The sequence below is a fragment of the Hydra vulgaris genome, chromosome 08 (assembly GCF_038396675.1).
Source record: "Hydra vulgaris chromosome 08, alternate assembly HydraT2T_AEP".
NCBI classification, from domain to species: Eukaryota; Metazoa; Cnidaria; class Hydrozoa; order Anthoathecata; family Hydridae; genus Hydra; species Hydra vulgaris.
This window is the reverse complement of record NC_088927.1, coordinates 59,530,173-59,591,515: the sequence shown is the minus strand read 5'-3', so window position 1 is coordinate 59,591,515 and position 61,343 is coordinate 59,530,173. Positions and strand designations below refer to the sequence as shown.

The window sequence follows — 61,343 nt, the reverse complement described above, 5'->3', positions numbered from 1 at the left end:
ACAATCAATGAGCTTCAGGTCAGCTGCTACTGTGTATTTTAGCTCATTCAGCTTTAGTAACTAAATAAGCCTCTCCAAGTTATAGTTACTTCCTTCTACTCTGGGTTCAAGACCAAAAATAAGAACTGTATTAACCCCTGTAATTTTTATGTTTCTTTTCTCTGATTTTAGCTCTTCTGGGTTGAAGATGTTCATTATGACTTTCAGTGAACCTTGACCATCATCAATACCAACTCTTATAAACAAATTGTTGTGATTAAGTTTTATGTGTGCACATATTTCTTTTATTAGTTCCCACGGTTCAGGAACAAATGCAATATCTTTCTGAATTATATCTAAAACCTTGCAGTTTTCATTGTTGTATATTTGTTGAAAACTGCATGAAACTGCTTCATGAAATTGATTTAACTGAAAAGATTTGTTCTTAATACATTTTTAGGCATTACGTTTGAAACCTAGCAAAAAGTACTAAAATAATTTATAAATATATAAGTATTATAAATATACTAGCAGTAGGCAACCCGTAATACGGGTTTGAAGTTAACAAATTATTAATATTTATTTAATTTGTTTTCTCTAATGAAATATAAATTTTTTAAAACTTTTTTAGTTGTACATACTTTTACTTTTCTTGGCTTCTTAGTAAAACAAAACTGTAAGCTTCATTAAAGATACAGTTAATTATTTATTTCGAAAAATATATTCCGGATATTTTACCTAAACAATTTTAGCAATTTTAAAATAAGGCTTCGATGATCAATGCATATAATTCAAGTCATATTTTAACAAAACGATTTTGTTGTGATTTGCGCATTTAATGTCCGAACGTTGCGAAATAAATGGTTAACTGTATCTTTAATGAAGCTTGAAAAATTTTTACATAAAATTTGAAATTTTTAAATTAATACTATTTTAGTCAAAATTAGTAAAAAAAAAAAAAAATTTATGAGCTTGTTGCTCTCACCTTCAGAGCAGAAGGAAAAATTCACAGGACTTTTTTGTTTCCAGGCTCCAATCATTCCGATATTTTTACAAAACTTTCTTATTTTGACACAAGTATAAACATACAAATGTTTGGAGTTTACTCTATGTTTTGAAGTTAGTATCTAAAACACCAAAAAAGGCTGGATCTGCCACTGAGTTAAAATTTCTTCTGCAAAGTGATTTAAAGTGAAAGTATTGAAGATTACCCAAATACTAAAAGTATTTAAAGAGATTACCCAAGTACGGAAAGTATTTAAAGACTACCCAAATACTGAAAGTATTTAAAAAAGCCTATAAATCCCCAAAAAGAACGCTTTTTATTTTGTTTTCAATGAAGTATATCTCATGCACACCCAAAGTATTGTTATCTTTTGAAACATCTTGAGTACCTTTTAGGTCAACCTAAAACCCCTAAATCGAAGCAGTCCAGTAAGATTATTTTTTAGAAATTAAATACTTTTGAAGTGTTTTCATTTCTAATAACTAAAAGTTTTTATATGCTTTTTAATTTCTTAATACAAAATAAAAATTTAAAAAATTTGTAAAAAAACAGTTGTTTTAAATATTTATGAAAAGATTTCTCTCATTTTTTTCTTCCATCTTATGCTTTAATTCTAATAAAAACATGTAGGAAATACATATTCCGTTGGTTGTTTATCTCACGTATATACCATTTAATATTTTAATCATTTATGATTGATCAAATAAAAAATAAAAAAAGTCCATTAATTAAATATTTGATTCACTTTACAAGCAATTTTTATGTTTGCTGCATAAAATCGTTTTTAACAATAAAAGTTAAAAATGCATCCTGTTTGAAAAAAATGCATCCTGTTTGAAAAGAGAATAGTCAAAATTTTATACATTAAACATCTCATTAAAAAAAAAAAAAAAGAAATCCATAGCAAAATAATCATTTACAACAGTTTCAAAAAAATAACTCGTCAATCAATTCTTTTTTATTCGTCCTTGAAATAAGATTTTCCGTATCCATAACCTTTATAATACGATCCACCATAACCTCCATACCCGCCTTATCCATACCCTTTATCTGAAAAAGTTAATTTAACATGTTGTTAACATTTTAGTGTTGTTTGTTAAATTGGAAAAATAAAAATATTTTAAACAAAGTTTACTGTATGAATTATATGTGGGATCTTCTTTCATAGCCGCTTTAGATTCGTCACTGTAGTAGTTTTTTCCATATCCGTACTCTTTGTTGTATAAGCCACCACCGTATCCACCGTAACCATATCCTTTGTCTTAAAGATTTTTAAAAGACACTCAGTGTATTATAAAACTTAAAAATAATAGTTGTTTTTTTTAAATTGCAAAATTACATTAAAAAATATTTTTAATATGGTTTACTGTATGAATTATAAGTTGGATCTTCTTTTACAGCATTTTTTAATTCGTCACTGTAGTAGTTGTTTCCGTATCCGTACCCTTTGTTGTATAATCCTCCACCGTATCCTCCGTATCCACCGTAGCCTTTGTCTAAAAGATTTAACGAACTCAAGTGTGTAAATGTAAATAAAAACTTCAAAATAATATATTTTTATTCAAAAATCTTTTTAACAAACAATTTAAACATAATTTACTGTATGAAGTATAACTGGGATCTTCTTTCGATGCCATTTTTGATTCGTCACTGTAGTAGTTGTTTCCATATCCATACCCTTTGTTGTATAATCTACCACCATATCCTCCGTATCCGCCATATCCATATCCCTTGTCTAAAAATTTAATAAATTTAAATTGTGTAAATGTAAGTTAAAATTTAAAAATTGTTTTTTTAATTAAAAATCTTTTTAAGGAATGTTTTAAATATGGTTTACTGTATGAGTTATAACTGGGATCTTCTTTCATAGCCGCATTTGTTTCGTCACTGTAGTAACTGTTTCCGTATCCATACCCTTTGTTGTATAATCTACCACCATATCCTCCGTATCCGCCATATCCATATCCCTTGTCTAAAAATTTAATAAATTTAAATTGTGTAAATGTAAGTTAAAATTTAAAAATTGTTTTTTTAATTAAAAGTATCTTTTTAAGGAATGTTTTAAATATGGTTTACTGTATGAGTTATAACTGGGATCTTCTTTCATAGCCGCATTTGTTTCGTCACTGTAGTAACTGTTTCCGTATCCATACCCTTTGTTGTATAATCTACCACCATATCCTCCGTATCCGCCATATCCATATCCCTTGTCTAAAAATTTAATAAATTTAAATTGTGTAAATGTAAGTTAAAATTTAAAAATTGTTTTTTTAATTAAAAGTATCTTTTTAACGAATGTTTTAAATATGGTTTACTGTATGAGTTATAACTGGGATCTTCTTTCATAGCCGCATTTGTTTCGTCACTGTAGTAACTGTTTCCGTATCCATACCCTTTGTTGTATAATCCACCACCGTATCCTTCGTATCCACCGTATCCATAGCCTTTAAACAAGTTAAGTAACGATAAAAGGTTTGTATAAACAATGTATTTTAAATAGAACTTATAACAAAATTATTAAAATTCCAAAAAAAAAAAAGACAATTTCAACGATAAATAGGAATTGAAGATTTAATGAAAACGAGGTTACAAACTTGTGTTTTAAAATTTCTTTGTTGCTTACAAATTCGGTTAGTCAAAATCGGGTTATTTATGGAGAAGAGCGCAGTTCAAAACTTATTTTTGATTAAAATTCGTACCGCACTCTACTACATAAATAATCGGTATACAACATTCTTATTACAAACTAATAAGTTATTAAATAATAAAATAGTTGTAATGTGGAACAAGTTCTGATTTAAAATTTTTATATTTACCGTTTCCTTTATTGTACGAACTTAGTATCTTTCCACTTCTTGCATAAATACAAAGGTTTAGGAAAACCACCATAAACAATATGTTTACTTTGTTCATGTTTCAAGTAAGGTTGAATAGGTTATACTTAAATAACACATTCTGGCACACTCAAAATATCGTCTATTTATGCGACATTACACTTCCTTGTAAGTGACGCAAATGAATAAACAAATTTGGAACTGAAATACAAAATCTTATTTACGGTATTTTTATTACTTGTTGTGGGTGTTTGTTGCTTTTTCATTGAATTTTTTCAGAAAGTGTTCAATTTTTTAATGCACAAGAATAAAGTTAATTACCGTTAATTGAGTAGTTTAAACTTAATACATATCTTTTAGTTTTTCTTTTAATTTAATAAAGATTGTAAGAAAAACAACACTAGCCGAAACTTATTAATGTATTATATAAGTATTGAAGATTATATAAAGATATTTCTATATTTTGTTTGCTTAATAAATGAATAACGTTTTAAGTTTTTTTGCCTTACATCTTGCACTACTACTATTTCCTTTACCGTTATAATATCTTTTTTCAAAACACTATTTCCTTTTCTTGTATAATAAATGTCCCACACGAGTATAATAAGAAAATAAGCTAATTATTTATGCATTTTATATAAATATAAAGGATCTCCGAGTCCTTATGTCGTATAACATGCAAGGTATAATATTTTTAAAAAACACTTGATGTACAAGTAAATGTACTTTGTTTCCGTAAAGCTTCGGCCGAGGAAGATAAGCCATAATAGCCTGTTTAAATTTAAATTGAGATGTATAAGTTTGTTATAAATTACAGAGAGAACTACCTGTAGGATTGTACATTTTAGGACGAATATCTTATAACTTTGATTTGGAAATTAAGAAGTCGGTTTTAAAAGTCACTAAGCTCGTTTTTTTTTAACACAAAATATTAGATATGTTTTACGTTAAATACTTTTTTTCCTAAAAACGATTTATCTTTTTGTGTGCTAAATTAATTGTAATAAAATTGGTAATGTCCTAGATGAATATCTACATCTGAGTGTTTAATAAACAGACGCAAATAGATTCCAACCATTCGTTTTTGAAAAGAATAAAACTTATAATCATTGGATACAATTCCATATTAGTCTAAATAGGATAAACGATCTATTAAATGGCCGTAGACGCTATTTTAACCAGGAAAATTTTCATAACATTTTAATTACTTGATAAAATGCTACAGATATTTTTACAGGCGGTAAAACAGAGTCTAATCTATTATTTTATATTCTTTTTTTATCAACTTAAGTGATCAAATTCGATGAAAAATTACTTTATAATGCGATTAATTTTATGTCCGTAGAAATGTATTTTTGGCTTTAAAAAATCTATTTTTTGGTCGTAAACGGACCGAATTATTATTTTAAATTACAGCCTTGGCGTTTTAAAAAACAATGCATTCAGTGCGTCACGTCTTCTAAACGCGTCAGTATTTCAAATATTTATTTACAAACTGTAAATGAGATTGAATATTTTAAGGAAGATAAAATCTTGTTGGTACAATCACAATACAAAAAAAAAATCTTGATGTTACAGAGGCAAACACAGTGTGTTCAACAAGGCTTCCAGTAATAACCATTACTTTTCATGGTATAAAAACAAGGTTATTCTTTTTTCTTTATCAATATATTTCATCAATAATAGCTGTGTATTCAACTCATAGCATTCTCAACTACAGGTCTATTCATTGCGCAACCGGATTTTATTGTGGGGGCCTATTTTTAAGGCAAAAAAAATGTAACATTAATAAACTGAATTTTAAAAAACTAATAAGTTTTATGAATTCTCTCTCTGTATAACCTAATACTTTTTTGCAAATAGAATATTATAAAGATACTAGTGTCTCCAATTACAGGCCTATCTCCATACTATCATGCTTTTCAAAGTTATTAGAACACATTATGTATAAAAGATTGTATTACTTTTTAGATGTAAACAATATTCTCTATAGTAAGCAATTTGGGTTTAAAAAGAGCCACTCTACTGATCAGGCTATTGTTCATCTTGTTCATGATATTTTTAAATCATTTGATGAAAATAAATATACATTAGGTGTATTTATTGATCTCAGTAAGGCTTTTGACACTGTCGATCATTACATTTTATTAACAAAATTAGAAAACTATGGTATTAAACATACAAATATTGCGTGGTTTAAAAGCTATTTGTCAAATAGAAAACAATACATTTCTTATAATGAAGGTAAAACAACCAATATGAACATAACATGTGGGGTTCCTCAGGGATCTATATTAGGGCCACTCCTATTTCTCATTTTTATTAATGATTTAAGCAAAGCTTGTACCGAACTAGATACAATATTATTTGCAGATGACACAAATCTATTTTATGCACATAATGATATAAATATTCTGTTTAAGTCAGTAAACAAAGAGCTATTAAATCTTACTGAATGGTTTAATGCAAACAAATTATCGTTAAATGTAACCAAAACAAAATATACTTTTTTCCATCGTTTTCATGACCGAGATAAAATTCCATTGAAACTTCCAAAACTTTGTATTGCCAATCAGGACATAAAAAGAGAAACCACTTTAAAATTTCTCGGCGTGCTTCTTGATGAAAATGTGACGTGGAGAGATCACATACAATATCTCGAAAATACAATCTCAAGGAACATAGGCCTGCTATGCAGAGCTAAGCCTTTTTTAAATCCAACTTGCTTAAAGCTTTTATATTTCTCGTTCATTCATTGCCATCTTAATTATGCAAATATTGCTTGGTGCAGTACAAATAAAAATAAAATAAAAAAACTATTTAATAAACAAAAGCATGCAATCAGAATCATTTCCAATGTGGGCCGTTATACACACTCCCAAGCATTATTTGTTAATTTAAATATAATGAATGTTTATCAATTAAATGTCTATCAAGTTCTTATATTTATGTTCAAAATTAATAAAAATATATCTCCTAAAATTTTTTACCCATTATTCAAAATAAATCAGAATAGATATCTCACCAGATTTTCAAATAACAGTTATATCCAACCCAAAAGTTATTTTGCGGCGACCGAATTTTCAATTTCTACTAGAGGGCCGAAATTATGGAATAAAATATTAACTAATGAACTTAAAACAATTTCTATGCTAAATGAGTTTAAGAATAAATTAAAGCAAAAACTACAGATGATCGACGTAGCGCTCAGCTTTTTCTGAAGTTTTAATGAGGCTTGAAAAAAAAAAAAAAAATATATATATATATATATATATAAAATTATGGTTTATAAGAATTATTCACATATTTAAAGGTATATGCTGGTGTAAAAGGAAAGCTTCAGGATTATGCGTATTTGCTTGCTTGCTTATTAGTAATATAGTTTCTTTGTACAAATTCCTTTTTTTCTTTTTTTAAAATTTTTCTTAACCAACACAAAAACAAAAAGTTAAAGTAGGACTTTAGGACCGATGATTTTTATTCTATAAAGTCTTTATAAAAATGTTTTATATTATATAGTGTTACGTTTTTAAATTTTTGTTGTCTTATATTTACGGTATAGACTAAGGGGCTTGGTGATAAGACCAATTATGTCTTCTTCTTGCCCCTGCTATTTGTATTTATATTATGCTTTACGACTTTAATAAATTTATATGGCAAAAAAAAAAAAAAAAAAAAAAAAAAAAAAAAAAAAAAACAAAGATGCCACAAATATTTGGTGACTATTCGGTATTCAGTCTACTTGGCTACTTTTTTTTATTATTTGGTATTTGGCCGAATGTCTTAAACTATTTGACCGATAACCGAAAACTAGATACGGGTAAGAAAAATGAAAAAAAAAGATTACATATAAATATATTATTTTTTCTTTTTTTTTCAACAAATAGTTAACATAGTTATTATTTAAAATCTAAAGGTGGTAACTTATGATAATTTATGATAAAAACATTTTCGTTGTTTGATGATAACAAATGATTGTGTTTTTCTTCATAAGTTATATTATATCCTTCCAAAAGTAGCTTTTCACTATGTACAATGCCTCCGGAAAATAATAATGAAATTTAGGCAGGTTTTGTTAGAATAATATTTTGCGTTTGCTGACCATTACTTGTAAGGGTTTGCTGTCCAATACCAAGCGAACACTTTCATGTAAAAACCAAATTCATTTGCAACTTTTCTTTTCCATCTTTTCATATGTGCATATTTTCTGTAGAGAATGGCTTGATTGTTTTCATTTATATTCCTTTTTCTTACAAAGTGGAGATGAATCATTATCGATGCTACTTGACACCGTTGATGGTTTATCGGTGTCAGGCAGATTTGCACTGAGAAGGATTATACTTTCACCGAGGAAGATTGTGATATGTGTAATACATCACAATCTTTGTCAGAGCATTTTAGTTTTTATTTTATTTTGTTCGTTGTGTTATAAATAATTTCAGGAAATTAGTTTCAGATCGTGTATTAATAAAAAAAGCAACTGTATATTTAGAGACGATTTTACTGAAGGTACTGATATTACTGTTTCCTCCTTCCCTCCCTACTGATTTTCAAGTTACAGTCTGTTATTTTAGGAATTTAGTCAGCCAGTCAGGTATTTGACACAATTTCATTTCGGTAAATTTTTATTTTGAGGAGCTATTTTTTTTTGTAGAATCGCCTCTGTGTTTAATTGTCATTCCGAAGTTAAATGATTATTTATAAAAAGTTTAGAGTTCTTTGCGTTATATCTATATATAGCAACTACTGAAATTACCTTATTAATGCAAGATATACCAGAGCTGGTTATTTTTGTAATCTTTTTTGACGGTTTGAAGAGCATCATACTTTTATACGTAATTATAGTTAAAACAACTTGATGTAACTGTAAACAAATAATGCGTGCTGTCACATGACGTCACAAATGAATCAAAAATGCCAACAGCTTAATTATTATATACATTTTAACGAAGCAAGTTGGAATCCTCAAAATAACTAAGTATCACTGAATATTCGGTAATTCGTCCGAGCGTCTAGCCGAGTTTTCGGTTTACGGCAAAATCACTATTCGTGGCATCTCTAGAATAATCGCAAAGTAACGAACCAAGCAAATAAAGTGCATTAAAATATTTTTTTAATTCAAATTTTACACATTTACATAAATATTTATTTCACATATATTTTCTTTACCATTTTAAATGCAATTCTTAAAAAAACTACTTAGAGATTTTCTGCAGACACGATTTTTAACTATTTGAAAAATTATTTTATAGGTTTCTATTTCCTTAGTAATAAAAAGCAAAGAGTTTTCTATTGCTAAGGTGAGTTTGTACCAGTGGAGTATCTCAGGGTTCAGTTTTTGGCCCAATACTATTTGTAATTAATATAAATGACTTAAATATTATTATGCTAAATGAATTAGAATTATTTGTAGATGATACTAAAATCATGTCAGCAATTACCAATCAAAGTAACATTAATGCTCTTCAAGAAGACTTGAATAAGTTGTTAGACTGATCAAATAAGTGGTTGATAAAGTTCAATGGAGATCGGTGCAATGTTATGCATATTTTATAAATTGAATATTTAATTTAACTACAAATTAAAAGATATTAGATTTCATACAAGACAGATATTGAAAGAGATTTAGGTGTTATAAAATCAAATGACCTCAATTGGGAAAATCGTATTATCAGTGCGAATAACGATAATCGAGTGCTTGGTTTTATAAAACAAACATTTAATTATCTTGATGTTGCTATATTAAAGTTGTTTTACAAGTCAACTATTAGGTTACAGCTTGAATATGCAGCATCAGTACGGAGCCCATATTGTATTAAAGATATTAATAGGTTGGAAAATTACTACCTAGATAGACGTGAATTGAAACACAAGGCATCTGTTATGAAGAAAGGAGAAAAATATTAAGTTTACCAACGATACAAGAAAAGAGAAGAAGGGGTGACTCGATAGAAATGTTTAAAATATCAAATTCAACTAAATATATTAGGTTTTAGAAGTCTTTGAGATTTTTTAGTCACATGTTCAGAAATTTTCACAATAAAAAACTTTATCAATAATTTACTAAAGTAATATGCAGGTTTTACTATTTAAATAATGTGGTAGACGATTGGAGTTTTATATCAAAAGATGAAATCGATTCTATAAATAAAAATACATTTAAAAATAGAATAGACAAAATTCTGAACTTTTAATACAAAAATATATTTATAAACTATTTTTATTAAAAAAATCTTACATTTTGGGGCTGTTCTAGAAACAATATATATGTTATATTAAATTGTTTGTTCAGCAGTTTTATAATATATATATATATATATATATATATATAGATTAGATTTTAAAACTTTTATTGACTAAAACTTTTTCTGAATATAGAATTATTGAATTTTTTTGGCTAGACAAACAAACGATAAAGATCATTTAACATGTTACTTTAGACTTTATATCTTAATTGAGACATTTTGTTGTCATAAGCAGGGGTTATTAAGTTCTTATTAATCACAATGAAATTTAACATTTTCATATAAAAGTATATATATTTCAGCCAAATACAAGATCTAGAAGTCGATTTACCTGCTGAAAAGATAGTCAACCATATCAATAAATTATGGTCAGAAAATACAGAGGGAAGTAAGAGCTTCAAAGTCTGATCTTAAAAATTCATAAATTATAAGTAAAAACAATACTTGTTGGGGAGAGTGGGGTAATGGTGAATGCAGGGTAACTCTGAACATGGTCAAAACAGCATTGTAGAAAAATAAATTTGACAATTTCTTTTTACCTGCTGAGAAGAGATCCTATGCTCAGTTCCAGACGTGCAGTAGTGTAATGAAGCTGCGGATGTTGTTTACTATAATTTGATTTTAACAATTTTCAAAAATTGCTTTTGAGGGTTTGTGACTGAATAGTTAAACTAATTGATAAGCAACAAATATGATCAATTTTGTATAACTGGTGTCTTTAATTTGCATTCCCGCTTAGGTGTTTGCCAATACCCTACTCTCCCCAATATTTTTCTGCCGTTAAAATTAAAAAATCGAAAACAACATGCGACTTTAAAAAGCATATACTTTAGTCTTTTTAGAAATGCTTTCATGAAAAATAAAATTATGGAAATAATAAAAGGAAGAAAAAATTAACTTTTTCCGTTTTAAACTTCATCTGGATAAAATCTAATCACTGAGAAAAAGTATTTTTTGTAAAATTTATAGATACAGCTAATTAGTAGACCGTTTACCTTATCAATAAAACATTCTATTTTGTACGGATATTCATTTTGAAAAGAAATGTTTATTTATTGGTGATAATCACTGAGTTGTTTCAAATAATATGTAGTAATATTCGAGAATAAAATATTTTTTTCATTACTTGAGTTGAGCAATAAAAGCGTAGATTTTATCATATTTAAGGTATAACCATACACACTTATAGATCTATTTTTTCGGAAGCTTTTAATAATAAAGCGTTTATTTTCTAATGCTTTTTCATTTGATAAGCATTATGACTATAAACTGAATAATAAAAAAACAGCATACCTTTATCATTATATAAACAACTCATGGTCTGTGTAGTATATTTAATCAAATCTATTGATAGTATTGTAAAATACCACAAGTTCCAACGTGTATACATTTTGCTAAGTCTATCCTTATATGAAACACTTGGTTTATGTAAAGTTATATATTTTTTATTTTTGTTACCTGACATACAAAAGTAAACAACATATACTATTATAAAGCAGTCGGCAGTTTTTAAGGATTCCTACCCCTCCCCCATTTATTTTATTCCTAGAATCGCCCTTTGGTAGTCATTGGTTTGTTTAATCGCCAATCCCCGTATTGGACTCTTTTAAAGTCGTATTTCATAATTAAATAAATAAAATTATAACAATTATTTTTTAGTTTGTTCAAAAAACTATTTTTCTAAGAGTATTTGTTGCTGAGTGTTAAATTAAAGATATCTTTTAGACTAAGGATACGAAAAAATGAAACAGTTTTTCTACATATTAAGAAAACATAAAATTTAACAACTGCTGAGTTCAAATATGTTTAAAATTTTCATTTCAATAAAATAAGGTTTACAATGAGAAAAACGATTAGAAAGCTAATTATGCAAATTGCTCGTTTCTGACGGCGATAAAGACAGTTTAATTTACTTTTTCAGTACTTAACCAGGCAATATTAGCATAGTTTATTTTGCTGCGAGTAAATCAAAAAAAATAGTTTTCCTAATTTTTTCTTTTTGAGATAAGTTTGAGCTTTGTATAAAACTCCAATGTTTTTAGAGACTTTAATGCATACATAATTAATGTGTTGGTTCCAGATAAAGTTCTCATCGAGATAAACACCTGAATATTTAGTGACGAAATCTCTTTTTATCTCAAATTTATCAATATTGATTTGAAGCAAATTTAAGAGTAAAACTACTTTTACCTAATGAATTTTATTCAGTCAGAGATCATTAGTTTCCTCAGTATTTAGTGTTAAAGTATTGGATTTTAGCTAGTGGGATAAATATTAAAGTTCTTCATTTAATATCACTCTTATGGAAGAATAAATTAGCACCATCTACATACATGATGCTTTATTTAGATTAAGAAATAGCGTGGTCCAACAAACCTTGTAAGACTCCACAAGTTATATTTAAGCGATTGATAATTGTCATTACTAATAAACAAATTGTTTTTTATTTGATTAGTAACTTCTAAATCACCTTAACACTAGTTAATTTCATAGTATTTTATCTGTTTAATTAAAGTGTGACAATTAACCGTATAAAATGCCTTTAATAGATTGATAAAAAAAATACCTAATGTATATTTTGATTGTTCAAAAGATTTTGAAATATATTTTTCTACCTATCTATATTTATTATTTAATTTTATAAAATACGTTTATTTTGAAGTCAAACATTAGTCAATAGAAAAATTGTCTTAGGAAATATATCTTTTGTTGGTTGTAAATCTCTTCATCTTACTCTCTACTCTAAAGACGTGCATAAACATGTTTTAGAAATATTTTCAGATACATTATTTACTACAAAAAAGAAAAAAGATCTTCCTATGTCAGCAATGGATTGTATAATGACTGAGATACGTAAAGATTTGGGTCGTGAAGGTAACAGTAATGTACGTGAACTTAATTTTGCATCTAAATATTAATACGCTAATGAATAGTGCGCATAGCTACGCCTAATGTTCGTATTGTTAATTACGATTCTGTATTCTGTAAAATACACTATTTCTTAATTTTTAAGTAGTTTCTAGATTTTTTTAAGCGCGATTACATGTTCCATTCGGTCTTTCGAGTAAGTTCAGTAAGCAAATTAGAGTTGATATACTTTTATTTTCAAGAAGAATTGATATTTTCATTGTTTATAAAAATTTTAAATAAAAATTTAAATAATCGTTTGTTTGTTGTTGGTTTTTATTTTTCTAATTTTTATAGCCTGTTTTCATTTTTTAGAAGAAGTTAGAACTAAAATGACTGGTAAAATAGTTTTTTTAGTACAATGTTTCTTTTTTAGTAAACTGTTTCAGTTTTGTCGATAGTCTTTTTAGAACATTTTAAGCAAGTATTGTTTTATTTTCTAGAGCAGTTAAGAGGAACTGATGACTTTTTTAGTAAGTTCAATTCATTTTCTTATTTATAGATTAAGATTATTTTTTGTAGAAAGAATAATAAGAATTAAATTTTATTTATGTATTTAATATGAAAAGTTAAATAAAATAAGACTGTTGTCTGTGGCCATGTAAGTTTATATACATAAGTTTGCGTTTATTTCAATCTATTTTATATTTCTCTATATCTATATGTATATTTAATATTCTTAAGAAAAATAATAAGGAATAGAAAAATTAAAAAAAAATTCTTCTAGAATTTGTCAAAAGAATGCTGTGTTATGCTTCATTTAAAGGTATCTGAATATGTATTTATAAGAAATTTAATTTTGTTCTTAAATGGTTTCATCTTTTTTAATACAATGTTGTGAATTGCAGTCTGCATTCTTTGTTACATTAAAAATAATTGATGCTAATAAACGTTGTTTTATAATTGTTAAAGGTTTGCATATATGTTTATATTATACTCAAAGTTAAAAAGTTTTTGATAAATACGTGTATGTGATGATATATGTGATATAGATGTTTTATAAATGTATTTTTATAATAGTACGAAATGTATTTTATCTAATGTGTACATGATTGTTAAATGAGATGTTTTTATATGTTAAAAAGCATTATAAAAAATATTGTGTAAAATAGTCAGTATAACTATAAAATACAATACATTTGAGATATAGATCTAGAGCAAAATTTGTCAACCTTACCAGTCAAGCGGTGTTACTGCTTTAGGTTTAAGTGTTGTCTAGCCTTCAATATAACTATTCTGAAAATGCATAACATTATCTTTGATAACTTTTTGCGTAATGTTGTTACCTTTGGCTTATCTTTATGTTAGTGTCTGTTGTTAAAAATGATTATTAGGTAGTTTCATTACTAGAACTCACTGCTTTTGTTTCTTAATATAAATAGCACAGTGAATATTATTATTGCGCATAGTTACGCCTATTGTTCGATATTAGTTACGGTTTTGTATTCTGTAAAATACACTATTTCTTAGTTTTTAAGTAGTTTCCAGACTTTTCTTTACCAAGTATTTTCCTAAAGAAGTCACGACCTTTCATGGTACGAGATAGATAATGTTTAGTAGCTTGAAGTGATAGGTAATGTAAAATCTTTTTAAAATTTTATTAAGTAATTAATTTATTGAAATCTTTTTTTTAAATTGTACTTTTAAATTTAAAGCTTCGTGTTATAGATGTTAAAAATATAGATTAATATAATTCTTAGATGGGGTCTAGCGTTAGAAGATATATATGGGTAGTTTCATGCTTTCACATGCTTTTAATAATTGGGATAAAAACCATGACAACATTTTATTAAAAATAAAATTTATCTATAGTATTGTTAAAAGCTTTGCTCTTTGAAAAAAATGTTTCTGGCTTTTCAATAAATGTACAATAATTTCTCTTACATGAACGAATTGTGGTTTAGGATATAATTGTGTTATTACATGTTTGTTTTTCTATATTTAATATAGCAATAATCATTTTCATACATTTTTATTTAAGTCTAATAGTTTATAATTTATTAAGATTTAGATTATTAGAAAATTCATGTTTACAGAGTTGTTATTAATTATAATCAAGTTGTTGTACCAAGGAAATTGTAGAGGTTTATTTATAAAATATGCTATATATATATTATAAATAAAATTTTGGTTTTCATATGTTTTCATTAATAAATAGTTCAGTATACATATACATATATATATATATATATATATATATATATATATATATATATATATATATATATATATATATATATATATATATATATATATATATATCCTTGGAGTCGCGGCAGCGTCATAGTGTGTGTGTTGGAGGGGGGGGGGGGATTTACAAACCCGCGTTAATAACCTGTTTTGTATTGTACATAACGCATTTATAAGTTTTATTATGCGTTTTGTTCAATGTTTTCTCTAAACATATGAACTATGACACTGTCGTGACTCCAAGGATATATATGTATGTATGTGTGTGTGTATATATATATATATGTATATATATATATATATATATATATATATATATATATATATATATATATATATATATATATGTATATATATATATGTATATGTATATATATATATATATATATATATATATATATATGTATATATATATATATATATATATGTATATATATATATATATATATATATGTATATATATATGTATATATATATATATATATATATATATATATATATATATATATATATATATATATATATATATATATATATATATATATATATATATATATATATATATATATGTATATATATTAGTAGAAACACTTTACTTTTTCTAATAAAAAAGGATATTTGTTTGTTTCTAAATTTTTTTATTAGAAACAAAATAAATTTAAACATTTTTTAAGTCTTTGCTAATATGGTTGCAGGTTTTTCTCAACTTTAATTAAATAAACTTTAGAAAAAGTAATACAGGTGGATTCGTTTTGATGATGGCAAATTAATTTTATTTTACATTTATTTGGTTTCTTTGTTTTATAATTTTTCGAGTAAGAATTTTTTAGTTATTTATTTTTATTTTATTGTTAACTTTAGAGTATTAACAAAAAAAAAAAAAAATTAGTGTTGATTGGATAAATATGTTTAATGAAAATGATGACGTTGAAATGGATGATAGGCTAGATGAAGTTATGTATTTACAAGATGATGAAAGTGCTATAAGGCGTGTTGAAAGTAATCATAGACGAAATGAAAGAAATAGACTTAGGCAAGATGAAATTATAAATGATTATTGTTTTAATATTAAACATTTAATTTTTTTTATAAAAAAATATAGAAAATGCAACCAGTTTTTGTTATTTTGCCTACTGTTATAACTGCTTTTAAATAGTTATTAGTGTTATAATTCATAGCCAAATGTGTAGAGTTAGGTCGTTAAACTAGCCAAGCAAGTGTGTGTAGAGCTAGGCCGTTAAACTAGCCAAGCAAGTGTTGTGTCTTGCAGTGTATGTAGAGCTAGGCCGTTAAACTAGCCAAACAAGTGTCATGACTTGCAGTGTGTGTAGAACTAGACTGTTATGTTAGCCGGCTATTCTTTATAACTGAAAATCTATCTAAAAAGAAAAAAAAATAATAGCGATCAGCAAGATTACAAACTTTGCCAGCCAAGAGCTTTAGTTAGCAGAGCAGTGAGACAGCATTTAGTGCCAAAAGGTGTTTGGATCGTCCATAAGTTACGTAACGCAAACTTATACAATAAAACAAAAAAGTTCAAAAGTTTTCCCTCGCAGAGTTTTAATATTTAGATAAATTAGCGCATTAAGTTTAATGAAAACTGACGCGTAAAAGAGCTAAATATCTCCAACTTCTGTTTTTAGATATATTTTGCGTTGCGTAATTTATGGACGATCCGTTACTGTTATATTTAATGTCTGTTGTCTAGCCTTTTATAGCTATATATATATATATATATATATATAAAACACATATCTGTTAACATTTTGTGTAATTTCATCTTACAAATACCTTAAGCTATTTGCTATTGCTTTGCGTAATTGTTGCGATGCAGTTGTTGTAATGTTTTATGTTGATAGACAGCTTAGCTTACCTTCCCGTGGTGTCTATCGTTAAAAATGATTACAGGTAGTTTCTCTAACTGCTTTTAATTATTCACTAAAAGCCAATATAGCATTTGGTATTACAATAGTACAATTGTTTATATCTCTCATTTTTTTTATCTTTAGTGTTATTAATATTTTTGCTCTTTGAATGAGATTAAACGAGTTGAATGAGATTAAACGAGTTGGCTTTTCATTAAAGATAAAGATATTGGTTTCAAAAATGAACACCATAGCCAAAGTGCTCACAAAATTAAGTAATTTTTAAGAATCTTTCTATTTTTTTTTTACTTATTTTTCTATAACTTCCTACGAGCATGGAATCACGTAGCTTTTTTAATGTTTAATCGTCGTCCCTATCTATAATAAATATTTTAAAAGTGAACACAATTTTAAATATTTAATTTTTACAACTGTTTTATATGGTTTTAACATTTCTTTTATAGCCTTTTCAGCTCATTAGGCCGGGTGAATAAAAAAAAGCAATTGCTTTTATTTAACGCTTGTAGACTAATTGCTCACCGATATTTATCGATTTTGCTCAAATTTGTATTAACGTAAAGCGTAACAATTACTTCAAAAATGTCGAGTAAAAGCAATTGCTTTTTTTTATCAACCTGACTTATAAAAAAAAATAATAAAAAGTTTTAAATAAAACTAATAATTTTAACGCAAAGTTAAGACAAAACGCAAGGCAAAATATATTCCGGATATTTTTCGCGAAATATTTTCTGCATTAGTATAAATTTGGATTGGATGAATGCTGAAATAAATATATGTTAATATACGTTAATATAAAGTAAATCGACATATTTGTTTACCGAAATTTTTTATTTTTATTATTATTTTGATTTCTGCCGGATTATTAAAAAAAAAGATAGCTTAAGTAATAAGCTTTAATATTATAGGAGCAGTATACAGGGATTAGTCTTATCCGGAATTGCGGATATATTTTTCAACTTATAGTTTTTCCGGATATCCAAAACAATTTCTTTCCATACAAGTTTACAAGTTATATATTAATAAGTTATATTAAGATACAAATTAAGGTATAATTTTTGTGAATATTTATTTTTTAGGCTTCACTCATCACTCTTAGCAAAATAAAGAAAAGTTAAAAAAAAATTAGAAACTACTCAGCTAAAAGCAAAATTAAGAGGAAGGAAAGGAAAAATATATTCCGGATATTTTACCTAAACAATTTTTAGCAATTTTAAAATAAGGCTTCGATGATCTATGCATATAATTCAAGTCATATATTAACAAAACGATTTTGTTGTGATTTGCGCATTTAATGTCCGAACGTTGCGAAATAAATGGTTAACTGTATCTTTAATGAAGCTTACAGTTTTGTTTAACTAAGAAGCCAAGAAAAATAAAAGTAAGTACAACTAAAAAAGTTTTAAAAAATTTATATTTCATTAGAGAAAACAAATTAAATTAATATTAATAATTTGTTAACTTCAAACCCGTATTACGGGTTGCCTACTGCTAGTATATTTATAATACTTATATATTTATAAATTATTTTAGTACTTTTTGCTAGGTTTCAAACGTAATGCCTAAAAAAGTATTAAGAACAAATCTTTTCAGTTAAATCAATTTCATGAAGCAGTTTCATGCAGTTTTCAACAAATATACAACAATGAAAACTGCAAGGTTTTAGATATAATTCAGAAAGATATTGCATTTGTTCCTGAACCGTGGGAACTAATAAAAGAAATATGTGCACACATAAAACTTAATCACAACAATTTGTTTATAAGAGTTGGTATTGATGATGGTCAAGGTTCACTGAAAGTCATTATGAACATCTTCAACCCAGAAGAGCTAAAATCAGAGAAAAGAAACATAAAAATTATAGGGGTTAATACAGTTCTTATTTTCGGTCTTGAACCCAGAGTAGAAGGAAGTAACTATAACTTGGAGAGGCTTATTTAGTTTCTAAAGCTGAATGAGCTAAAATACACAGTAGCAGCTGACCTGAAGCTCATTGATTGTTTACTAAGCATTTATGTAAGGTAAACACTTTGTGTAATTGCATGTTACTTTGGGTAATTGCATGATAATTTATAAAAAAGGATTGCTTTTTATTATTTTATCAGTATTTAGCTTAACATTTATAGTCTTATTTAATACCAACACTTGAAAGGCACACAAGGTAAAGCGTGCTTGCTGTACTATAAAAATGTTGTTCGCCCATGCCTAATTGAGGAGTCTGTGAAACTCATGTTATTGATATAGTTCCACATTCTGAATTACATTTGTTTGAACATATTTTTACACAAATAACAGATGCTTTAATGGCTGAAGACTTTAAAGTATCTGTTATTTTTGTCCCTCGTTACAGTTTTACAAGATTAGTAAAACTGTTACGAGGCATGGTTACAGTTTTACTAATTTATGGAAATTCAAAAAGGGTATGTAATTAATAAATTTCTTTAAACTTGTTCATTTTAGCATGAAAAGGATATTTTATAAGAGAGATATTCAAAAATTTGCCTCAGAAATGTTGAACTAATACACGACACATAAAGATTACCTTAGATATTTAAGACAAGTCAGATTCAGCATTTTTTGGTGTTTGAGAAAGCTAACTTCTAGAAATAAGGTAAAACTCCAAACTTTAAAATTTTATGTCAAATAAAGATGTTTTGCAAACTTGTGGGATGTTTGGAGCCTGGAAACAAAACAAAAAAATAATTTTGCCCCCTGCCCCAAACGTGGGAACAATGAGTTAACAAACTTTTTTTTTCTATTTTTAACTAAATTCATTTTCAATAAGAAATTTCATATTTGGTGCAATAATTTCTTTGCGTACAAAAATGACGAGCATTTAAAGTTTTAACTCCCCTCAATTCGAGGGGGTTACAAACATATTTCTAGAACGCTGAAAAATTTTTACATAAAATTTGAAATTTTTAAATTAATACTATTTTAGTCAAAATTAGTAAAAAAAAAAAAAAATTTATGAGCTTGTTGCTCTCACCTTCAGAGCAGAAGGAAAAATTCACAGGACTTTTTTGTTTCCAGGCTCCAATCATTCCGATATTTTTACAAAACTTTCTTATTTTGACACAAGTATAAACATACAAATGTTTGGAGTTTACTCTATGTTTTGAAGTTAGTATCTAAAACACCAAAAAAGGCTGGATCTGCCACTGAGTTAAAATTTCTTCTGCAAAGTGATTTAAAGTGAAAGTATTGAAGATTACCCAAATACTAAAAGTATTTAAAGAGATTACCCAAGTACGGAAAGTATTTAAAGACTACCCAAATACTGAAAGTATTTAAAAAAGCCTATAAATCCCCAAAAAGAACGCTTTTTATTTTGTTTTCAATGAAGTATATCTCATGCACACCCAAAGTATTGTTATCTTTTGAAACATCTTGAGTACCTTTTAGGTCAACCTAAAACCCCTAAATCGAAGCAGTCCAGTAAGATTATTTTTTAGAAATTAAATACTTTTGAAGTGTTTTCATTTCTAATAACTAAAAGTTTTTATATGCTTTTTAATTTCTTAATACAAAATAAAAATTTAAAAAATTTGTAAAAAAACAGTTGTTTTAAATATTTATGAAAAGATTTCTCTCATTTTTTTCTTCCATCTTATGCTTTAATTCTAATAAAAACATGTAGGAAATACATATTCCGTTGGTTGTTTATCTCACGTATATACCATTTAATATTTTAATCATTTATGATTGATCAAATAAAAAATAAAAAAAGTCCATTAATTAAATATTTGATTCACTTTACAAGCAATTTTTATGTTTGCTGCATAAAATCGTTTTTAACAATAAAAGTTAAAAATGCATCCTGTTTGAAAAAAATGCATCCTGTTTGAAAAGAGAATAGTCAAAATTTTATACATTAAACATCTCATTAAAAAAAAAAAAAAAAGAAATCCATAGCAAAATAATCATTTACAACAGTTTCAAAAAAATAACTCGTCAATCAATTCTTTTTTATTCGTCCTTGAAATAAGATTTTCCGTATCCATAACCTTTATAATACGATCCACCATAACCTCCATACCCGCCTTATCCATACCCTTTATCTGAAAAAGTTAATTTAACATGTTGTTAACATTTTAGTGTTGTTTGTTAAATTGGAAAAATAAAAATATTTTAAACAAAGTTTACTGTATGAATTATATGTGGGATCTTCTTTCATAGCCGCTTTAGATTCGTCACTGTAGTAGTTTTTTCCATATCCGTACTCTTTGTTGTATAAGCCACCACCGTATCCACCGTAACCATATCCTTTGTCTTAAAGATTTTTAAAAGACACTCAGTGTATTATAAAACTTAAAAATAATAGTTGTTTTTTTTAAATTGCAAAATTACATTAAAAAATATTTTTAATATGGTTTACTGTATGAATTATAAGTTGGATCTTCTTTTACAGCATTTTTTAATTCGTCACTGTAGTAGTTGTTTCCGTATCCGTACCCTTTGTTGTATAATCCTCCACCGTATCCTCCGTATCCACCGTAGCCTTTGTCTAAAAGATTTAACGAACTCAAGTGTGTAAATGTAAATAAAAACTTCAAAATAATATATTTTTATTCAAAAATCTTTTTAACAAACAATTTAAACATAATTTACTGTATGAAGTATAACTGGGATCTTCTTTCGATGCCATTTTTGATTCGTCACTGTAGTAGTTGTTTCCATATCCATACCCTTTGTTGTATAATCTACCACCATATCCTCCGTATCCGCCATATCCATATCCCTTGTCTAAAAATTTAATAAATTTAAATTGTGTAAATGTAAGTTAAAATTTAAAAATTGTTTTTTTAATTAAAAGTATCTTTTTAAGGAATGTTTTAAATATGGTTTACTGTATGAGTTATAACTGGGATCTTCTTTCATAGCCGCATTTGTTTCGTCACTGTAGTAACTGTTTCCGTATCCATACCCTTTGTTGTATAATCTACCACCATATCCTCCGTATCCGCCATATCCATATCCCTTGTCTAAAAATTTAATAAATTTAAATTGTGTAAATGTAAGTTAAAATTTAAAAATTGTTTTTTTAATTAAAAGTATCTTTTTAACGAATGTTTTAAATATGGTTTACTGTATGAGTTATAACTGGGATCTTCTTTCATAGCCGCATTTGTTTCGTCACTGTAGTAACTGTTTCCGTATCCATACCCTTTGTTGTATAATCCACCACCGTATCCTTCGTATCCACCGTATCCATAGCCTTTAAACAAGTTAAGTAACGATAAAAGGTTTGTATAAACAATGTATTTTAAATAGAACTTATAACAAAATTATTAAAATTCCAAAAAAAAAAAAGACAATTTCAACGATAAATAGGAATTGAAGATTTAATGAAAACGAGGTTACAAACTTGTGTTTTAAAATTTCTTTGTTGCTTACAAATTCGGTTAGTCAAAATCGGGTTATTTATGGAGAAGAGCGCAGTTCAAAACTTATTTTTGATTAAAATTCGTACCGCACTCTACTACATAAATAATCGGTATACAACATTCTTATTACAAACTAATAAGTTATTAAATAATAAAATAGTTGTAATGTGGAACAAGTTCTGATTTAAAATTTTTATATTTACCGTTTCCTTTATTGTACGAACTTAGTATCTTTCCACTTCTTGCATAAATACAAAGGTTTAGGAAAACCACCATAAACAATATGTTTACTTTGTTCATGTTTCAAGTAAGGTTGAATAGGTTATACTTAAATAACACATTCTGGCACACTCAAAATATCGTCTATTTATGCGACATTACACTTCCTTGTAAGTGACGCAAATGAATAAACAAATTTGGAACTGAAATACAAAATCTTATTTACGGTATTTTTATTACTTGTTGTGGGTGTTTGTTGCTTTTTCATTGAATTTTTTCAGAAAGTGTTCAATTTTTTAATGCACAAGAATAAAGTTAATTACCGTTAATTGAATAGTTTAAACTTAATACATATCTTTTAGTTTTTCTTTCATTTAATAAACATTGTAAGATAAACAACACTAGCCGAAACTTATTAATGTATTATATAAGTATTGAAGATTATATAAAGATATTTCTATATTTTGTTTGCTTAATAAATGAATAACGTTTTAAGTTTTATTGCCTTACATCTTGCACTACTACTATTTCCTTTACCGTTATAATATCTTTTTTCAAAACACTATTTCCTTTTCTTGTATAATAAATGTCCCACACGAGTATAATAAGAAAATAAGCTAATTATTTATGCATTTTATATAAATATAAAGGATCTCCGAGTCCTTATGTCGTATAACATGCAAGGTATAATATTTTTAAAAAACACTTGATGTACAAGTAAATGTACTTTGTTTCCGTAAAGCTTCGGCCGAGGAAGATAAGCCATAATAGCCTGTTTAAATTTAAATTGAGATGTATAAGTGTGTTATAAATTACAGAGAGAAATACCTGTAGGATTGTACATTTTAGGACGAATATCTTATAACTTTGATTTGGAAATTAAGAAGTCGGTTTTAAAAGTCACTAAGCTCGTTTTTTTTTAACACAAAATATTAGATATGTTTTACGTTAAATATTTTTTTTCCTAAAATCGATTTATCTTTTTGTGTGCTAAATTAATTGTAATAAAATTGGTAATGTCCTAGATGAATATCTACATCTAAGTGTTTAATAAACAGACGCAAATAGATTCCAACCACTTGTTTTTGAAAAAAAATAAAACTTATTATCATTGGATACAATTCCATATTAGTCTAAATAGGATAAACGATCTATTAAATGGCCGTAGACGCTATTTTAACCAGGAAAATTTTCATAACATTTTAATTACGTGATAAAATGCTACAGATATTTTTACAGGCGGTAAAACAGAGTCTAATCTATTATTTTATAATTATAAAATAATAGATTAGACTTATTAAAATTATTATTTTAAATTACAGCCTTGGCGTTTTAAAAAACAATGCATTTAGTGGTTCACGTCTTCTAAACGCGTCAGTATTTCTAATATACATTTACAAACTGTAAATGAGATTGAATATTTTAAGGAAGATAAAATCTTGTTGGTACAATCACAATACAAAAAAAAAAATCTTTTTGGACAGAGGTAGACACAGTGTGTCGTAAACTATTTGACCGAATACCGAAAACTAGATAGTGGTAAGAAAAATGCAAATAAAAAGATTACATATAAATATATTATTTTTTCTTTTTTTTTCAACAAATAGTTAACATAGATATTATTTAAAATCTAAAGGTGGTAATTTATGATAATTTATGATAAAAACATTTTCGTTGTTTGATGATAGCAAATGATTGTGTTTTTCTTCATAAGTTATATTATATCCTTCCAAAAGTAGCTTTTTCTGAAATTACCTTATTAATGCAAGATATACCAGAGCTGGTTATTTTTGTAATCTTTTTTGACGGTTTGAAGAGCATCATACTTTTATACCTAATTATAGTTATATTATATCCTTCCAAAAGTAGCTTTTTACTATGTACAATGCCTTCGGAAAATAATAATGAAATTTAGGCAGGTTTTGTTAGAATAATATTTTGCGTTTGCTGACCATTACTTATAAGGGTTTGCTGTCCAATACTAAGCGAACAGTTTCATGTAAAAACCAATTTCATTTGCAACTTTTCTTTTCCATCTCTTCATATGTGCATATTTTTTGTAGAGAATGGCTTGATTGTTTTCATTTATATTCCTTTTTCTTACAAAGTGAAGATGAATCATTATCGATGCTTCTAGACACCGTTGGTGGTTTATTGGTGTCAAGCAGACTTGCACTGAGAAGGATTATACTTTCACCGAGGAAGATTGTGATATGTGTAATACATCACAATCTTTGTCAGAGCATTTTAGTTTTTATTTTAATTTGCTCGTTGTGTTATAAATAATTTCAGGAAATTAGTTTCAGATTGTGTATTAATAAATAAAGCAACTGTATATTTAGAGACGATTTTACTGAAGGTACTGATTTTACTGTTTCCTCCTTCCCTCCCTACTGATTTTCAAGTTACAGTCTGTTATTTTAGGAATTTAGTCAGCCAGTCAGGTATTTGACACAATTTCATTTCGGTAAATTTTTATTTTGAGGAGGTTTCGTTTTTAAGGAACCAGTCGTTACTTTTTAAGGATTCACTCTTCTTCACCCTCATTTTGATTGTAGAATCGCCTCTGTGTTTTATTGTCATCATATAATTTATTAATAATAGCTGTATATTTAACTCATAGCGATTTCTACTACACGCCTCTTCATTGTGCTTTTTGTTTTGTTTCTAATTTTTTTATTTTGTAAATAATTTAAGAATGCTTTATATTTTGTTTTTAATCTTATGCATGCCCAAATAGAGATGGCACTTTTACTTACTTTTTTTTCACTTACTCGAGTACGTTAATTTTTATCAAAAAGTAAATTACATAAGTAATTTGAAACGTTTTATGTAAATTTACATTTCCGTATAAGTAATTTATTTTTTTGAAACAACTTTTACTTTTTAAAGTAATTTTTTTTACTTTCAAAAAAAGGTTATGTAAAAGAATATTACATCAAAAAGTAATTTTTTTTTACATGTAAAATTAAGTCACGAGAAAAAGCTATTTTACTTTTACATTTAAAAGTTAATTAATTTTGAAAATTACTTTACATAATATAAAAGTTCCTCAAACTGTAATTTACATTTACCTATTAAAGTAAGTAATTAAAAAAAATTATATTATAAAGTAACTTGCATATGAAAGTAAACTACATAAAAGTAAAATGCTACCAAATGTAAATTAAATTTATAAATAAAATAATATTTTTTAAGTAGGAATTTTTTATTTTAAAAGTAATAACAAATCTTTATTAAAAATAAATTACATAAAATAAAATTTAAATTAGATAAACTTACATTTTATATAAATTGTAAAGTAAATTAAAAGTAACTTATATAAAGTAAGCAAATAAATTTACTTATATTTTAAGATAACTTTGACATGATCTTGTATAAAAGAAATGCAAGAAAGTAAAACTTTAAGGCACTAACATTTAGTTTGCCGCAACATTCGATTTGCGCGGTTTTAGGTATTTCTTCCCTGTAAAGTTTGAAAATATCAATAATAGGTTTCCGTCCATGATTAAAACCCTCTCTAATCTCCGGTCCATGTTTTAACTATTTTAACCATTCTCTGAATCAAACCGTCTCAAAAATGTTCACTCTCTGGCCAACCATTCGAAAGGTCTGGAATTTAGACAAAGCTAAATTAAGGCATTTAGCATAAGGCGTATATACCCATGGAGACTCAGAAAGGGTAGATTATTAGAAAAGAAAATAATTGGCGTAATTGATAGTCTTTTTTTACAATATTTTTGCTTAAATGCATTTATTATTTAAAAACTAAGGAGGGAAAGTTTAAACTTGTCCTGAATTATGGGAGCTATGACACCATGTCCTGAAGATTAAGGAGCACCGAACTTTTTAGGAGGACACATTATTTTTGTAAAGATTTTTCGCCACTTTGATACAAAAAAAGTCCACCTGCTCAAGAATATCCTTTGACTCTAAAAGTCTTGGTTTAAACAACTACGGTACTTTTATATGGGCATAAAAATTTAGAACTTTTCACGTAAATATCTTTATCTGCGTGTAGTATCAGTGGCCTAGCTACCGCAAGGCCAGTATAAGCAAGACTTACGGTCCCACAAGCAACTAAACCAAGAGTCGCAAGGTTCAGAAGCTCTTAGATATATTTAAAGAGTTTTTTTGTTAGTTTTTTTTAGAAAAGTTATCGCTCCAGAGAAACAGAAATTGGGCACCTTGGCCACGTATGTCTAATAACAAAATACACTTTGCTTGGCCGCTGTGTAATATACCTATATCCCGAGCTGTAGCGTAAAAATGATTTATAAGTAGATAAAGAAATGAAAATTGTGGTGATTAGAGACTGGATACAAAAATGCCCTAAAACATTTACCATCCCTACTCCAAATTTGAGGGCAACAAATTAGTAATTTTTATTATTTTTGTTTTCTTACACTAAGTTTACATCCTCGCCAAATGAAGTGGTTGTTTCAATCTTTTTCTAAACATTCTTATGTGATAAGCAAGAACACATTTAAGTTTGGTACTTAAGTATGTTTTTGTTTATACCACAACATAGAATAACTTTAAAGAAAATTTAATATGAAATTTTATAAAAACCATTTTGACCAAAATTATTGCGTTTACATAATTATATTAATATTACATCTCATAATTTACGTATGTAAATTTTGAGATGTAGTATTGATGTAATTATTAAAGATATCATCGTGTTATTGGTTATTTGGTTATCCATAAAGTCTTTAAATGAGTTTAATGTGGTTTTTAATAACACATTAAAAGGTTTTAGAAAACCTTATTTGTACGTAACTATATAATAATATTATTAGTTATAGAAGTGGCTATTGATTAATTAATTGTAATTGGCTTGTTGATAAAAGGAACTGTCGCATGTTCAAATTGTAAAACTTTTTTACATTTTCCTAAACATTCTAATGTGATATAAACAAGAACATACTTAAGTTTGGCACTTAAGTATGTTTTATTTACCAAAAGTATATTTATTAACCAAAATCATTGGTTTTTCATAATCATAGTATTACATCTCAGAGTTTACGCAAGTAGACATCATTATATTATTGGTTATCATAAAGTCTTTAATGAGTTTAATATGGTTTTTAACAACACATTTAAAGACCTCATTTGTACGTAGCTATTAATAATACTATTAATTAAAGATGCTGTTGATTAAGTACTTTTAATAGGTTTGGTAATAAAAGAATACGCCGCATTTTCAAATTATGAAACTTTTTTGCATCGCTTTTAATGTGGTATAATACCACGCAATACTTATATTTAAATCCATTTAAAGTTAAATCTTGTATTTTGTTTAATTTATATTTTCATGGATAAAATTTTTTTAAACCATTTTATTTATATGTTAAAAAAAAAGTTATTCAAAATTTCTGTTATTTATGCAAAATTTCTTCTGTTTTAGTATGTTATTTTAGAAAAAGATTCACCTTTTTATAAAATAACATACTAAAACAGGAGAATTTGGTACTTCAGATACATATAGGGGAAAGGGGGTAATTAGTACCGCTGTGCAATTCGTTCCAGCGTCATTGTTCTTTTTCTGATTCGTTGAAATTGGCAGAAACACGATAAAATCAAGCCAGCAGATGAAATATGTATACTGACTAAAAAATGGCGGAATTGAACGTTAAAGAAAGGAGGTAAGTCTGTTTCTCTTTTTTTTACACTATTTGATGTAATAATTACACTGTCCTATTAGTCGTACCTTGCAGGTGTGGATATACGTATTTATATTTTTTATGGTGTTAGCCCAACCATTCTTCTTCATTAATAAATACGTTTTTTTCCGATTCACTTTGCCCATTAAAACACTGAAGTAGAAAACTATGTTTAGTCATAGTCGGGTAAATCGTACCTGTGATGGTGGGGTAAGTCATACCTGTGGTACTAATTACCCCAACCTCTAAAGATAACAAAGGGCAGCGTTGGTACTGCTTCATTTGTGATGGGGACATTGAGGAGGATATGATCCAGTGTTTAATTTGTGGAGCATGGGTACATGTTGCATGCTCATCATCTGAGTCTCAAAATGGGTCACATGATAGTTATATATGTGAATTATGCCAATAAATATATTTTACAAGTGTAGAATGAACCAGTTATTGTTTTATTTATTACTTATTATTAGTGCTGAGCTTTTCTTCATACCCTTTGGTACTTATTAGCCTCACTAGTGGTACTATTTGAACCTTCTTGTGGAAAATTAGTACCACCTTGTTTATTTTTAGTTTTTATTAGTGTGCTCTTTATTTTAATATTTACATCTTGAAATCATTTACATAAACATGAATATATAAATGCTTGGAGTTTGCTTCATGTCGTTACATAAAGTTAAGCAGATCTTAATCAGGCCGTAGCTTGCTACGGGCCTGATTAAAATCTGCTTGTTTAAATATTGTGATTTGCACTTTTGTTATTTTTTTTACTTTAAATTTTTTGAAAATTTTAAAAAAAAGTAACAAAAATTTACTGAAAAAAAAAGAATTTGATGTTATTTCATTGTATGATAAAATAACATCAAGACAATTTTCTTCGCAATCAACAATATAGTTTTAAACTTGAAAGTGTGCTTTTTTAAAACCATCCTACTAAATACGCAATATTAAATAAATTAAAATAAGCGGTTGTTGCGGTTATAAAAAGTTATAAACTTTTTATCAAGTTAAATACTTTTACATTTATACTTTCTTAATATTTTTTTTTAAATTAATCTTGATGTTATTTACATCAGTTGTTTGAAATTTTTTTTTGAAAGACTATCTGGTTTAATGTTCTTGCTTTGGAAATGGCTCTACACTTTGCAATTTTATTCTAAGTTTTGTATTTTGGCTTCCTTTATTCAGCGTGGTTGTTAAAAACCAATCTAACCAAAATAAAAATTATTTCTGGAAATGACCAACTCGAATAATTGTTAGATAATAGAATAATAAAGAAATAATTGTTTTCTGGAATGGATTAAATGAATTTAGTTCATTCCAGACAACAGTTTTATGAATAGCTATTAATAAATAAACAAAAAAAATTAATTTTCATTTCTGAGTGGCTGTTTCGACCAGAGCCAGTCCCGAATGGGGGTGAGCTGACCAGTGCCGTCCCGAATGGGGGTGAGGGGGTATCCCCCACCCCAAAGCTATTATATATGCATTTGAGTTAGCACATTTGTACATTTAGTTGGCAAGTTTTGAAGTATTGTTGGCAAATATCAAATATCGAGGACTCTTTTTTTTTGTGTGCGTGTGTGTCTTTAGTTAGCAAAAAGCACATACGAACCCCCTCCTCAATCAGAGACTTCTTTGGGACGGCTCTGACAACAACCACGTTGAATAAGAGAAGCGAAAAGCAGCAGCATAACTACAAATATGCCCGGCTCCTTTACGGTAAATTTTTATCAGGGCCACTAACTTATTTCCTCCCAAAAAAAAATTAATACTGAAACAAATAAATTTAAAAAATGTTTTCAAAGCTTGTATGCAAAAAATCTTTCTTTCTAAAAAGTTATAAACCCCAACTTTAAAGAAAAATAAAATATTAGAGAAAAAAAGTAAGGGTACGACCTCCTTGCCCAGGAAACAAATTTAACATGCACATTCATCGTGAATGCTGTCAAGATAAAGTAAAATCATAGTAAAGCCGGAATGATAAAGTAAAATTGTAACTGATAGTTTAACTATTTTTTATTTTAACTTCAATTTTCTTATAGCGGTACGTTAATTTTTTATGCTTATAGCTTTTTTAATTTTTTAACCTTACAATATTTTAATCAAATTGCTGCAGTTATCAACTAATTAGTCTTCATACAATCATATAATATCATATAAACTTCAAATTTCCAAACAAATAAATTTTTTCACGTCACAATGCACTTGTTAAGTAAGAATTAAATTAGTCTAAAATCTTGAATTTTCAAAATCGATTTTAAGTTTAAATTATAGCTAGTTGCAGCTGATTTTATTTAATAGTATTAAACAACCTTTATACCTAAATATCATTAACTCCAATTTTAATAGAGCGGCATTTGGTTGGAATCGAATACTTAAATATTTGATTTTTATGTATTTATAGTGAAATGGTTTTCTTTTTTTTTTCCTTTTTTGAAAACATTAAAATAATAACAAAAAAGTTTGTTTAAACAATAACCTTTCGATGTGTTAAATAAAATTAAAAAAAAAAAATACTATAATCCTTAAACAAATATCTTAACTTTAAACTGGTCTTTTTATAAAAGCAAAAAAAGTCGTCGATTTTGAACTAAAAAATACATCATAAAGAATACATGGTTGCACACACCTGTCCAAAATTGGTAGAAACTACTTTGAAGCCCTCCAGAAAAACCCTTTTGAGGGATGATTTTTGTAATATTCCTGATCACAAAAATGTAAAATTTGAAATCATCTGTAACCGCCCTTGGAAGAAAATTTGATTTGAAAATTACATCCTACACAATAGAGAGAAAATGAGAGCATTCTGTTTATTTTGATTTTTTAGAGCATTCAAATTTGAAAGTTTATATTTAAACATAAATATTATCATATGTGTACATAACTAGATTAAAACATAAGGTAAAGAGCTAAAAAACTTTGTGACATTTTCATAAAGTGATGTATTCTTTAGTAAATATTAGTTTTTAAATTCTACATTGCAAAGCATTCTTAACCACACATGAAACCACAATCATGTCCCTAATATTGATAGGAATAAAAAGAAGTATTCTGTGTGTTCTAATAAGGAAGAAAGTTTTAAATTACTCATTCCTAAAAAAAAAAAATCCTAGTTTACTGGCAGAATAAAAAAATAGTTTTTACTCCCAATTTAGATATTCTTGCTGTTGTAGTCCACGAGACAAGTTTGCAGCCACTTTCCATATTCTGGATGGTCTACTGGCCTCTTGTATCTGGTCCAATGAGACTAGAAGCTGTGGTAAAGAGCTTCAGTGGCCTGCTCACTATATTTTCCAAGGGAGTCTTGATTCTTTTCTATGAAGTGTTTGATGTGGTAAAACACTGCATGGACTTTTGGAGTAACACTTACTCTGTCAAGAGCCAGATAGGAGGCTTGGAATGATGATAGTTTTTCATAATAGTCAGATTCCAGGGTCATTCCAAAGCAAGCAGACACCACTGTATCAAATTTTCTCAGTGCCCTGTGTTAAGGCCGACGTCGGGCCTAGCTCGGGCCGAGCTAGTAACATCGGTTCAACATCGGCTACACTGTTTTCAACAAAACAATATCGGCTGAACGTCGGTTATATGTCTGTTTGCCGACGAATAGCCTAACAGACATTCAGACGAAGTTCAGCCGACGTTCAGCCGATTTGGTTCTGTTTTTTATTTCAAAGATACAAAAAAATACAAATAAAAATCCGAAAATGTTTCTATGAAATTTTAAAAATGGCAGCATCTAAATATTAATACGCTAATTTAATAGAAGTAGTTTTGTACTGCTTTTCTACACGCGGTCTTTCAAGCAAGGTCTGCAAGTGAATAAGAGCTGATAAATTTTTAGTTTCAACAGGAATTGATGTTGTTCATTGTTTAATTTTACTATAAAATTAAAAATAAATGTTTGTTTGTTGTTGGTTGTTTGTATTTTTCTAATTTCTATAGCCTGTTCCTTTTCTTTAAATAAAATAAGACTGTTATTTGTGGACATGTAAGCGTATTTACATAAATTTATAATGCGTATATTTCAGTATATTTTATATTTCTCTGTATCTATATGTATATTTTCTTTTAGATTAAAAAATAAGGTATAGAAAATGATAAAATAGAAAATAGAGAAAAGCAGTAGAAAATAAAAAAAAATTATGTTGGAAGTTATTAAAAGAATGTTGTGTTATCCTTCTTTTTAAGGTATCTGAATATATATTTAGATTTTTAAATTTGTTCTTAAATGGCGTTATCTTTTTTTTTACTTTAGATAAAAATATACTAACTGAAATTGCCAAAAAAATATAAATATTAATAAATCATAAATTAAATTGTTAGAGGTTTTTATTTTGAATAATAATTGTAATAAATTGTTTTAATTTTTGTTTATTAATTTTTGATTCAATGGTTAAGTTAATGAGTTAAATTGTAGAGGTTTATATATCATATATATTCTGAACTAATTGCATTTGATTCCTTTTTTTAAATACTTTGCTTAACATTAGGCATTTAAATTTTTTTTCTTTTAAATAGTTAAATAAAATTGTTTTATTGATGAGAAACCAAGTAAGGTTCAACATTGTGTATTTGTTTTTGTTATCAAATAATATCTTTTTGTAGATATTATCTATCTTTTTTATATTATTTATCTTTTTGTAGATATGTTTAACTTTAGACTATTAATATTTGGATATTTTTATTTAATTTCTTTTCTCTTTTTTTTTTTGAATGGTTGATATTAGGCTTAAATAAGTTGTTGAAATGATTAGAACTAGGCAAGCTGATATTAATTGTTGTCAAAATATAAGAAATACTGCTTGGTAAGAAGAAATTAATTTATACCTAAATTAGAACATCATGGTTAGATGAGTTGAAAGTAATTATCACATAAATGAAAGAGATAGCCTAGGCGAGATTAATCATTCTCAAAATGTATGAAATGCTCCTAGACAATCAGAATATATTATATAGCAAGAAATGATACTATTCTAGATTATAATTATTAAGGAGAAATGAGTCAGATCTGTCAGCATTGCTGTGCTTAAAATTTTATTGATGAAACACATTTTTTATGTTGCCATAATAGAAGGGTAGTTTTGCTTCCATTTTCACTATTTCTGCAAGATTTTCAGGAAGTTATATATAATTCCAATATCAATTTTTTAAAATATATTAGAATTTATTATGCCTGTCTTTGTTTTGCTTTATTTACTGATAATGTGGTTTAACTTATAAATCATAGGCCGGCATGTTTTAAAATGTGTGTCAAGTTTTTTGTGTAGGTAATCTTAGACCAGATCAAGATATTCCGCCAACATTATCAACTGTATATCTCTGACCCACTTGCAGCAGTTAATTTTAGAAAGTAATAACATCACAATCAACTTTGCTTACATAATTTAATGTTTCAGTTGCAAACTATAGTTAGTGAAGTTGCTGTTGTACTTGTTGGAGATGGTTCACCTGCTTCCAGGGAAGTTATTTACCCAAAAAGTCATTTAAAAGTTTTATTGAGAATGTCAGGTAATTTAGATCCTACGGTTTATAATAAATTTTAAGTTAAAATATAGTCTTTGATTAGAAAAGATTGCAATTTTTATGATTGTTTTATGTTTATTTATTATTCAGTTGTAACAATAGTAATGTTATTGGTAATATGTTAAATGATAGTAGTGAAATTGAAATGGATAATATTAGACTCGACGTTATTAGTGTAAATGGTAATAGGCAACATAAAAATAGTTGTCAAATAAAAGAGATAGATCTAGATAGGATAAAATTAATCGTTGTTGAAATGCAAGAAATGCTGCTCAGCAAGCAGATAACTTACTTGCGAGAATTCAGTGTCAAGCAATGTTAATGTCTGTTAATTCCATTTTACTTTAGACATTTGAGAACAAAGCAATGTATGAATTTTTCTATTTATAGTAATATTATTTATATATTTATAGTAATATATTGAGTGATTTATAGTATATATATTTATAATAATATTTAGATTAATAACAATTTATAACAACAATTTATAAACAAACAGTTAATAAAATAAATGGTTTTAATTTTTCTTCATAATTTCAAACATAATTGTTCTTTTTTTTTTTTATAGTTTTTTTTTTAAACATCTTCGCTTCCAACAAGGCTGCAAGCAACCACTAATTAGAGTTGGAAGTTGTCTTTGTCATTACTTGATTAGTTTGCTTACTGTTGAAACATGGTTTTAATTTTGTAAATTTAATATGATGTTAAGTTTACTCTATTAATCATTAGTCAACAGTCAGAGAGAAGCCAGAACTTAATTAAGAAATGCTGGAAGTTTTAATCAAATGCTGGGATCTTTTAATCAAAGTAAAAATAATTTTGTTTTCTGGTAACATAATAAACCAGTTACTATTATCTATTGTGTGTTTTTTTACTTTTTTTAACATTCTGCTTCGAAAACATTTTCTTTCTCTCCCTCTTTCTCTTAGATTAGAGGGAGAATTAATAAAACTTATTACAATAATGACCATTTATAAGAAATATCTTACAAGTTGGTTGCTATTTTCTGATATAATTGATAACAAATTAATAACTAAAATTGTCCCTTGATTGTTCAAATATTGTAGCAAATGAAATCCTTTTAGTTCAAGTATTTTAGTTAATAAAATATCTTATTAAGTTGTGGTGTTATTTTTACGTTGTATTGTCTATCCTTTATAAGAAATATCTTACAAGTTGGTTGCTATTTTCTGATATAATTGATAACAAATTAATAACTAAAATTGTCCCTTGATTGTTCAAATATTGTAGCAAATGAAATCCTTTTAGTTCAAGTATTTTAGTTAATAAAATATCTTATTAAGTTGTGGTGTTATTTTTACGTTGTATTGTCTATCCTTTACATACATTTTGTTTTCTGGTAACATAATAAACCAGTTACTATTATCTATTGTGTGTTTTTTTACTTTTTTTAACATTCTGCTTCGAAAACATTTTCTTTCTCTCCCTCATAATATTTTCTTTTTTAATTATTCTGGAGACACAGTAATGTGTGCTTACAAATATCTTATGCTATGCGCTATTGTTACTGTGTTTTGTGTTGATAGAACTAGGCTGTTATAGCTATTTTTTTAATTATTTATTATTTCTGTAATATTATCCTAATTCTACTAACAATAAAATGCAAATAATACTTTTGTATTAAAAATTGTAATTTTTTTTTGCATTTCTTTTTTAAGGTATTTGCAGGCTTTACTTGACATTCCTTTACTGGCACCTGCTGTGTTGTGACATTTTAAAAAGAACTTAACTGTTGTTAATGCAGTTTTTATGTCGATAACTATAGGCAATAAATATAAGCAATGACATTGCTGATCAGGAGTCAAACTTAAGATGTTATTTATAGATAAATTTGTCTTTAATTTTTCATATCAAGTTAATAATGTGTTTATTGTTATAAATGATTTAATTATTAATATCCTGTATTACGGGTTGCTTACTGCTAGTACTTCAATGAATGACGAAATTCTGAAATAATGAAATTTTTTAATGCATAGAAAAGTTGATACTTTTATTTTGTAAAGTAATTTTATTTGATAATATCAGTTAGTATTTATAAGTAATAATTTTTTTTTCTTTATTTATAAATAGATGTTTAAATCAAAGTTTATATACCATTAATTTGATGGTATATAAATCAAGATTATTTATAACACTCTTAAATTTTAATGATTAAAATTAAAGAGTGTTAATAATAATCTTGATTTTATTAATACTATTAATATGAAGAATTGTTGTCAAAATAAATCTAAGTATATTGATAATGCAGACATGCAGTTAAAATTAAAAAGTTTGGTGCACAGAGATTAATGAAGTACATAAAGTTCAGGTATTTATAAAATCTGATTTTTTAAATTTATTTTTAAAAAAATTTGATAATAAATTCTGTTAATAATTTATTTAGAGTTCGTCCTAATAAACGCACACCTTTGCAGCCGTTGGAAAACCTAACCAGTGGAACTGACTCTTGGACTCTTTGGAATGCTTTTACAGCACTGTTTCTTTAACCGCTGAATGTTAAAAGTAGTGAGCCACTATCGCCACTTTGTTCTCCACCATTAGTTCCAATGCATATATCTACCCCAGTTTCTTCTAAACAACATGTTGATAAAAACCAATCACAAATTTCACCTCCTAACATTTCAAATTTTTGTAAACCTTTGAAAGGCAAAGTGTTCGCATCACCTTCAGTTGGTCCAAAAAAAGCACAAGCAAATAGTAATTGCATTTAACAGGTGTTAAGCAATGCCAAGGATGCAAATACTTATGACAGTGCACATTCTGATCCAAAATGCCAAAGTAACTTTTTATTTAATTTGTGATACATCTCTCTCTCTCTCACTCACTCTCTCTCTCTCTATATATATATATATATATTTATATATATATATATATATATATATATATATATATATATATATATATATATATATATATATATATATAATATATATAAATTTTTATAGGGGCTGTTGAATACAAGAAATTGAATTACAAAGACCAATGCCCAGAAAACATCGGATGTTTAGCCAATCTAATTTATGCAATGATTCAACAGATTCAAATTAATTAATTTTGATTTATATGTGTATATTTTAATTGCCTAATCCTTTTTTCGTATCTTACATGGTAACGTTTATACATCGAAATTTAACATAAGTTTAACTTTCAACTTACAAACAAATTTTTGACAAACTGATTTCAGTTGCTTACTTATGTCACTATTTATAAATAAAAAATTAACATTACCTATTATAAAAAACAATTTCAAAATGTTATTACTTAAGTAATAACATTTTGAAAGTTTTAAAATTGATTTTTATAACAGAAAACAATCGAAATATTCATACTTGAGTAATAATATTTTATATTACTAAAGTAATAATATTTTTAAATTATTTTTTATAATAGGTAATATGTTAGTTTTTTATTTATAAATAGTTATTAATAAAAATACCTAAGTTTAGGAATTGAAATATAAAAGGGAAGAGACAGGATTGCAAGGCGAAATTCTAAAGATCCTAAAGGTTTAAGTATTTTGTGAAATGTTGTTTTAATTGTTATTTGAAGTCATTGCTATTTTTTAAAATGCTTTATATAACAATGCCCCTATGTAGTTATGTAGGAATCCTTGGTATGAATATTTCCAATATTTTATGTAAATTCTTGATGGGTGCATTTAGCAATTAAGGATGCATTAGGCCAATTTATTTAGGTGCTTTTGAACGTGATAATTCAAAACAATTGTAAGTATTATATTTCTAAGTAAAACAATTTTTGTTAATAAAGTAAAAATGTTTTTAATTTTTTTTTTTATAATAGGTTATATGCTATTTTTTTATTTATAAATAGTTATTAATTTAGATGTAAAAAAAACTTTGGGATTTGAGTAAAAGAGAAGAGGCGAAGGCAAATTTCTAAAGATCCTAAAGGTATAATTATTTTGTGAAATCTTGTTTCAATTGTTTATTTGAAATCATTATTATTTTTTAAAATGCTATATATAACAATATCCTTATGTATTTATGTATTTGTATTTAAGAATCCTTGGTAACAATATTTCCAATGTTTTCTATAAATTCTTGATGGGTGCATTTAGCCATTAAAGCTGCATAAAGTCAACTTATTTAGGTGTTTTGAATATGATAATTCAAAACACAAATCCATGGGAAAAAAAGGATGCAACCTGATCCAATACATTTTAAAAGCTTGTATTTTTTCCATAAGTAATAAAAATGGTAATGCATATATAGTTTGTAATATATATATATATATATATATATATATATATATATATATATATATATATATATATATATATATATATATATATATATATATATATATATATATATATATATATATATATATATATATATATGTATATATATATATATATATGTATATATATATATATATATATATATATATATATATATATATATATATATATACATATATACATAGATATATATTTAATTTTTATAGGTTTAATTATAAAAATAAATATTATATATTATATAATATTTATTTTTATAATTAAACAATGCCAAAGATATATTTTGAACGGTGCACATCCTGATCCAAAAATCCCAAGTAACTTTAATTAATTAGAAATGTATTAATTTTTATATTATAAATATAAAATAATTGCTTTGTTCTCTGAAATCGAAAGTAGAAACTACGTTGATTTCTACGTTTCTAAGTTGAAATCTACTTTGTGAATTATATTATTTTACTATAACACATATCAATAATACATTTACATATATTATTGATATGTGAAAATTTAATTTTATACCATTTTTTAGATGCACACAGTGAATTGTCAGTAAACAAAAAATGTTGGAAGTTCACCTGATCAAATTTATTTGATGATTCAACTGATCCAGATTTATTTATTTAAATAGAATATATAATTTTATTTTATATTTGTGCTTTAAATATACATCAGTTAGTTTATCCTTTTTTCCGTAGTTATCTTACATGATATATTAACTCTTACATTAAACTGATTTTGGTTGCTGATATTATTCCGATTTATGTTTTTGAGTAAAGATTTGTTTACGATAGTTCATCGTCTGGTCGAGCATTTGTGGCTTTTTTTAATCCTCGGGCCTAGATCAGCTGCTGACATTAGACCGCCATCCTTCGTTTCCTTACTGAATCGCGTCGGGGCAAGATCGGCCAGCTGATGATATAAGCGGTATCGCGTCGGCTTAATATCGGCCAGCCTATGCATCGCGATAGTTTAGGGGGCTAGCCGATGCCGGACCGACATCGATCCGTACGGACAAAAACGATGGCGGTCCGATGTCGGCAGCCGAGCTCGGCCCGACATCGGCTTTAACACAGGGTGCATCCACAATGCCAAAAATGTTGAATGCACAGTCTTCTTCTGCAAGCCTTTGAAGGATATCTACATTTTTGAGGAGTTTTCTACACTCATTTCCTGCAAACTGACCACCATGGAAAGGCTGAGGCTTGATGTGAAGAGCCTTGGGCCATTCATAAGCGTTCAACCACTCTTCCTTCAATGCTCTGAACAGATGGTTGACTACTCCAAGTAAGAGATGGAGTTCCATTGGTGGAATGAAGTCCAAGACTAGGACATTATCAGGCAAGCTTAAAAGAGGCCTATTGACAACATTCTTAGAATCTTTGGCCCTTTTGTAGTCCTGACCATTGTCCTGGATTGTTTGAAGCATTTTCTCAATGAACCAAATGTTCGAGGACTTCCTTTGAGTCAACTTCACACCAAGTGCATGGGTGAGAGCTTGAATGGGATTGCAAACCACAGATAATATTGGCTAACTTCAAATCACATAAGATGAGGAAATGGGCACCCTCAGGATGAATAAGATTCAAAATTTTGCTTACATTGTTGTAGTTTTCTGGAACTTCTTCTGCTACAGCAACAAGAAGTTGACGCTTCACTCCACTTTCTTTAGCTACTTATGATGTCAAGGTTTTCTTGCAAGGTGGAGACCTAGACTCTAACACTTGCTCCATCTCTTGAATACCCAGACTGACCTTAAAGAAGCCACCACCACCATCTAGACCAAGCTTCACAATGTGCTGTGTATGGACTTGTCTTTGAAGCAGGACATCATTCAGAAGTTCTCCTAGGTTTTTGCAGTGTACAACCAATTGCTTCCTTCTCTGTGATTTGTCATTGCAGACTTCAATGTCAGTTTGAGTGAAATGAGCAGACAGCTTCTTTCCAATCTCAATAAACTTTGTTTTAAAGTTGGGTTCCACAACGTGACTTTTGGTGACTTGGTTTATAGTAGACACCAATTTATTCATTGAGGAATTGGACAAACCAGTGTTGACTTGGACATTCACCAGATCTTTTGCTGTCAGTAGTGGGGGTGTCTCCAAAAAGTTTTTTGGCATTTGATGGTCCTAACAATAAGTTGAAAACATTTATATATAGTTGTATTTGTTTGGTACAAGTAAAATAGACACTTAAAGTATAATGATATTATGATGGATAAACAAACATAAGTGGTAAAAAGCATTTGACTATCTAATTAACAAATTTTGATCTTTGCCTAGGTGCTAGTCTAAATGTGTAAGAAAATATGCATTTACTGATTTGACACTACACTAAACCTGGATAATTATTTGATATGTTTGATTCAACTAAATTCAGCTGTAAGTTAAGTTTGGTGTACTTTATCATGCAACAAAATAAATTTTGTACTTATTCAAACATTGCCCTATCTAAAATTTAAGGGTACATTAAACACTAACTAATCTTTTATTTTATTATAAGAGATAACTAACAAACATATCTCTTTTTACAAGGGGCTTTTTGATAACGTGTCTGTGATTTCTTAAAATAGTAAACTAAGGATAAGAATGCTTAGTCTTAAAGCTTGTACATAACACAATAGTAATTTTAGCATAAATTTATGTACCTTTTGTGAGACACAAAGGGCGGCCACCTCTGCTTTGTGCAAGTTTGACAGTTCCATGTGGAGATGCTTCTTTGACAGTAACAACTGAAGCTGCAATTTGCTCACTGACAAGAGAGTCCCTCATTGCTAGTTTTCTAATGTTTTCACGAAATGAGAAGTCAGAGCATGTGATATTCCTTTTCCAAGAATTGACAAGCACTCTGAACATCTTTTTTGGTTTGAAGAAGACTGTGAATATTCAGAGGAAGTCTCCAGTGGGTGTTTTTCATAAGACTTCAAATGTCCTATTTGACAAATCAGGCAGTCACAGTCCTGTTCCCGAGTTGAAGGTCTAACTTTTATAGTTTCAAATTGAAACATAAGAGGAAGTGAAACATTCTCACCATTTTTCTTCTTTCCAAGAGCAATCCTGCATGTGTCACAAATCCCATTTGGAACTCTAGAGTCTGATATGTCAAGATTAATTTGGAGCACAGTTTCAATTGTTTTGATCAATTGGTTGTTCAACTCTCTTGTAAATTTTCTCAAGCAAAAGATACAAACTGTTTTTCTACAGACTTCATGAGTTTTCTTTGAGTTTGGCATTTTTCTGAGACTTTTAACAAAATTTTGCTTAATAAAGGTCTAATTTTAAAGGTAAAGTATCAGAGAATTTGCTATTTCCAGAAAAATATTTTGTTGACTTTTAAATATTTTAAATTCCAGGAAAGCTAAAATTATTGCAAAAAAAATTGTTATTTTTGAGTATTTATTTAAGTATTTGATTGCTATTTTATCCTAAAATGCTGCAAAAATGTAAATGAGATATTAAACCATTGTTTTAAATTATCTTAAAACAGAGAAATTCTTCTAATCAAATTTTCTTCCACGGACGGTTACAGATGATTTCAAATTTTACATTTTTGTGATCAGGAGTAATACCAAAATCACCCCTCCAAAGGGTTTTTCTGGAGGGCTTCAAAGTAGTTTCTACCAATTTTGGACAGGTGTGCGCAGCTGGTTTTTTTCTTGAACAATAACTGCCGTTTAGTAAATGAAAAAATTAGAAAATCAAACAGTGTTCGAGTGGCATTTAGAAAAAGGAAGATGAGGAAATTTAGAAAAACACCTTTAAAATACCAACAATTCTAAGACTTATTATGAATAAATACAATTATATAACTAAAACATATACTTTTTATAAGCACTAAGTTAATATGTTTATTTAAAATAAAAATAGTCCAAAGCTTTTTTAATTGAAAAAAGTTAAGTAGATTTTTAGGATAAGTATTTAAAAAAAAAAAAAAATTCAAAAATTTGACAATTTTAAAGCCATTATGAATGGTTCTAGCAAGCTTACCTTCATCTATAGTAATTAAATGGATACATTTTTGAGTAAACTAAAACACCTATGTTTCAATAATGAAATAAAAAAAAAGTTTAGATTGACTTTTTTGGGACTTTTGGCCAAGGAAAAAAAATTCTGGCCCACTGTGCAGTGCTCTGAAAACAATTTCACCTTGTACTTTTATTAAGTTTACACAAATGCTGGAAGGTTTTCACATGCATGAATTACCCATAGCTTAGAAATTATGCCCCTTTTTTCTTCCCCCGACAAACTTTCATTATGCCCATTAACCTAATCTGCTAAACAAAAAAAGAGAAATAAAAAACCAATGATTATTTAGCAACCCCTATTAGCACTCGTGCGACTGGGAGCCCGTCTCAATACTACTAGTATAGCCGCGTGTTGGCTATATTTGCCCCTAATTATAATAGAATTGCCCTTTAAGATATACGTGAAAAAAAAAATCCTTTCCCAATACCCCACCACAAACATTGCCCACATACATCAGAGAATTACCTGATGTATTACCCAAAAGTGCCCTTAAACAGGCAATAGATTTGAATACGCTACCTATCTCAAAATTTATGTTAAATCAACATGAAATGGCTGTTCTTTGAGAAAGTAAATAATAACTTACTTTTTACTTACTTACCAATTAAAGTATAAAATTTCAAAGAAAAAAATTACTTTTATTTGTAAAAGTAAATAACAATTTTTTTCAAATTACTTTTACGTAAGCTGTTTTTGCTAATTACTTACTTTTATACGTAAAAGTAATTTGTTGTTACGATGCAGTTTTATTTTATTTTGTAAAGTAAGTGTTATATTTTTAAAATTTTTACATAATTATAACCAATACTAGTTTTTAAAGTAGTTTACTTTACATTACTTACCATTAAAAGTAAGTTACATTTACAAGTGAAAGTAAAAATATAAATAACTTTTACTTGTAAACAAAATTACTTTTTCAAGTAACACTTACTCATTTAAAAAACTTAACTTAAGTAATTAAGTTTTACGCGTTATATAATCTATGTAAAAAAAAACGAATTACTTTTAAAAGTAGTTATATATTTTTATATGAGTTATGTAGAGTAATTTACGCGTAAAAGTAATTCGCGTTTTTACATCAAAATAAGTAAAAGTGCCATCCCTACACCCAAATAATTGTTTTTTTTTAAACATCTTGGGTATCTTTCAGGTCAACTTAAAACCTCTAAATCAAAGCAGTGACTGGTGATGGTGCTCATTAATTTCTACACAACTGTCATTTTCATTTTCTTGCTCACGGTTAACCATATCTTCAGCAATTTTTGTTCTGAATTAATAGTCTTGCCTGTTTTACGCAAATATCCTTTGCTGATACCTAACATTTTTTGATGGGTCAAAATTGTGGCCAATACAGTTCATTGAGCTTTTTTGGTACAAAATTAATCTTTCTTAGTTTCTACAACTCTAAAGTTTTTTTAACGTAGTGGTACAAAGTCAAGTTAGGCTAAAACAAACAAAGTTCAGCGTGCAATCGAATGAGTGGTAAAAGTCACTTTTGAAGACTCAAAAACTCTTTTCTTCCGCAACTACAAATGGCTTGCCATAAAAGCAATATTTTTCCATAGCATAGGTAACAAATTTGTATTTGTACTTATTGTTTGCATCGCCACAAAAAATTGAAGTATAAAGTTTGCTACCAGTAAGTTGATCAAAGCCACATTTTATGTAGGCTTCGTCGTCCTTCAAAATGCAGCCATTTAGTTTTGCCAAAACTTGAGTATGAAGTTTTCGAGCTCGTGTTTTGGCAGTGGAATTTTGTTTGTCAAAACGAATTGGGTATTTAATTTGAAAGTTTGCTTCACTTTCTTTACCAAAAAATTAGAAATTTTGTACATTTTAATTCTACCTCTATTGGACAAGCCTTAATTTCTTTTAAAAGAACAACGGCTTTTATTTACCGCTAATTTAATGTCAAAATTTTTTTTTCAATGATCCTTTAACAGTAGATTCCAGACTTCCAGTAGATTTTGCGACTCGTTTTCAGTTCCAATGATGGATATTTTTTATAAATGTACAAAAAAAAAATTTGATTTTTGAATTTTTGAAATATATATATTAAAAGTGTTGCTGATAACTGATAGAAACAAATATAAATAGAATCGGGAACTGAGACTTTTCAAATGTTTATGTAGCCTGTATTATAAAACTATATTATTTTGTTTTCAGTAGCAATAACAAGAAAAATGAAGCCATTTTACGAAAATTAAGTTTTTATAATATAATTGTGAATTTTAACTCTATTAAAATTCAGTCATTTACTGCAAACAACTATCGCAATACTTTTGACATTCCTATATTAAAAATGGCAACCCTCTAACTGAGTCCCCTAGTTTACGTGTTCTTGGATTGTCATTCACTGCTGATCTTTCATGGAAACCATATACATAATCTGTTGCAAGGTTAGCATCAGCTAAGGTTAGGTACGTGACATGAAATTTTTAAATTAATTAAACACTAGATTGTTATATATCATTCGAAAGGTTTTTAATTCAGTATTTTAAAGGTGAAAAAATTATGAAAATTGAACAATTCTGCAAAAAGTTATGGCATTTTGAATACCGAATTTTTGATATATGGACTTCTTGAAGAAACTGTGATCAAATTTGAGGTGTTTTTAACTTAAAACGTCATAACTTGGTCAATTCTTATCGAAATACATACAACTTGGTATCAAAAGATAGGTCTAACAAAGGGCAATGTATATATGCAAAGGGTGTACAAAGAGCGCTAGAGGAGCGTCTACAAAACTTTTTATTATATTGAAAAATGTAGATTTTTTAAAAGAAAATATTATAATTTAATTGAAATTCATAATTTTTATTTGTATTTTTTAATATTATAACAAGGTACCATCAAATATGATTTGGATACTTTAGGTTAATAGGCTAAAAGTCCTTTTGGCTTTGGGCGCACCCTCTGATCCAATATCAAGATTATTACTTTGTATCTTCATATAAAATGCATGCAATTTAGTATCAAAAGAAAGAAAGGTTTTAAGGATAAATGCGTGAAAAGGGTGCAAGAGGGTATTATTCGGAAGCTCGACACCTCTCACACTTTGGGTAGGGTGGGTTAAAACTTAAACATTATTTTTTTGTAATAATAAATAGTATTTATATAAAACACAAATTTTTCATAAAAAAATCAAACTCAACTATATACAAAAATTAATATACTAATCTCCTCTTCAAAAAATTTTTAATGTGAAATAAGTTTAATAAAAATTATAAAAAATAGTATAGTTGTTAATAACTACATTCCATAATCTTCTGCAATCCTTCTTCCATCATCACGCCCATATGTGGAAGGCCCTTTTAGATTTAGGCCCAGGGTGGCTTTGGTGTCAAACCAAGAAATCACTCCTAGACAAGTCTATATTTAAAACAAAAATATTAAATGAGTGTTCGAAAAATTAAAATGAAAAACAAAAAATAAAACACAGTTAAAAACTTACCAAGGAGGTCTTGGTTTTCACTCTGGTGCAAGATGGCAGTAATGACGTGGATGAAGCTGATAAATTTAATTTTTAAAATTTTTAATATGAAATAAGTTTAATAAAAATTATAAAAAATAGTGTTCATTTAGTAAAAAACCATTTAAAAACACAAATTTACAACATCATTAAGATAAATCTACCAAGTTCCTCCCTTTTGCGCCTCTTACCTCCTTTAGTGTTAAGAGTGCCTTTAGTGTAATAGAAAGTGAGAAATACCTTTTATATTGTCGCTTCAAGACAACTTGCACAGCATCAATACAAGCAGAAGTCATTTTTTTAAGCTGGTTATCAATGAAGCTTATCAAGTGTTAGTGGTTAGCAATGGAACATATATTGATTTTAAAATGTTAGGGGCAAGAGTATTCCCAAAAAAATCTGTTTTTCTGCAAAACTGAGCAGCTGTATTAGATTTACTATTTGTAATTATTAGCAAAACTTTTTTTCACTAACTGACTACCAGAAACATGATCAAAAGTTGCATCCTCACTTAAAACATAAAACTTTTCCATTCAAAGCTCGTTAGGGAGTTTTCCAAACAATGCAAGTGTGCACATTTCTTTTACTGCAGTTTTATTACAAAATGCCTCTCTTAGAATTGCAAAATTTTACATTTTACTGTTCCAACAGTGAGGAAATGTTTAAACTCACTGTAATGCTTGATAAAAATGAAACAATTATGAAAAAGAAGATGAAGCCGATTTCTATGATATCTAGGAATAATACTTCGTAGTAGATTGTTTTCATTTAAAAAATTTACAAATCCTTTTGGATCACCTTTGACATCTATAAACCTCATTTTGTTCATGACAAAAACAACTTTAACTGCCATTCAATCATTTCCAAATAACTAACAACTCTCACACTCAAGAGAACATTCAAGCGACATGAAACTGCACACTCAAACGATATGAAACTGCAATTGTGTCAAGAGGGTGCAAATGGCAGTTCAGCTCATTCAAATTCTTGCCCCAGGTTGCACAAACTTTGCTTATAGTAAGATGGTTGACTGTCTGACATTGTGTTAGATATATTTTCAATAATCGAGTTATGACATTCATCAAAGCTACTTTGGTAAAAATCTGAATAAACAAATGCCATATAATCAATTGAAGTGCATATATGACTTTCATAATCAAATGCTGTTCCTCCTGGTAACTAATCTAGAGCAAACACAAGATTTATCTTAAGATGTTAAGTTAATGCTATTAATGTGGACACTTTCTTGTGTTGTAGCATCAAACCCAAGAGTAGGATTATTATTATGCACAGCCCACTCTGCTGCTTGCAAATCTGGAATACTGCCAAGTTCACAAGCTCTTTGCTCAATAGTACTTCGATGAGGAATATTATTAAAAATAACACCCATATAATACCCTATTTTGCTCATAAGATATGGAATGTTACTTGTTGGTTATATTACACAACAGCATATTATAAATTATTAATCTTATTTGTAATAAATATGTTTTTTCATCTTCTGGCATAATTACATTTCTTTCTTCCTTAATCTGGAGCAAATCATTCTCCAAGCTAGCAATTACCCTGTTACTTGTAAAAAACAGCAGCATTATGCTTAGTTTTGAGTTGCCTTAACTTATGCTTTTCATTTATTTTTCAAAGCTTTTTTTTCAGCTTTAAAGTGACGAATCTGCTCACTGTAATTTTATTTTTTTGTGTGTGTTTTTTCAGATCTGGTATTTCTGCCCTTAAAGCTTTAATTATTTTTACTTTTTGTTTAACATTTTGTCTTAGAACACGTAATTGGTTTGGTATGCTGTTTAATTCAGCTTTTAAAAGTGCTAATTTGTTCCAACATTATTTGTAAGAGTTAGCTTTTTTTTTTTTATAAGGCATAATTTTTCTCTAAATATATGTTTAGTTATGTCTCATTTTCTATAACCTGCAGATGTTGATGTTCAACTATTTAAAGAAGATAAAACATTCATATTATTATATGAAACATCTGAGAAGCCTGATGATAATACAATATTAGACAAACTTGATATATGGCTTAAGAAAGGTTTATTGCAAAATTCATAAAAACGCTTACTGTCCTCAGCCCTGCTATAATTTCTAGACCATTTCAATGATTTATTTATGAGACTTCTAACCTGATTTTTTACATGTTTCTATCTTAAAATGTCTAGTGACTTGTTGAGATGTTTTGAGAAACGAATCACTATTTTTTGTAAATAATAAAAGAATATGTCCATTTCTACAAACTGTATTACACTCTGTATTAGACTCAATGCATATTTGCGACAATTCAAAATTAGCAGTTAAATACTTTTTGCATTCACTATAAAACCCAAACTTTGTTTTTGGCCCCATGATAGCAGAAAAAAGTTTAATTTTTATAAATAAAATATAATATAATTAAATAATGGTAAATGCAATGACATTAAAATCCTCCTCACTGCAAGTGTGCGCTATTGAAGCTTAAAAAGATATCTAATTAGAGAATAATGTTAAAGTGTCTGAGTATGCTTTTTTTTCAATAAAATTTGGCAGGTAGTAAGAAAAAAGGTTATTAATGGTGAGAGAATATATTAGAAAAATGAACCAGCATTCCTTCGATATATACTTGATGTCCAAAAAACAAGCAAATTTTTAACAATAATAAATTCATAATAAATAAAATTTTAACTCAAAAAAAATCATGTAAAATTAAAGTTCCATAATTCTAGTATTCAAAAAATATCTATGCTGATACATATTTCTAAAAAATAACAGAGCAAAACAAGTTCATACCATGCAACTTTTCAACTAACTTGAAAAAGTGTGTCACAGAATTTGGCCGAAAAAACGGCTTTGTAAAATCCGGATTTACGCGTACCTACTAAGGTTGACTCTCTTTATTATGCTTGCCGTTTTCTTACTCCTGATTCCATTTTCAACCTCTGCAAATTTAATCAATAATTATGAAATATTATTGTCATATTTGGGCTGGTTAGCGAATTATTTCGAAAACGGTTTAATAACATTATAAGTAATTAATCTTAAAATTAGTAAAAGTGATTTAAAATAACTCTTCAATTTTACAACACCTCAAACTCATTTTCACTTCATATTGTTAAATTTCAAAGGACAAATTGAAGACATAAGTGGATGAAGGTGTTATGTTACACCAATATGGAACTGAGATATCAGGAGTTAAAGTTTTAAACACATATTGTTCTAGATATTTTTATATAGCAAAGATATGTTAATATTTATGGAGGGATATAGTAACCAAACACTTAAGATTGTGTATGTAATATTTAATTGTGAATATTAATATAAAATTTAAAAAGTGGAATTTTGTATTTTTGCGACATAGCGCCTTCATCCACTTATGTCTTCAATTTATGACCAAATTAGGTTCTACCTTAGCACCTCTTCTTGCTAATCTTTTCATGGGAAATTTTGAAGATAAATTTGTCAAATCATTTAACGGAGAAAAGCCAGCTTTTTATAAACGTTATATAGATGACATTTTTGCTTCTTTGTTCTTGGAGTATATAAATAATAAACATAATTTAATTACTTTTGAATGAAAAATAAAGTTAAATTGAAAATATCTGTTTTGAACCTAACTCTAAATAAAACAAACAGTTCTGCAATTGCCACTATTCATAAGAAAACTATCTCGGGAATTTACACAAATTTTTTTAGTTTTCATTTTCATACAAAGTAAATCTGGTTAAATGTTTAATCGATAGAGCTTATAAAATAAACAACACTACGATCTTTTTAAAGTTCTTAAACGCAACTTGTCCTGTTCTGGTTGATTGAGAAAATCCATAACTCTTATATTAACAACATTAATATCGACATTTCATCGCGTTCGGAAAACCTACAAAATTGTTAATATTTTAAACTTTTTTCCATTGGAAAAATATTGGATGATTTGCGACCACAAAGCGTCAAATATCAGAATATTTGACACTTTGTGGTCGCAAACTTAACTTTTAATCAGGTGCAATAGCAGTCAGTAACATGCAATTGTAATATCGCTTTACCCCAGTGCGTACGCGTCACATACAAAGAAAGAATGAATTTTAAAACATATTCAGATTATACTCTTTATTACTGTGAACTATAAAAATTAATTCTGGGGAGCATACCAGCCTCCCAGAGTCCAACTTACCTTAAATTGGTATATCCTCACTACCACTAAGCATTGATTAAATATCACCTTTATAGAAAATGCTTCTCTTCCAGCAATCAGACTCTAGTTACGTTTCTAAGATGTCTCTGCTCTTTACACTAAACTTTTTGTTTATTCAACGATATTCCTTAAACAATTGATCAGCTTTTAGACATGCTGCTTTTCAATCAATTTGATTATCTATTTGATTAACAATCACTGGGAATATTTATAAAATCTAAGTATAACTCCAAAAATACAAACACATAATTATAATAATTATAGTTATTGCTATTGCTCGTTAATTATTTAAACATTAATGCACTGGACCCAGATCAGATCATTTATTCTAAATGTATAAATTTGAAGGATTTTTTTTTAATTGGTTTCTAGTTTAAAATTTACTTAAGGCAACTTAACTTATTTTTATTAAACTTATAATTTTTTTTTTAAAAGAATACGCCTTTTTTGAGAACTTAAAATTTTTCTTTTTTAAAATGATCCGTGTTAATACAAAACAATTATGAGGTTGTTTTATTAATAAAGTTGACTAAGACTTTTGCAATTGGACTTATTAAAAAAATAGTAAAATCAGCAGAAGTTTGCTACTAATCACCTCTATTTAAAATATCATCTACAGCCTTACCGTTGCCTTACCATAGTTTTTGCAGCTCTTGATGGTTGTGTTGATACGTTGTTAAACCGTTTTCCGGAGAAAAATGCTTTAGGTACACACATTTTATCCAAAAACTTCTTATATGAATGCATGATAAGAATTTCTCCGACATAATCATAGTTTAAAAAATTCGCACATCTAAGGTAACGCTGATTATTTATCTTACGCCTAGCATATTATTTGGGCCCCTACCTATTTTACTCAATAGAACTTAATAAGAAGACACCCCTGATTCAATTGTTATTTTCCAAACAATGCATATAAACAAAAACAAAAATACGTCAAAAAATATCAATTTCCAATATCCCTACCGCGTCATTTAAAACTCCGTAAATACAAATTACAGCTAATGAAATAAATGACATCATTTCATTAAAAAATGAAAAACATCGGTAATAAAAACAACTGCAAAAAAAAATATATTATATATATATACACATAATAATAAATACACAGCATTGAAATCAATCAACTCAGCTTCTTTTCGTTTCTTTTGAAAAAACTTTTGAAATTGACACTTTTTTAAACGAAGAAGTTTTATTCAGCTATATTCTCAAAATCATTACACATCTGGGTTATACAAAGCTATCATCAATATATCATATAGGACATAATGATAAAAGGTAACTTTTTTAAAAAATTCATTTAAAACAGCAATTAAGAATAAAATTTTTCTAAAATCTGCTTTTTTAGATATTCTGCTTCAGTTATTTGTAAAGAAGGATTCATATGCGATTCAACATTATGCAAAGAACGATTATAATGAATGGATGAATGAATGACAGAGGGGGGCGGTGAATGGTAATAATAGTTTGTTTGACCAGGCGTGTAACTATTGTAGTTATTTTTTATTGGACGATATCCTTGATGACCTTGATAAAGGCGAGCAGAGGGGTAAATAAAATACGTTTGTTCATTGCGGTGAGGGTTGAGTTGTCGGTGTCGTCCAGATTTAACTTCAGTTTTATCATGAGTTTTGTTCTCATTTCTTTCAACTTCTTTCGATATAAAGTCATTTGTAATAAATTGCTGAGTTGTTAGCTTCACTTTGTTTTTATAATCCATGCGAGCTTTTTCGACAAGTAGCATGAGTTCTTTAAACTTATCCTTAAAAAAAAAATACTTGAGAGGATCAACTTACCTTTTATAAAAAAAAGGATTTCTGACATAATAAACTTCCCGTTGGGAAGTCGGCAACTAGCAAAAAATTTGAAGGAAAATTTTAGGCAATTTTTTTCTTCTCACATGATTGCTAGATTTCATATTTTATCTTTTTAAAAAAATAATTTTTAGTGTTGATTATAACATATTTAAGAGTTGGTAGGTACATTTCGCAGCTTTATAGCTAACGATATTACAATATGTCGAAAGCTATTTATCTTAGCTTTGTAGCCAACTACAAGCCTGTGTCTATTCGATAGTTATATATGTCTATTTGATAGTTATATGTCTATTCGATAGTTATATGTCTATTCAATAGTTATATATATCTATTTGATAGTTATATATGTCTATTCGATAGCTATATATGCCTATGCGATAGTTATATGTCTATTCGATAGTTATATATATATATCTATTCGATAGTTATATATGTCTATTCGATAGTTATATGTCTATTCGATAGTTATATATGTCTATGCGATAGTTATATATGTCTATTTGATAGTTATATATGTTGATTCGATAGCTATATATGTCTATTCGATAGTTATTGCAGCTTTATAGCTATCAGAATAGTTGATTAAAGAAGTTAAAACCACAAGCGAAAAATAAAAAAAGTTGGGTAAGTATAAATAAAAAGCTACTGCAGATTGTTACTATAAATAAATTATATATAAATCTATTGTAGGTTGTTATAATATAAAAATTATATTATATATAAATGTAAATCTTAAAAATAAAACAATAAGCTAGCATTGTAGTTTGAGAATCTACAATATATATATTTAGATTTTAACCAGAGAGTACTGTTACATATAGAATTTTTTATGGATTTAATGTAAGAAATTAAGTATGCATCAAGTGGTTATTAACATGTTGTGTTAACACCGTATTTTATACTATATTATAAAAATTTTTTTACATGTGTTAATCTTTCTGGTGTGTTGCAATACTATCATCCGTTGCATCTAGTTAGTATTCATTATCGATTGTGACTGAATAATTAAAAATGGTTTATATTATATGTAAATTAAATATTATGTTGTAGAATAAATAACAATAATAAGAAGAAGAACAACAGTAATAATAATAATGATAGTAAATAATAACATCAACAACAACAACAATCGCTGTAATTATTGTTACGAGTAGTCACAAGCTTATCTATCTAGGAATTCTTTTCCCCAGTTTGCCGATTAGAGGTACATATCCAAAGTCTTATTTTGCCGACTGAATCAAAAAAGATCCCCCTCTATAGTGCCGGTCTTGGTTATGAATGTCGTAAGATAGTTGCAAGCCGACTTCCTCCGGTTTTGTTTCTTTTTTTTTTTCTTTTTTTTTAAATATTCAATATAATAAACCTATTCTTTATATATGAAAAAAAAGTAAACTACTAAACCATTACAAGTTTAAGTTATTAAGCATTAAGTTATTGTTACTTTATCAGTATTTCATTATTTAAATATTTCACCAAAACTATTTGGTAAAAATAAAGAATTAGTTATCAAAGAATTATAAAAACAAAAATTAGTACCAATGAATTATAAAAAAGCGGAAACAAAGAACTTTATTATTTCAAAAATTACTAAAAAAAAAATTTACTTGAACATAGACTATAATAAGAAATAAAAAAAGTTTGAATAAATTGCGGAAGAGCTTTAGAAAAACAAAAACACGATAGAAAAATGTAAAAACGATAGATTATATGATAGATAAATGTAAGAAAAACAATAAAAATCAATTAAAACTTTAGGAGAGTTAAAACAGAACTTAAGTAAAAAGATTTGTAAACAAGTCAAAACGCAAACGCATATAAACTAAAAGAGGTTACGTGTAAACAACACTTGAAATTCTTTTTCTGCAACATTATTACAACACTATTCTTATTTTTTAAATATATCTAACTATTAAATAGAACATAAAAAAATTAAATTGTCATTTATTTTTGTATGTATGTGTGTGTGTGTGTGTGTGTATATATATATATATATATATATATATATATATATATATATATATATATATATATATATATATATATATATATATATATATATATATATATATTGTATGTGTAAATTTGTAAAAATAAATACATATTGATTGATCTAAAGTATTTTTAAAAAATTAGCAAAGAAAAAGCAACGAAATTAAAGAAAAGATTATGGAAAAAGTTTTACGAAACAAACCCTAAACACTGCCACATGATTTGTAAAAATTTAAAGAAACTAACCTGAGCGCCATCATAGCTAAAAATACCGACAACACTTGCAGGAGCATTCTTTTTCATGGTTTTACCTAAAGTATGTCTGTTCATTGCAAAGATGACTGGAATGCTATCTTCATTACACAGACTTAAGATGTTTGTTAAGTAGTCGTCAATTCCACCTAAAAGGAATATATATATATAAATATATATATATATATATATATATATATATATATATATATATATATATATATATATATATATATATATATATACATATATATATATATATATATATATATATATATATATATATATATATATATATATATATATATATATATATATATATATAAACTTATACCATAAAATTGTCTAAGTATTTTTAAAAACAACACGATATTTTTTAATCTTGACATGTTTTGTAATTTTGCATTACTTTTTCGAAAGATCGTTTTTACAATAAAAAAAAATCTGGGATAAATATTAAAAAACAGAAGACTTTACAGAGAAATATTAACGGAATATACGTATAACATAGCTCTGCATAATTCAAGTTTAAACTTTTTTAACTTCTTCAAAATATCTTTTACAAATATTAGATATCATTAAAAAATTTTAAAACTTGTTATTTGAAATTTGTTAAAGCATACTAGTTGTAAATGTAGCCAAATCGCTCGATATTTAATTTACCCACAAACAGAATGAACTATCGCTAGATATTTAATTTACCCACAAACAGAATGAACTATTGCTAGATATTTTATTTACCCCCAAACAGAATATACAGATGAACTCTTGTAATTAAAACTCCTGTAATTCAAAAAATCATTTAAATCAAACAAATTCTTTGGTCTCTTCAGAGTTAAATATTTTGGATTGAACTCCTATTTAAATCAAACAAATTCTTTGGTCTCTTCAGAGTTAAATATTTTGGATTGAACTCCTATTTAAATCAAACAAATTCTTTGGTCTCTTCAGAGTTAAATATTTTGGATTGAACTCCTATTTAAATCAAACAAATTCTTTGGTCTCTTCAGAGTTAAATATTTTGGATTCAACTCCTATTATTCAAAAAGTCTTGCAATTCAACATACTTTGGATTGGACCCCTTCAGAATTCAAATTACACAAGTTCAACTGTAATTATAAAAACTAACTAGATATAAATTTCTTCTTTCGTTCTCACTACATTATGATACTTTAAAACATCCAAAATGAGAGTGGATACAATCATTGAATAGTATGATTGTATATGTCATACTACAATCATTGAATAGTATGATTGTAGTATGACTGGTTGTCAGAAAATTAATTTCCTCTAAGACCTGTTTGAATGTTACAGAAATCTAAAAAAGAAACCTCTATAAGAAATAATTTCATATTTAAAATTTTTTTAAATATAAGACCTTAATGATTATATAACAGAGCACCATGGAAACAGTGTTTCACCATTAAGGAAACAGTGTTTAACTAGATAGTCTCTGGTTACTGTTCCCACCAACAACGTTAAAATAACTAACAGAGCTGCTAAAAAATCTGTTATAAATTTTTTGTAATATTTTACCAAGAAAAATTTATTGCATCTATTAAAAATTTAAATGCACAAACATTTATTCAATTCAAGCTTTCTATGGAAATGCTAAGCTTTATATTAAACTTTCTATGGAAATACTATGGAAATAATATCTATCCGAACATCTAACTTTCTATTAAAAATCAAGCTTTATATTGAAACATCTATTAGCACAATTTTCTAATTTCATTTTTCTGTTCAAACACGAAGTTTTTTGATTAAACACTAAACTTTTACTGCCTTACAAATTATTTCTTAACTAAAAACAAAAATAATTAAAGAAATATCTTCTTAAAGATAGCTTAAGAAACAAAATAACGATGGCGAAACTATCATATTTTGTCACCAGAAAAATGTAATCATTCATTTTATTTTAACTATATTTTTACACCTAATATTTGTTAATTAATAGAAAAGAAGTAAAAATTAAAAATTAAAAAAAAACAAGAATTATAAAAAAAACAAAAAAAACAAAACCTTCACAAGAAATTCTTTCGATGTTTGGTGCAACAATAATAGCTTTCAATTTTTTCACTTTTAAATGTTTGAGAACTTCTCTAAGACCCAGCACATACCGTCTCTTTTGTTTGAACTAAGAGGAAGCAGAAAAGTAATAACTAAATATATAAATACTTATAATTTAACGAAAAACACCATAAATATAATCAATGTATATAATACCATTTTAATGATCAGAGATTAAGACTTTGTTAGATGTTAGAGTTTTTGTTTGATTTATTTTATTAGAAGAGTAAGGGAATAAATCTAAATTCAAATGCTTGTAAAAATGTTTTCAATTTTTGATCTAGTATTAACTTAAAATTCAACAATATGTTTATTGTCTAAAAAATCAACTCACCAAGCCAAACATGAGATGCCATGTTTAGTCAGAATTAGTTTTACAGAATTTATCTCTAAAATAAAACATGTTGCAATTTCCGGAAGCTTAATATAAATAATAATAAAAAAGTGAAGAAATCAAATACCATAGAAACCAGAAACCAAAGAAAAAATCCAAAACCAAGATTCCTTGGTATAACCTGGAACCTGTCTTACTTATTAGAATAATATTGTTGCTGTTTTAAGAGATTTGTTAAAAGAATGAAAACTAAGTTGCAACTCTCTAAAACAAGGGTTGAATATTGGTTCCATAAATGTGGATATTTGTTAGTCTTTATTAAACTCAAACTGAATGCAACTTTGACTTATGTGATTAGTATTGTAAATCTTAAAAGAATGGAAATAGTCCAGAAACAAGGGTTCATATGACACACAAAAAATATCCAATCAAAATCATTGCTTAGAAACATCAAATCATTGCTTAGAAACAAATTAAAAGTGTCGAAAATATTTAATCAAAATCAAAATCAAATAATAGAAAATATTCACTTTGGTTCGATTCTCATGGTAAACTCTGTCTTGATATTTGATTAGATCCAATAATAGTGATTGTGTCAGGTTGTTGATTTCATCGCTGAGGAGATGATTGCAATACCTAAAAATATATATAGCGTACTCAAATCACAATGGTAAAAAAAAAAGCGCTAACTCCTTATATATTTATTTTTATTTATTACAATGTTGTGTAACAGAAAAAATGAATATTCTTCAAAAGTATATCAACCTGGATTTTTGGTCACGAAAAAATTGCTGACACAAACTAGCAGCGATCTGAAGAATTTTATTTTTTTATTTTGTTATGGTTCTTGTTATTGTTTTTAGATGTTTTGTAAAATTTTGCTTCTTTTGAGACCCAATATGATACTTTTGAAGCGCTTTTTTTTTTTAAATATTAGGGACACATTTGATGTTTAAGGGTCTTCAGCAGCCCCTAAAAAATTTTTTTATTTAAAATGTATATATGTGTGAATATATATATACACTAAATTCAAAGTTATACTATCTTAGTGTAGTCAACTTCCAAGTGTATGTATGTAACTATGTGTGTTATAGTAAATGTTATGGGAAACTTCATTTCGTCTGCATTTATATTTTCCAGAGCAAGATAAGGTAGTGCACAATGAGTGGCTGCCTCGCCCTTTAATTGATTATGCAAAAAACCTAGAAAGTGGCTGGACGACAAAGCTATTGTGTTTAAAGGTTCTAGAATATGCATTAGTAGACTAGTGGTAGAAGTAGAACACTGGGCTTGCACGGAACTCACAGCAGCCATTACACCCAAGTTAATGGCGAGAAAGAGTCACAGCACATTTTGTATCAGAAAATGTGAACAAAAGTGTATGCAAATATCTGACTTATGTAAACTTCAAATTATGTAATTTTAAAACAAATATCAAGTTTTACAGTTTTATTTTTACTTTAAAATTATATTGCAACAATATTTCCTTAATTTTGATTTATACCATTCATTTGCCATTTTAAAAAAGTCTTTTGTTTATTAAATAGTTTTGAAACATTGTTTGAATAATACGCCTAAAAGGTTGAAGTGGTTAGGTTGCAGCATTGTGAATTGAAATGTTGTGGTTCAAATCCTTGCTTTTCTAAATTTTTTTTTTATTTAAATCTTTTTTAATTTTTTAAAATAAAAAATAATTTTTGAAGTTCTTTAGATGTTTTTACTTTTATAATGTTTTACTTAGAAATTGCATCGCGGCAAAACTCGTTAATTTTGATTTAAAGCATTTATTTGTCATTTTATAAAGTTATATTCCATCTTTTGTTTTTCAAAGTGTTAAAAATTGGCAGTTTAGTGTCTTAGTGGTCGAAGAGGCTAGCTTGCTACGCTTCTGAAGCACAACGTGAGTGCTTAAATTCCTGTCACTTGCATACTAATTATTTTAAATCATTTCCATTTTCTTTTCCATTTTGCAAATTAAAAAATTTTTACGTTTCTATTGTTGATATATGAAGATATGATATACTATAACAAACAAAAGGGATAGAGTTTTTAATAAGCTTAAAATTGAAATAAACATCAAAACAGTGGAAAAAATTTTTTGCGCATACATCAAGATAGAAATACCTTAGTTATTAATGTGCTTAGGTAATTAGTTAAGTCTAAGTGAATAACATACATTAACAAGAACTTTTTTTTTATAGGAAAAAAGATTTAACATTCAAACTTTTATTTTCTTCAAAATTAAATAACAGGGCAAGTTTCTTAATAAACTGCAGATGGTCTGGAAAAAAATTTTGTAAAAACTTCATAGAAACTTAGTATAGAAAAATTTTTAAATTCTGTACTCGTTTTTTTTATAGAAGTTTTAAATTTTACAAGAAGAAGCTATAAAGCATTAAACATTTAATTCAAAACAAAGATTTGACAGCTTTTTATTTTCTATCACCAAATAGCGGTTTGCGCAACAACTACAGAAGCGTTTAAAATTTAAAGTTATGTAATAAATTACTTTTTTATTCATAACTTTAAAAGGTAGACAATATTTATAGTTTTTCTACCGCTTACTAAAAAAGATTGAAGTAAGGTATAAGTATAGAAATGGATTTAAGTGTTCACCATTTTTCATTAAACTCCATTTACGTATGATATCGTCAGAACTAAAGTAACATATTTTTTATTTTTATTTATCTGATCATAAAACTGGTTGCCATTGTTCGAGAGTCTGGTGTGAATGTACTTTAGCCGAAGCCAACCTTTTCTTATGATTCATTTTACTCAAAGAAAGTACTTTTTGGCCAACTTTACCTACAAAACCTTGATTTTTCAAGCAATTGCCAACTGCTTGATGATTTACAGTCATAATATGACTTTGTAAATCTTTTGGTTTGGTGCAAGTAACCCTTAACCTTGTTGAACTTTCCAAATAAACCTTGTTCAACTTTCCAAATAATTTTGATTGCAAACTTTTGATGGTACTTATTTCTTTATATTTTCTTATAATGTTACCTACACTAGGCTTAAAATTTACTATTTTAGAAATATTTTAACATTGTTTTCCACCTTCCAGTATCAATTGGAAGGTGGAAAACAATGTTAAAATATTTAATTGATACTGGAACACTTCCGTATAATTGGAAGTGTTACAGTATCAATTATTTTATTGATTCCTGAAATTTCATGTCTTTTCAGAATAATTTTATTATCAACATATAAAAAAAACTTTTTTTTTTGTTAACAAACTTTTTAAAATAACTTTAATCAATTAAATTTGTTTGTTTAAATTTTTTATTCTACAATTTTACTAACTCATACATCAGAAAAGTTAAAAAAGCATTAGGGAGTGATTTTTTGCCCTTTTTTTTAAGTATAAGAATATGAATTTCTTGTTATAAAAATGCTATTTGGTACAAATTTAAGTAATATATCAGAGTAAAGAATTTAAAATTTACCATAAAAAAAAACTGCAAATACTCCAAATTTAGGAGTAATTACTCAACATTTATTATTTAAAGAATGAAAATGATCGACTCAAAAGTAATTGGACTAAGTAATTGTAATTGGACTAACTAATTATAATATACTAACTAATTATAATAACTATATAAAATATACAAAAGTAATTGGACTAACTAAATTTCAAAGACTTTAAATGAAAAATTTATTTAAACTTTTTTTTACTTTTTTTAACTTCTGAAGGCATATTTTTATGAAAACATTCAATAATCAATAATTCATAATATGATATAATTAATATTTAACTGAAGCAGCAAAAAAGTTGATTATATAAGCAGCTTTTGTTTATATATAAATATACACACCCATGCACGCACGCACACACAGACAGATTCAAGTTCCTTATCTAATAATAACAAATACAACTAGGACCTAAAGTTTTTCCTGAAATTTTTTTCCCTCCATGAAGCACTAAACTTTTGAAAAATTGACAAATAACAGAAACCAGAAGAGAGTTACACAATAATCAAAAAGTTAAAAAGTAAAATAAAGATAAAGAATAATGAGCTATAAATAAGGATAAAGAACTAATTATTCACATTATGGGTATAAGAGGGAAACAAACAATGCCTGCTAGCATCAGGCAAAACCAATCTAAATGTTTTAAACCAATTATTACAGACTTCTTGAATACACTATGAAGGTTGCGACTGATCATAATGTTGAGAATTTCAAGTCTTTTAATCAAAATGAACATCAAGCTGTGCACTATGGACGAAATCAAATTTCTCTTTTCATACATCAATTTGGCTAAAAAATAACTTTTATCTGACTCTCTAGATCACACAAAGACCCATTACTAGGAAAATTGGATAAGCTATTGCAGTCAATTTCATAGAACACTGGAAATTTACATTTTCAGCAATTACACTACTTTTCAGTTTAAAAATAAAGTTGCAATGAGCACAATAATGTATCTTGAAAAGAATTTTAACAAAAAATAATTTTGACATTTTTTGAAACAATTGACGGCAAAGGAGTTGTTGTTGGCATTAGGGTAACTATTATTTTTCTTAACTATTAGTATTTAGCAACCAAAAATCATGAAAAATTGAAATCCAATCAGCAATTGACTGGGTGAATTTACTTAAAAACATTATTGTTAAAGTTTTATTTTTTATATATCTATATTGTTTGACAATATTTTATTGTCAAAAGTCAGAAAAGAAAAAGTCAGTGAGCAACCATAACACTTCACAACAAACAAGTAAAAAAAATTAATGATATATCACATTACTTTTATGTCAACAAGAATCAAATAAAATAAAAAAACAATATTGTTATATGTTAAGTATTTTTGACAAATGAAAGAATCAAACACTTTTTTTATAATATCAAGTACCTTTTTTTTTTAGTGTTTTTGTTTTAATAAAAAAAATTGTTTACACATTAATCTCTTGTAAAAATTTTTTTTTTTTTTTTTTTTTTTTTTTTAAACATCTTTGCTTCCAACAAGGCTGCAAGCAGCCACTAATTAAAGTTGGAAGTTACTGTAAGAGAAAAGATGAAGATTGTAGAGCAAGATAACGATTGACGGACGACTTAAAAGATTGCAAATTATATGAATCAGGAAAGC

At 27.2% G+C, this 61,343-nt stretch overlaps 3 protein-coding genes and 1 long non-coding RNA gene across 4 annotated transcripts in view; 1 reads left to right on the top strand and 3 right to left on the bottom strand.

Annotated features, from left to right (window-relative positions):
- Nucleotides 1–1,839: 1,839 nt before the first annotated feature.
- LOC136084405 (uncharacterized) lies at nt 1,840–4,031 on the bottom strand. Its single transcript, XM_065804408.1, has 8 exons — nt 3,802–4,031; nt 3,301–3,429; nt 3,062–3,196; nt 2,823–2,957; nt 2,586–2,720; nt 2,353–2,481; nt 2,121–2,246; nt 1,840–2,035 (listed from the first exon to the last, which is right to left on the bottom strand). The coding sequence occupies exons 1-8, from the start codon at nt 3,896–3,898 to the stop codon at nt 2,019–2,021; spliced, it is 903 nt and encodes a 300-aa protein (XP_065660480.1). The 5' UTR covers nt 3,899–4,031; the 3' UTR covers nt 1,840–2,018.
- A 16,902-nt stretch (nt 4,032–20,933) lies between these two features.
- Nucleotides 20,934–22,865, bottom strand: LOC136084404 (shematrin-like protein 1). Its single transcript, XM_065804407.1, has 7 exons — nt 22,635–22,865; nt 22,134–22,262; nt 21,895–22,029; nt 21,656–21,790; nt 21,423–21,551; nt 21,191–21,316; nt 20,934–21,105 (listed from the first exon to the last, which is right to left on the bottom strand). Exons 1-7 carry the CDS (start codon nt 22,729–22,731, stop codon nt 21,089–21,091), a joined length of 768 nt encoding a protein of 255 aa, XP_065660479.1. The 5' UTR covers nt 22,732–22,865; the 3' UTR covers nt 20,934–21,088.
- A 13,164-nt stretch (nt 22,866–36,029) lies between these two features.
- On the top strand, nt 36,030–37,013 carry LOC136084403 (uncharacterized). The gene is made up of 3 exons (XR_010640542.1): nt 36,030–36,171; nt 36,247–36,641; nt 36,809–37,013. It is a non-coding gene; the product is annotated as an uncharacterized LOC136084403 (long non-coding RNA).
- A 13,832-nt stretch (nt 37,014–50,845) lies between these two features.
- Nucleotides 50,846–61,343, bottom strand: part of LOC101236860 (selenocysteine insertion sequence-binding protein 2-like) — a 56,970-nt gene continuing 46,472 nt past the window's right edge. The window contains exons 10-13 of the mRNA XM_065804053.1: nt 56,785–56,890; nt 55,873–55,987; nt 53,845–53,999; nt 50,846–51,554 (exon numbers count right to left, since the gene is read on the bottom strand). Of these exons, the coding sequence (XP_065660125.1) occupies nt 51,105–51,554; nt 53,845–53,999; nt 55,873–55,987; nt 56,785–56,890 (826 nt within the window). The 3' untranslated portion in view covers nt 50,846–51,104. The remainder of the gene's footprint in view (nt 51,555–53,844; nt 54,000–55,872; nt 55,988–56,784; nt 56,891–61,343) is intronic.

Excerpts from the sequence above, each read along its gene's own strand:
- LOC136084405 (XM_065804408.1), bottom strand. The coding sequence starts at position 3,898 with ATGAACAAAGTAAACATATTGTTTATGGTGGTTTTCCTAAACCTTTGT. Across the intron at positions 3,197-3,300 it reads TCCCAGTTATAACTCATACA|ACAAGGGATATGGATATGGC; the intron begins GTAAACCATATT and ends TTAAATTTTTAG. Across the intron at positions 2,482-2,585 it reads TCCCAGTTATACTTCATACA|ACAAAGGCTACGGTGGATAC; the intron begins GTAAATTATGTT and ends TAAATCTTTTAG.
- LOC136084404 (XM_065804407.1), bottom strand. The coding sequence starts at position 22,731 with ATGAACAAAGTAAACATATTGTTTATGGTGGTTTTCCTAAACCTTTGT. Across the intron at positions 22,030-22,133 it reads TCCCAGTTATAACTCATACA|ACAAGGGATATGGATATGGC; the intron begins GTAAACCATATT and ends TTAAATTTTTAG. Across the intron at positions 21,317-21,422 it reads TCCAACTTATAATTCATACA|ACAAAGGATATGGTTACGGT; the intron begins GTAAACCATATT and ends AAAATCTTTAAG.